At 39.1% G+C, this 72,089-nt stretch overlaps 3 protein-coding genes across 24 annotated transcripts; 1 reads left to right on the top strand and 2 right to left on the bottom strand.

Moving 5' to 3' along the window:
• Window positions 1-7,631: 7,631 nt before the first annotated feature.
• LOC147475911 (uncharacterized) lies at window positions 7,632-9,703 on the bottom strand. The gene is made up of 3 exons (XM_086585572.1): window positions 8,592-9,703; window positions 8,385-8,487; window positions 7,632-8,342 (listed from the first exon to the last, which is right to left on the bottom strand). The coding sequence occupies exons 1-3, from the start codon at window positions 9,701-9,703 to the stop codon at window positions 7,632-7,634; spliced, it is 1,926 nt and encodes a 641-aa protein (XP_086441698.1).
• A 1,051-nt stretch (window positions 9,704-10,754) lies between these two features.
• Window positions 10,755-11,738, bottom strand: LOC147475910 (uncharacterized). Its single transcript, XM_086585571.1, has one exon. The coding sequence runs from the start codon at window positions 11,736-11,738 to the stop codon at window positions 10,755-10,757; it is 984 nt and encodes a 327-aa protein (XP_086441697.1).
• A 30,387-nt stretch (window positions 11,739-42,125) lies between these two features.
• On the top strand, window positions 42,126-48,272 carry LOC147475909 (AT-rich interactive domain-containing protein 4-like). Of its 22 annotated transcripts, none has more exons than XM_086584025.1 (12): window positions 42,127-42,288; window positions 42,610-42,752; window positions 42,824-42,907; window positions 43,033-43,106; window positions 43,228-43,297; window positions 44,731-44,844; window positions 44,915-45,106; window positions 46,041-46,310; window positions 46,471-46,627; window positions 47,096-47,210; window positions 47,412-47,503; window positions 47,948-48,272. In XM_086584025.1, the coding sequence occupies exons 8-10, from the start codon at window positions 46,064-46,066 to the stop codon at window positions 47,118-47,120; spliced, it is 429 nt and encodes a 142-aa protein (XP_086440151.1). In that variant the 5' UTR covers window positions 42,127-42,288; window positions 42,610-42,752; window positions 42,824-42,907; window positions 43,033-43,106; window positions 43,228-43,297; window positions 44,731-44,844; window positions 44,915-45,106; window positions 46,041-46,063; the 3' UTR covers window positions 47,121-47,210; window positions 47,412-47,503; window positions 47,948-48,272. The 22 variants fall into 22 exon arrangements, with proteins under 22 accessions (XP_086440139.1, XP_086440138.1, XP_086440142.1 ...); XM_086584021.1 differs by adding an exon at window positions 44,569-44,639 and having other exon boundaries at window positions 47,096-47,503; XM_086584031.1 differs by having other exon boundaries at window positions 42,132-42,288; window positions 46,041-46,329.
• Window positions 48,273-72,089: the final 23,817 nt, after the last annotated feature.

The raw sequence follows: 72,089 nt of genomic DNA, 5'->3' as shown, positions 1-72,089 counted from the left end.
GAGCAAATAAACACCAAACATCTTCAGCCGAGACACCAAATATTCGACATCAAATCCCGCTACTTAGGATACACCGCGAGAAAAAACCCACGCGGCTTTCTGAAAACCACGCCATATAAACCCAAATAACAGGCCCAAACCCAAGCAGCTTTCAGATTATCGCGCGGTGTTGGGTATACCGCGTGCTATCACCTTATAAGCTAGGAAAACTGCGCAGCTTTCCTCATTTCTCACGTTCTTCTCTAGTAAATTCCTCTCCTTAGCAAAAAAAATACTACCGAAACTCTTGAATTTTTTCTATGGATCCTAACGATTTTGAATTTTTCGACGGTGATGATGAATATTGGCATTACACAAATGATATTGGCGATGACATACAACAAAATGATGTAGAGGAAGAAGAAAACGAGGAAGCAAAAGATAATGAAGGAGAAAAAAATGAGGAAGCAGTGCCGACTGATTTACATCCATATGTCGTTGACTACCAAATGCACGACTTCGATTAGCAATTTCATACGAATGAAATGGTGGATATGCAAGTAGTGTCTTTTATACATGATCCAAAACACGTGTCGAGTATAGTGACTAATTCTCAGGTAAGTAATTAGTTTAGATTAAATATTTTGAATATTACATATTAATTTAAATATTTAGGTTTAAATTAATTGTTTATCTTATAATGATTATTTTTTATAACACCAAAAAGTAGTAAACTACCGGATTAGATCAGCTTTTACATGGTGTAAGAGAGTGGTGGAACTTTCTTAAGAACTTGGATGAGTTTCTACATATTAGAGATAATATTTTGAATACACCTTTGAGTCCCTTTTGGTAAATGTAGATTATGAAAGGGCTGATTAAGCAAGAGTGATTACTTTAGTAGAAAGATGGTGGAATACAACTCATACATTTCATTTTCCTTCAAGAGTTGGGGTTTACACCACTAAACTTTACCATGATTTTTGTGTTGAGTATTGGTATAGGCCAACCGATACCTTTTAGTACAAACTACGAGAACATTCTCAGCATGATGACATGTTTTCCTCTTTTGCCTCCGGATGCATATGATTTTTTCTGGGATTAAGCTTTCTCACATTAAGACTGCATATATGGATCCTCTCTTGAATGCTCATAAACGAGGATGTAACTTTGACCGTTACCCAGTAGTGAGAGTGCTGATGTGTATGTCAGGGCTTTTTTTTATGTTTTTCATTGGTCATATTCTGTTTCCAAATGGTCATTATAATTGTCTATTTAATTGGATATTATGCTTATGTGTTTGATTTGCATTGTATGAGAAATTATGACCTTGGTAGTTCAGTATATGCGTCATTGATAGCGGCATTAGACAAATCTTTATAGACATTTAAAAGTAAAAATCCACAAATTGTAGGATTCATAGGACTTTTAGAGGTTTGGTTTTACGAGTACTTCCGTTATCTTTGTCCTAACATAGACATTATTGCTAACACTCGCCCTAGATTTGCAAGTTGGTCAAGGCCTCACTTGACATGTAACATAGGGCAGATTAAAAATAATGTGTCTATGGTTCGTGGTCAGATTGATATTAGATCGCCGCCATTTATTAGGTGGAGACCTTGGTGATCGCTTATCGCCTTTTAGCAATCTAGTCAGGCGGCATGCTTGTATTTTGTCACGCCACAGAGTTATTTTTGTCGACGGATCGTAAGGTTTGGTACCGTGGCGAGATGTTGGAGACAGTTTGACTAAATGTTTTGAGTTCCATCTTGTCCCCTACCGATATTAGTGATGCTAAGTCGCGGAGTTCAAATAAAGTTTCATGAAGTTCATGCTAGTGGTGGTCCTTGCTAGATCGTCTCAGTTTATTGTTGAGCAAACCGCTTATCAATATTTTAGATAGTGGCAGCATGTTTCTATGGGTCCATTATTGCCCCCTGTTGGTCAGAGTATGTACCAACTTTGAGTTTGTGGGCCTACATGGGATGAGACGTGAGCTACGTATTCCTCACCTGCCACAGCTTATTTACAACCCACAACCTCTTAATGCATATCATCCAGCTCATGTGTCTGTCATTGATTTGATAATGTATGCCGTGTATGGACCTGATAAGAGCCCAAAACTGTAGTTTTACCTTAATAATATTACATTTAGACCAATTATGTGTATAATAAATAAGAGTTAGTAATCGCTTTTATTTTCAGAGATATTTCGTGTATTGGAGTTAAATATGTGAAAAAATATGTCACTTTTGCAAGATAAATGAGTAAAGGTTGGTTGCTAAAAAGTTCTATAATTAAAGCCCAAGTTTCAAGGAGAAAAAGCCTTTTTAAAGCCTGGTCAAAGCTGAAAAGTCAAAATCAACACGGGCAGAAATAGAGCATAAAAGTCAACAAAACTTCCACAGGCCGTATCTTTGGACTCAGACCTCAGAATTAGGCATACTATATATCAAAATGACCGGCTCAGAAAGAGCTTTCTAATGGTCTAGGGTTTGATCTAATCAATGGAGTAAAAATGGACAAAAAGGCTATTACAGTAATTTCCAGCAGAGAAACCCTTTTTGGACTTAAGTAATTAGGGTTTTGAGCTTGATTTAATGGCCCAAAACATAGCTCCAAAGCCTATGCACGAAATTGTAAACCTAGCCCTCCCCTATATAAAGAGGACTAAGGCATAACTCTATATACATAGTTTTTAGTTAATTAGACTCCTCCCTATTACTGAGAATAATAACCCTTAGTTAATTAAGCTTTCTATCATTAGTTTTCTTTAGTTTTAAACCCTAGTTTATGTTATTTAGCCTAGACACCATTAATTCAATTGAAGTTATTCTTAATAAAAGTAGTTTTTCATTATGTCTTAAAATTATGATAGTCTAATGAATCATAGTTAAACCTTCATTAGAGGGGTTTGATTGAAGCTTTGATAAAGACTTGATGTGTTAGTGTAGAATAAGTTGTAGTAAAATATTCCACTTTAGAAGGTAGTTAATTCACCATAAGAATGAGATTAAATTGCCTTACATACTAATTATTAGTTGGTAGAGATTGTCATGAATAATTAGGGATTAAAAGACCTAAACTTTATGTGAAAACAAAGAAAGATTAGATTACAACAAATCTATGCTAGCATATTAAGAATTAATCAAGGTGGAATCAAATCCCCCTAATACTCTTCTTCTCATTCACATCTTAGTATTAAATTTCCATAGTATAAGTTAGAATATCTAAATTAGTTAATTTAACCATATTAGTATAATTAAATTATTGCTCTCATTGGTATTGTAGGATTGTTTAATATAGAGAAATTATTACATCTAAGAAACTAGGAGTGGAACAAATTCTGACTCCCGTTATTATAAGATAATTGAGAGTAGAAAGTTGATCTAAACGTAGAATAGCATAGCTTTCTTATTCCTAGCATAAATCATTATTCATAGGGTAAGAAACTGTCTTTTTATATTATATCAAATGGCACCGCTGCCATCTTAGTTTTGTTAGATTAGTTTCCCATCGTGTTTTCAATTCTACACATAATCCCATTTCACCCACCCACCCGATTGTTTGGTTCTAAATGTGGTTGTTGTTTTTTCAGAAATTTTTTTCGAAACAATACCTTGAGCGCGCTCACGCCCTCTTAAATCTATCATTTGAGTGTGCCCGCCCTCTTGTTACTGGAATTTTTTTTTTTCGAACAGTACCTTGAGCGTGCATATGCCCTTGTTTACCCTATACTTGAGCTCTCCCGCGCCCTTTCTGAAGAAGCTCGATTTTCACAGGTTAGTCACCAACTCTCGTTTTGTTCAAGATTTTTACTATTCAGTGTTCTAACCTTCTTCAATACACTGAGATCGCGTATCAAAGATGTTATTCATTCGCATAGCAAGGAGGCATTCAGGTACTCCTTCTTTCACTCCTTGTTTCTACTGTTAGAGGAGTTTAATTCTAGTATATCAGGTTGTTGTTTGACTACTGCTAGTGGTTTTTATTTTTATATTGGCCTTAGCCTTGCATGAGATTAAGGTCCGGTAAGAGTAAACTATCTAACGTTATTTATCGTAAACGTCAATGCACAAGCCTATCTAGAATATCATACACTACACCTGCATCAATGGCTGAAGAAACAGAGACTCCTCTTTCTGATTTTTACAAAGCCCTAAATGATAGCCCTAAGTCATGCATTGTTCTTGCAGACCCAGTGGGGGATTTTTGAATTCCCACGAATATATTTAATTTGTTGTCGGTTTTCATGGGTTAACCATGAGAAGTCTTATCAAAGATATACATAGGATAGAACACGCTCTTACCATATTTCATCATCCCACCAGGTTCGAACAAATTAAACTAAGGGTGTTTCCTTTCACCCTATTCGATAAGGCGGCATCTTGGTTAACTGCCCAAACGTCTAATTCTGTGGACTCATGGGCCAAACTTGTTCAATTATTTATGGAACAGTTTTACCCACCACTGAAGACAGATGAAATGCTTTAAAAGATTCATTTCTTCTTCCAGAATCCCCATGAATCTTTTTCAGAGGCCTGGAATCGTTTCATTGATCTTCTCATCGAGTGTCCGCATCATAACCTTGCGAAAGACATGCTTGTTCATGCCTTTTACAAAGGGCTTTTACATCATCATAAAGAGGTTCTTGATATAATAACTGGGGGTAGTTTCCTTAGTAAAGGAGCCTCAGAGCCTTATAGGTTTTTATAAGATCAATCTAAGCTGCAATAATAACCGAGGGGGGGCGACATTCCCCGCTCTAATTATTCTTCCACAGTTAAGGCTACCAGTATGTTTTAGGTAAAATCTAATCCTGAGCTTAGAACTATAATCAAATCCCTCACAAAAAAGGTAGAAGTCATTTCTATTCAACATAAGCCTACTCCTGTCATGAACATCAACTCTCTTCTATGTAATTTCTGTTACAGCCTTTAGCATACCAACTCCTATTGTCCTCTTGTCTATGAACAACTATCACAACCATCATCACAGCTGGATAATGTTTGCTCCATTAATAGCCAACCTAACGCACCTTGGAGACAAAACCCCAACTTCGGTTGGTAAAATAATCAACAAGTTACACTTCTAGGGTTTAATAATCAAAATGCTAGGCCAGCAAACAATTACAACCAAGCTCCACCAAGACAAAGACAAGGACAAGGGAATTATAATAATTACAATAATTATAATAATAACAATAGAGGTATCGTACCGGTTAATAATAACTATCACAACCCACCCGTTAATAATTAATGTGAGATAGTTCCAGTCACACCACCTGAAGCCACTACACCTTCACAACCGGATCGTTTCGAAGCCTACATGCAAGCTAACCAATAGATTTTATAATCCATTAATCATTCCATACAATAGTTAACCCAAGAGAAATCCCAACCCAAAGGTGTGTTTCCAGTTCAAGCTATACCTAATCCTAAAATGCCAAACACGGCCTTTGAAGTAACCAGTAATACTAGTAATGAAAATTTAAATGTATGTGAGTTAAATTTTTTTTTGCTAAAAGGTAATTAATTAAAAGAATAAAAAGAAATTTACAAAGGAAAAGAATAAGAAGATTAAAAGTTGCCTAGTGTGAGTAACATCAGATGTGTACCCACCTATTATAGCCCAAAATTAATTAGAAAAAACTAAAAATAAGTAGTGAACCGGTTCTCCGTGTTTCTCATGAAAGGAGGCCTTGTGCCCCACCATTTACTTTCCCCCCTTTGTAATGTTACGCCATGCCTCGAACAACTGTCCGCTCCTAAGTTAGTTTCTCGCCATGTTGCGCTTACATTAATCCATGTGGCTTTCTCCTTCACCGCCTCCATTTAGCTCTAACTTTCCAATGTAATCGTGTCCTCTTTTGAAAGGCTTTAACCACTCGAGGAAGAATCTGATTCAACCCAAATGTATTTCCAAATTCAAGTCCAAAGCTCTCCTCAATTCCTTCAACAATGCCACATTTTTGCCATATAGTTAGTTGCAATACCTAAACCTCTTGTCTGCCCCCCAAGAATTCTCCTTTGTAGTCCCTTAGTACTATGCCCTAGCCTGCCATACCTGGGTTTCCCCTTGAGCTCCCGTCTACGTTCACTTTAAGAATCCCCGGGGTTGGGGGAAGCCAGTAGCATTCAATAATATGGGGGCTCTTCTCGGTTTGTGTGGAAGATTGAAGCTGTGCAGAGCTTTCATGTCCGTCATGCAATTATTCATAGTACCTGATGAACAGTGGTAGGCTCTAATGATGGCTCTCCTGGTGAGAAAGCAAATATCCAAAAAACTGGATTTCTTCTGTTCATAAAGCACCTTGTTTCGATTTTTCCACAAACTGAGTCAGCGAACAAGCTTTCCACATATCCAAGATCAATGCGCTATGGTGCTTGCTTTGTTGCAAAATATCGTTGAAGGATTCTATACCTGATCGCATGCTGAAAATTTGCTGCATTTGATTCCAAACTCATTTTGCAAGAGGGCAGTGGTACAAGATGTGATCTATGGTTTCTTCTTCTCGTTTACATATACAGCAGTGCGAAGCCAGCTGTATCTTCCTCTTTTGCAACTGATCATCTGTTCTCGATGCCCCTCTTACTAACTTCCATGCAATGCCTTGCATTTTAGGGAGTATCTTGGCGCTCCATATGAACCTGCAGCCCATGTGCTTCACCACTTTTTTCCTGATGTCCTCATGTGCTGCTGCTACCGAAAAAAGTCCTTTACCATTAGAAAGCCATACTCTTTCATCAGCCTTGGAATCATCAGGATGTTGGAGAAAGAGGGGGTTAATACCGATTGCTTGAAGCACTTGTGAAAAGTTACCTGAGAATTCCCAATCCCGACCCTGAATGAACTCCTGTAGCTTTCCTTGGAGTTTCTTTATAGCGTCACTATCTTCTGGGAAGAAGTCGCAGATGGGTTTCTACTGTAGCCAGTTTTCTCGCCAGATATTAATTGAGGAGCCATTCCCAACTATCCATCCATGGAGTTCGGTCATCTCCTTAAGTGCCCATCTGATGCCCCCCCAAACTGTCGATGTCTTGTAATTGGTCCAGGTTCCAGATCGATTTGTGTATTTTCCTCTCATAAACTTCGACCCGGTCATTCTTCTCCTCTCATGAAAGCAAATCCCCACGCTTTGTTTCATTAGCATGGATAGGTTGATATCTTTAAGTCTCCGAATGCCTAGACCATCTTCCTTTAAAGGTTTGCATGTTTTTTCCCAAGACACCGTAAAGGATTTTCTCTCTGCCGGGTTACCACTCCAAATGAAATTCCTGATGAGTCTCTCACATTCTTTGATCACTGACTGTGGCCATCTGTAGATCGCCATATTGTGGGCTGGAATACTATTTAGAACATGTCTCGCTAAAACAACCCGTCCTTGAAAAGATAGCATTTTCCCCGCCCATCTTGCCGCTTTTTTCCTAATCTTGTCCACCAGCGGTGCCAATGCCACCCTTGTTACTCTACCCATGATCAATGGTACTCCAAGATAATTCTCCGGTAAGCTCCCTTCTTTGATTCCCATAGTTGCCTGAATCAAAGTCTTCTTTCTGCTTTGCATTGGACTTAGAAAAATCTTGCTTTTCTCTTTGTTTATGAGCTACCCTGAGGTGTCTTGATACCTGTTAAGAACCTGCACAACTTGCTTAAGACATCTCATATTTGCGTTGCAGAAAAAGAAAGATATCATCCGCAAACATCAAGTGCGAGGGACTGCAGTACTTGGAGTTTATCACCATCGGCTGTATCTTTTTCTCCAGGACCAGTCTACTGATGCTTTTGCTTAGGCAATCTTCCGCTATAGCAAAGAGCAAAGGAGATAGAGGGTCTCCTTGTTTAAGACCTCTTCCCGCAGAAAAATTCCCTTGTGGTCCACCATTTATCATGATAGACATTGTGTTGCTTTGGAATAGCGCTTGAATCCACTTGATCCATCTTTCATTTAACCCCACCTGTCTGTAAACTGCCCACTGAAAATCCCAGTCCATCGTGTCAAAGGCTTGAGAGATGTTCAGTTTTATCCCATTCACCAATTCCGATGCTAGGCCAATGGCTTGTTGTGAATTTCTGTTAGGGATGAAGCCATATTGTTCCTTGCTGATGATTCGTTCTGCTACTGGACGCAGCCTTGTGGCAAGAATCTTTGTGATGACCTTGAAGATGAAGTTCGAGAGACATAACGGCCGAAATCTGCCTAACTGATTAGCATTTTTCTCCTTTGGGATAAGAACAATGAAGTTGGTATTAATACCAAATGGCAATCTAGATTTTAAGAAGAAATAGCAGATGGCCCTTATAAGATCATACCCGACTATATCCCAACAATGATGGAAGAAACATCCGGAGAACCCATCGACCTGGAGTCAGTTTAGGTTCAAATGAAAGACGGCTGCTTTCACTTCTTTCCGTGTTGGAATGGATGTGAGGAGATCATTATCCTCAGCTTTTGTGTCCCGAGGCATAGCATGTATAAGATCCCAATCCATAGTATGCTCCACTCTCCTGAATTTGGCAACATCATGGTTGACAATGTGCCTGCCGATCTCCTCCTGAGTGTGAAGGGTGACGCCCTCCTCATTCCTAATTTCTGTGATCAGCTTACTTACTTTTTATTTCTCATAGGCCATTCGTGAAAGAATTTTGTGTTTCGATCATTGTCCTTGTCCCATTTTGTTCTTGACTTCTGTTTCCAAAAATCTTGTTCCTGCTGTAGCAGCAGTTCCACTTGATTTTCTTGGTCCACCATGTTCATCACAAAATCCTCCGTAACATTTCCACTCTCAAATTGTTCATGCATTAGTTCCAACCTCTTGGTTTCTTCCTCTACCTTGAACCTGATGTTACCAAAAGTCTCTTTATTCCACTTCTTCAATACTGCCTTTAGCCTCTTCAGTTTCTGAGTGAGAATGTATAAAGAGTGCCCCATTATTGGTTCCTTCCAACATTCCATCACCACTTCTTTAAAATTTGGATGGGAGCACCACATGTTGAAGAACTTGAAAGGCATGTTGTTGGGTCGCGGGATACTGATACTACCCCCCATTAAAGGTGAGTGGTCCGAGCAAATTTTGCTCACCACCTTGTATTTCCATCCTGGGAATGTGGAACTCCAGTTTACATTACATAGCATTCTATCGAGCTCGCCCAGAATTTTAAATTCTTCGACTTGCTTATTCCACCAAGTAAGCTGAAACCCAGAATTGGGAACTTCCATCAGTTGGTTGTTGTTCGTGAAGTCTCTGAAATCATTCATGGATGTTGCCGTGGGATTATTCCCCCTTCTCTTTTCCGAGACACTTAAGTAGGCATTGAAGTCTCCCAGAATCAGCCATGGCAAATTTGAGGAGTTGATGGTGGATAGTTCTAACCAAAGAAGTCTTCTTTGCACATATAGGCAATGGGCATGCACTATGGTAATTAGAACATTGTCAACCATTACTGTAATATGTTGATTCGAAAAGTGAATCATAGTGGGAGCTGAAATTGAATCCTTCCACAAGAGCCAAAGATTAGGTGTTCTTTTAGGATCCGCACTGGGATTGGAGTAGAAAGCACTACTCATTCCCAAAGATTGAAGAAAACTCATGGGGAGATCAGTGGGATAAATCATCGGTTCTGCAATACCCACAATCTCTGGTTCCCATTTATTGATAAGCTTGGACAGTCGATTCTGAGACTTGTCATTTGCTATACCTCTAATATTCCAATATATGCACATCATTGAGAATATTGGATATTTATTCGGATGGATGATGAAAGTCGAGTTATTCTTCCTGACCTTTAGTCCTAGATCTTGATCTGGACCTGGTGGCTGGAAGAGTGTGAGACTGTAGCTGCCATTGTGGTTTGTATCTTTCTTTGTTTCTTTGAAGCTAATCCTCCACTTCCTCTTCAATCATATCACTCCAGTTCAATGATTGCGGAGAGGTAGGATCAGGAGGCTTAGACTCGAGTTCCCTCACTTGTTGCTTTAGCACCAGTAGGTGTAGCACTTTCTCCGCCTCAGAGTCTGCTATATTTAGTCCCACTGAATTCGTATGGATACGAGATAAAGACTCAGAAGTAGATCCTCCTCTCTCTGAAAACGGACTGTTTCCATTGCGCAATATAAGCAAATCCTCCTATCTCATATGAGGTGATGGTGCTGCTGCTGCTACACTCTCCGTTTGATGGATCCCTTCCTCCTCTCGAGTCTGCCTAGAATCACAGTCCTCTCGAGTCTGCCTAGATTCACCGTCCTTTTGAGTCTGCCTAGAACCCCAGGCCTCTCGATTCTGCCTATAGTCCCAGCCCACATCTCCCGATACCAGAAGTTCTGCTGCTGCAACACTCTCTGTTTGATGTATCACTTCCTCCTCTCGAGTCTCCACTCGAGTCTGCCTAGAGTCACCGTCTTCTCGAGGCTGCCTAGAGTCACAGACCTCGCGAGTCTGCCTATAGTCACAGACCACATCTCCCGATACCAGAAATGCTTTCCCCAGAACTTGTTCTGTAGGAGTTTTCTCATGTTCACTGTCTTTTTGCTGCGCATTAACATGTTCTACTTGGTCAATCTTAGTACCTCGATTCTCAGCATGTTGCTCCTTTCCAGAAGCTTCTTGCTCCTGCTGAGTACATCTAAGAATAGGTGTGGTACATGTATGTGGTCTTGCTGCCTTGTCTGGGACCATTAGATCCTGATCCTCGATAACTTGAATCTCCTCCACTTCACCTATCCCATCAAACCTGTTCTGAACATCAACCCCTCTATTTTTCTCCGAGGCTTTTGGTCACCAAAAAGTCTCTCCTTGCTTGTTGCTCTCTCCTGAGCTTCTTTTCCGCCCTTTTCGCCTGTGAAAGTTATCTCCACCATATTCCGGGAGGGGAGTGGCGTCCACAACCACCTCTTTATCCTTATTTGTCTTATCCTTATCCTTGTTGTGCTGCATATCCCTTCTAATCTTCCTGCACTCCGTGACCAAGTGCCCAACAATTTTACAATGCATACACATTTTTGGTAATTTCCCAACCTTGATTGTTTGCCAGAAGTTGAAATTCTTAGCTTTGACGTAGATTTGGTCCGGGATAGGCTCTGACAGATCCACATTCACTAAGATGTTAGCGTAGTACCCATACTCGCGATTGAGTGTTTTTTCATCTATTTGCATTGGATAACCCACTCCACGTGCAATTGTCATGAGGGCTTCGGGCTCCCAGTATTCCTGTCCAAGTCCCGGCAAACGAATCCAGACCAAACCATGAGATTGTCTTTGACTGTCTGGATTGAAATTTGGAGACCATTGGCTGATTCGCATAGGGTTCTTATCAGAGTCCCAAGAACCCTTTGCCCAAACTCTATTCAGATCATCTGCATTCGAAAATCTTAAAAATAGGAACCTCTTTCCGATAGGTGTTATAAGCCACTCGCCTGTTGGTTGCCAGATTTGGTTCGCTAAAATATGCACTCTGTCAAATGAGACTTTTTGAAGGTCGATGCGTCCCACCAAACAATGTTTGCAGTAAAGCAACCCTGCCTCATAAGCCTTATCTGGTATTGTGACAGCGGGGTATTCTCCCATTTTTTCCAGAGTAGTCAGCTCCTGAAATTCCACTGGCGCCCTGAGGTGTTGCTTTGTCACAGCCGCATATGAAAACCTCTGTGTTTCTTTAGGAGCTAAATCTTCAGCTCGAACCTCGTTGATGATGGATTGCGTTGGTAGTTGTAGCGTTTCGTTGGTCACCTTAGGGGGGTTCTTAAATTCATAGATATCCATGACTGTCCCTTCCTCTCCAGAACTTATACTGTCAGCATCAAAGGATTTTTTACGAATGGGGAAGTACTCATGATCTATTAGAGGAGAGGACCTAATCCTCGGCTAATCGTAACAACCCACTCGTACCTCGATGGTGGATTTTACCTGAAAGCAAGGATAATCAAAAGATGCCAACTTTTCTGATAGAGACCGGAACACTCACTGTTGGTCAGTGAGGGATTTTACCCGACTACAAGAGGGAAAGAGAAGTGAGAAATTGATCCTACTTCCTTGCACTATCCAGAACAATCACTATTAGGCAATGATGGATTTTACCTGAATAGGAAATGATATTAGGATTTAGAAGATAAGAAAGCTTTGTCTAAAATTTTTTTAACTAAAAGCGGCAAAGATTTTGCGCACATGATCATAAATGTTACTTAGGTTATCTCGCACCCACTCGCCCAACCCTTGGTCCCCATTATTATAACTCAAGTGAATTCGTACAATGTATGAAACTCCGATGTATGTGAGTTAAATGCCATCACCACTCTCCGTTCTAGCAGAGTGGTTGACAACGCCGTAACTATCCCCATTAATACACCACCAGTGGTCGTTGAAAATGAAAAATTACTAGATACCGATATAGAAACTGAAGATCCTACTCTTGTAGAGGTACCAGTTAAACCAAAACCCAAGAGGAAAGCAGCTAAGGTTAAAACTCCTATTGATCTATATGCTAAATATATAGAGAAATCACTATTTCCCTAGAGACTAGCCATGTTAAACAAGGATACAAATTTTGACGAGATTAGGGAAGTTTTTAAAAATCTAATGATAAACCTACCTTTTCTTGAAGCTATTAAAAAATTACCACAACATGTTAAGTTTCTAAAAGAGTTGTGTACTACTAGGCGGAAAACGAACATTCCAAAAGACGCCTTTTTAACTAAATAGTTTCCCACTCTATCTTAACATAATGGAATCGTTAAGTACAAGGACCCTGGTCGTCCTACTGTACAATGCACTCTAGGGAATACCCACACGACAACTGCGCTATTAGACCTGGGAGCGAGTGTTAACTTACTCCCTTATTATCTATATAAACAAATAGGTCTACAAGAGATGCAACCAACTAAAATGACATTGCAATTAGTTGATCGTTCTATTAAGTATCCTAAGGGTGTGGTTGAAAATGTGCTGGTTAAAGTTTAAGATTTTTACTACCCAGCAGACTTCATTATCCTCGACACAGAAGTCGCTAGCGACTCTGTTTCTATCATCTTAGGGCGTCCTTTCTTGGCAACTGCCAACACGCTCATACACTACCACGATGGTTCGATGTCCATTAACTTTGGCTATCTTTCTGTTGAGGTAAATGTTTTCAAAATGATGCAACAGTTACCCGATACGACTATCGATGGAGAAGTTAGCATGATCGAGAGCTTAGCTCAAGATTATTTCAACAATACGTTTCCAGAGAATCAGATGCACCAATTCCTTTCCTTCGAAAGTTCCAACTTTGAAAATGACTCCTACTTAGAGGAAGTCAATGTCCTGTTCGAGTCTACTCCTATCTTAGATCCTTTTGTAGCTCCATCTTCTGAGTTTGAAGACCTCTTACCTAAACAAGTCTTCACTACTCAAGACGAGGACCCTCTGGAAGCATTTTTACCCATTCCTCCCACTCCTGTGCTTAAACCTTTTTTGCTGAGTTGAAATATATCTACCTTGATCCAGATGGTATCCGGTGATCATATCTTCTCGATTATCTGCTGATGAAGAGGCACGCGTTTGATTAGGGTGATTAGGGAACATCGTTCCGCGATCGGTTGGTCCCTAGACAACATTAAGGGGATTGACCCTAATGTATGCTCACATCACATACATTTGGAGGATAATGCGAAGACTTCACTGGAACCTCAGCGTCACTTGAACCCTGCCATAAAAGAGGTGGTCAAGGAAGAAGCCATACAGTTACTCGATGCGGGTGTCATATATCCTATCTCCGATAGCGAATGGGTAAGCCCCATTCACATAGTTCCTAAAAAATCGGGGGTTACCATTGTGCGTAAATGCTACGGGTGAATATGTTTACACATGAGTTCCTATGAAATGGATGATCTGTATTGATTATAGTCGCTTAAATGTTATGACACAAAAGGATCACTTTCCTTTACCTTTTATAGATCAGATGCTCGAATGTCTAGCTGGTCATGCTTATTATTGTTTTTTAAATGGCTACTCTGGCTATTTTTAGATCATTATCGATCCTGATGACCAAGACAATACTACCTTCATATGTCCTTTTGGAACATATGCCTATAAATGAATGCCTTTCGGCCTTTGTAATGCTTCTAGTACCTTCCAGCGGTGTATGTTTTATATCTTTAGTGACATGGTGGAGCGCTTCATGGAAGTTTTATGGATGATTTTTTTTTCTATGGAAACTATTTTAGTGAATGCCTGTCTAGCATTTCCAAGTGTAGGAACCGCTATTTTCATAATGCAAATTTCTACAAACTCTGCGAAAACCCACGACAAATGAATTAATGGGGTTCACGGGTTTTGGATAGAAAACATACCTTTGAGAATCGACTTCTTTGATATCTCTGAGAATCCAAGCTTTATGAAATCCGAAATCACCCCATGATCTTCTGTTGTATTCTTTTAGAATAGATTGAACGTTGTGTGGGCAACGATCTACCAACCCCCTTCTATCTCACAAAACTAGATCCAATTTCGGATCTATCTTTCCTTGCCTCTTTTTCTAATCCAGAGTGAATAGTAATTTTAGCCAAGAGAAAAAAGGATTCTATTTATAGGCTACAACAGGGACCATGAGGAGAAATTAGGGTTAGGCCTCCTGACGGGCTTGGGCTTCCCATGTTCGCCCAGAACACACGGCCCAAGTCCATCAACAAATAGTTTATTCCACTAAAGGGCATTGTTGCGCTACCGCCCTAATCCCAAATTACATGTCAGCATTTATGGGCTCCATATTATATGCTCGTTGATCTCCCCGTGTTTAAGATATTGAATGTTTGTTGATTAAGTCAAATTATTAACAACTACATTAATCAACTTCTTATGTCCTTGAGTAGTACCACTCAACCTCATTGTCATGTCGGAATAAATCCACCTGCAAGGTTTACATGACAATATTTTTAAGCTCCTCAAGGGGACATCATCAACCCGACTTCCTGCAGGTTACGGATTCCTTCTATAATCAACAGCACACCTTACATACAATGTTATTACCCAATCCATTGAGTTTGTTGATTCACAAATGAATCTCACTCATTGATGATTTAAAGCAATGTACAATGCACATAAGTGCCCGTTATTATATCCGAATTAAAAGGACAAGCATCCATAATCACAGAGGCGTTTGTTCTCTTATATAGTCAGTATAAAAAGAAACAACCTCACTTGGTCCTGTGTAATACACACAAAGTGTACTAGTGTAATCTTATAGTCAAGATAGACTAATACCAGATTATACTACAATCGTACCAATGGTTTGTCCAAATCCATCTAGGTTGTGAACTATTACTTATACTTTATAAGGTACTGATGATATGATCTTCTGTGTGTTCGCACCATATCATCTATAACATAAAGTATTAGACACATGCATATAACTAATAACATATATAATATGCATAATATTTGCCCATATGATTCTCATTCAAAATATAATGAATCAGAGTTAATACAAAAGTAATGCTTTTAGTATATAACCCTATCACCAAGGTGTTGACATGGCGTGAGGAAAAGAATCTGGTTTTAAATTGGGAAAAATGTCATTTTATGGTAAAAAGAGGAATAGTGCTAGTCATATTGTATCTAGTGACGACATAGAAATAGATAAGGCCAAATTAGATAAAATATCATCTTTACCTATACCATGGACTATAAGTGACATTGGAGCCTTTTTAGGCCATGCAGGGTTTTATAGACATTTTATCAAGGATTTTTCAAAATTAGCTAGGCCTTTAATTAATATGCTTTTAAAAGATTCCATATTTGATTTTAATTATGACTGCAAATAGGCTTTTGAAACTTTAAAAGCCACTTTAACATCTACACCGATTATACAGACTCCCGATTGGTCTAACCCTTTCGAGCTTATGTCGCGGCCAGCTTAGCGATTATGTTATTGGTGTTGTATTAGGCCATAAACTAGATGATAAGTCCATCAAGTATTTATTATGCTAGTAAGACTTTAAATGATGCTCAAAGAAATTATACTACTATGGAAAAGGAATTTTTAGCTGTGGTTTATGCCTTAGATAAGTTCCGTCCATATTTGGTTAGTTCAAAGACCTTAGTCTACACTGACCATGCAGCTCTTATGTACCTTCTCGCCAAGAAGGATGCTAAACAGAGATTGATCCGACGGATTCTTCTCCTGCAAGAGCTTACCCTAGAAATTAAGGATAAACGAGGGGTCGAAAATGTAGTTGCCGATCACATATCTAGACTAACCAATGACAGTGATAGTGATTCTGAGTCCATACTTGATTATTTTCCTGATGAGCATCTTTATTCTATTTTTTCTGCACCTTGGTATGCCGACATTGTGAATTATTTAACTTCTGATATTATTCCTGATATTTGGTCAAGAAATAAACGTAACTGATTTTTTGCCAGAGTTAAGCTATACTACTGGGATGAGCCTTACCTTTTTAAATATTGTGCTGATCAGATTATTCGTCGTTGTATTCCCCAGTAGGAATATAATGAGGTTTATCCTTTTGCCATGACAAAGAGTGTGGTGGCCATTTTAGTGGTATGAAAATGGCAGCTAAAGTTCTGCAATATGGTTTTTATTGGCCTACCCTTTTTAAAGATGCACAAGTTCACTACAAGACGTGTGTTCGCTGCCAACAACTTGGGCAGGCGTCACACTAAACGCGTAATATGATGCCTTTAAATCCCATTATGGTAGTAAAAAAATTTGATGTATGGGGCATTGATTTCATGGGTCATTTTTCTGTTTCCCACAGTTTTATTTATATTCTTGTTGATGTGGACTATGTTTCCAAATAGATAGAGGTCATGGCTTGTTGTAGCAATGACCATAAGACAGTTGTGTTTTTTGTTAAGGAATACATTTTCTATCATTTTGGCATCCCTAAAGCCATCATCAATGATGGAAAAACACATTATTACAATAGAGTTGTTGCTTCTTTAGTTAAAAAGTACGGAGTTACCCATAAGGTGGCTACTACTCATCATCCACAGACTAGTGGTCAAGTAGAAGTCTCTAATAGAGAAATTAAAAAAATATTAGAAACGACAGTCAATCCTGATCGGAAAGATTGGTCTAAGCGTCTAACTGATGCCTTATGGGTGTATCGGACAGCTTTTAAAACTCCTATAGCAATGTCTCCCTTTAGACTTGTGTTTGGAAAACCTTGTCACTTGCCCATTAAATTGGAGCATCATGCTATGTGGGCTATAAAAAGCCTAAACTTCAATATTGATGAGGCAGGTGTCAAGTGCAAATTGCAATTAAATGAACTTGAAGAAATCCATAGCGATTCTTATGATCTCGCGAAGGATTATAAAGCTAACATGAAACATGTTCATGATAAATAGATTTTGTATAAAGAGTTTGTGGTTGGTTAAAAGGTTTTGCTTTACAACTCCCGTTTGTATATTTTCCTAGGAAAATTAAAAACCCGTTGGTCTGGTCCTTTTCTGGTTACTGAAGTCACCCTTTATGGGGCAATCACCTTGGTAAATCCCAAGGACAACAGTACCTTTCAACTTAATGGCCAATGTTTAAAACATTTTCACGAGTTAATGTCCCCAAATGTGGAGGATGTCTTTTTACTGGACCCTGTCTATGAGGACTAACCTTTGATGTTTGGTGTACTTCCTTTTAATTCCATATATTAGTAAGTGCACCATTAAGGTAACCGGGCCCTCCCTTTGGAGTGTGTGGCTGTAAGTACCGGATCCTAAGTTCATGTTTAACATAATTCATACTTTCCACTCTTGCATATTTTCTCGGTTTTTGAGTCATGTTTCTCTATGGAGTGATTTATGTCTTTATTGTTTTATTGTTTTTCTTTATATTAAACCTTATTCATAAAAAAAATATTAAAACCCTATAAACAGTAATCTAGCAAGTCTTGGGAATCTGACTTTAAAATGCCCACGTTTTTAAAACAAATTTTCTAAACTATGTTTTCAAAAAAACAATTGGGGGTGGGGTGTTTGGTCTTTCCATTCTTGATCACTCAACTTTATATTCTTATTGTTTATGTTGTTTAGTCGTATTTTGATTCGGGTTGACACTATCTATGAATTTAGATTTCTTTTGATCATATAACTTATGTCATTCACGATTTTGAGGCGTTTTCCATCTTTTATATGTCAACCATGGTTAGATTTGAGTTTTCTATAAATCATTGGATTGTATTTTCTTTGATGATTGTTTTCATAGCTCATTCGCCAAAACTGGACCGTTAACGAATCGGGAATTTTAGTTTTAAGTTTTACGAGGCATAGGACAAGATGGGCATTACAGGATTTGTTTTGGACACAGGACCAAATGAATTTAACCCTATGCGGTCAAGTGACTCGCATGTGACCCACTTTTAAAAACCAAAATACAATTTTGGTTTCTCTCCGCTTCTAAAAAAATGCAAGAACGGCTGACCCGAAAACCTTGAGCACGCGCCCCGTCTCCAAATTTAAACTTGAAGCCCCCGTGCCCTAACCTCTACACGACCCCTATCCAAATTTTTATCGAGTGTTTAATTCACTCTTCCCCACCTTGCATTCACCCCAATTTTGAAATCCAAAATCCAATGGTTCCTCAAACCCCAAAGATTCTTCCGTAACAAGTTTTTACTTTTCAACAATTTTCACCCTTTTTTTGTCACGAAATACGTATTAGGAAGTGGGAAGGGTTATGGTACTCTCCAGAGGATTTTTATCACACTGATTTGGTGTGTGATATTTACAAGAAGAGGGAGATTGATGGTTAACAGATTTTTGTGAAGGTGAATGGTAGTCAGAGGGAATTGACTACAGCAGTGTTGTCTAAGATTATTGGCATTGACCAAAGACCCATCGTAGTCACAATGCAGGAATCTCAGTTTGGTGGAATCGGTCCGTTGATGACGGAGACTGTCTTGGAAGGAATTTACAATTCGAACTCGCACTGTGTTCGTCAGACGTCTCTGAGACGAAACCAGCTGGCTATGGCTCAGTGGGTTGGTAGAAATGTGATTGCCACCACGAAAGCCAGTGACATCAATTTGAGTTGTATGCACGTTCTCTGGACCCTTCAAGAAAAGAGGTATGGGCTTTGCATTCTTGAATTTTTGTTGAATGAGATTAGAGCAGTTGGTAAATTGACCTCAGCCTTCCCTACATTGATTACAAAGATTATGTTGTATTGGGGAAGTGTTCCGAAGACTGGTTAGATTAATTTGATGTTGCATGAAAATGCATGTCTTTATCGGGAATGTATTCAGAGGGATTGGAATTTGCCTGGGGTTAGGGGTGCTGAGATGGTATCGGAGGAGGACCATGAAGATGACACGACATGTTTTGATGTAGATGCTTTGGAAAGAGCTACTACAGATATAGACCGCATCTCATTACTTCATCGTGGCCTGTGAACTCTCCATACTAAGTATGAGACGATTCATACAGGCCAACGTTCTCTGAGTGACCTCGATCTGTGAGGTTATCCAGACTAGGCAAGGTACCATTCTCCGTAACCAGGATAAGCTTCAGTCTAATATGAAGTTGCTAGGTGACAGTCACGAGGATTTCCAGGCTAACATGGATACTCTAGCCCATACTCATATAGAGCGTTGGGAAGCCATGGATGTCTTTATGGAGCAACAGTGCACATTTCAAGTAGAAGTTCTACGATGCCTGCCCCCTCATGAGGGTTCTTCTTCTACTGACTCTGGCAGGCATGAGCGTCGTCGACGTAGGACAGATGGATGTGGCCCATCCTCATCTCGTGGCTAGTTTGTTGATTGGATTATTGTTGTTTAGGAAATTTCCCTATTTTTAGTAGAATAATTTGATTCCTAGTTGTTTAGTTAAGTAGTTAATATTGGATTATGTATTTGGTTGTTATTTAAATTTTGAGTTAGTTTAAATTTTGTCCGAGCATGCTATCTATTTTTCATGAATCCCACCTTTTCGACTTGTTTGGGGGTGGCATTATTTGTTTAGCATTGTATTTTACCCTATCCACCTGTATTTGGAATTTAATAGTGCAAGAATTTGAGAATATGGTTTGTGTGAGCATGTTGCTAATATGGTGTAGCTAGAATTAGCTACTCTTGGGTTGTGCAACCTTAAAGATTATAATTTGGATGATTGCTATTTTTAATTCCAGCCTAAAGGCTATAGGTTTGATTTTGGAGCCTGTTTCTATTTTGGTTTTAGAAGCCTTTTCTTATTCCATCACTTCCCGTATCCATTAGGGAACCTTGAGGACCTTTGTTTAAGAAACTAGAGCTCTATAAATACATGGGATGCTCTAAACTTCACACAACACCTCTCAAATTCACCTCTCACTACATACCTACAAACAGCACTCGAAGCGCGCATGCCCTCTCTGTTGCCCTATAATAGAGTGCGCCCGCGCCCAAGGACCTAGAACGTAGAGTCAGAGTTGAACACGCCTGCGCCCCTTCCATAGGATATTCTAAGCGCGCCCGCGCCCTGACCTCAACACACCTCCAGTTATGTTTTCTGGGGTTTTCCACACTCACTTCCAGGAGTTTAGTAGTATATTTGGTTGCTATGAAATCTCCTCAAATCATACCTGAGCAGTCCTTTGATGAATTGCTTGATAGTAACACGTATGGATATTGATTCCGCGATAGGATTATGCAGTCAGGATGGCAGAATCTACTGGTAAGTGCCAATGACTCTTAGTCTCCTAAACTTACTGCTTATTTCTATGATTATTGTAAGTTCTTTTATCGACTGGATGGGGAACAAGTGTTCTCTGTCATCATTGATGATATAACAATGGATTTCAGCAAGTATTTGGTAGCCTTTGCTATTGGGATGCATATGCCTGCTCCTCGAAACTTATAGGGCTATATATCTGATAATATATACCTCTATAACTATGAGTATTTCCAAGAGACCTATGGGGCAGGGATTTTTCGTATAGAGGACCAAGGGCAATATAACGTAGCCCTTGGTAAATTGTCCCTTAACGTAGGCACTATCATGTTTTTTTATCATGTTGAATATCTTAGGGGAATGGCGGTTTTCTTCTGCAAATAACACCGTCAGTGACGTCTTCCTTGCTTTAGCTGAGGGACGTATGTTATATGGCATTCCCCAAACCTTAGTGTCCAATTTAGCACGAGCCTATAGTATGAAGCATAAATACCTTTTTATGCCTGTCTTGGTTTGCCTCATCATGGTATGTTTCTTTCCTGATTTCGCATTCCGCTACACGGATTGGGTTGAGGTTGATATTATGCGACCCACCAATTATATTATACGATCTTTTCGTGCTATGATTTGGGCGGGGTGGAGGCTACAACCTAATTAGGTAGCCCCTTACACCCCATCAGACCGTGTAAAACTTAACAGGTTAGCAAGGGTTGATGATACATGGCGTAAGGCCTGGCAAATTGTCATGGCGTGGCAGGATGCAAAGGAACCTCACATCTTTATAGAAGAGGAGGACAACGCTTAAATGATGGATATGAGGTAAGTTTTACTTTTTGTTAGTGTCTGCTTATGTCCCAAACAATTTAATTTTTGTTATTCCCATAACGCGTGGAACTCACATAGAGTTGCATATGTTTTTATTTATCTATATTAGTATATTCTAAATTTGTTTTGCAGGTGTTCTAAAATTTTCACAAGTTTCCATGGTATTTCCTATCCTTCTTATTTCTATACTTTGAGGACAAAACATGTTTTTGTTTGGGGGTGGCATAGAAACACGCGTAATTTAAGACACCTATTAGGATATATATATGTATAATATGCACTTATTTTCTAGTAAAAAAATTTTAAAAAATAATAATAATAAGTATTTATACTATGCACTTAGGAATATTAGTATTATTTTTTTCTCCATGATGATATTAGTCTAGAAGTTTCATGTTAGCTCTTAAATTAGAAGGGTTTGATTGAAGTTTTGATGAAGACTTGATGTGTTAGTGTAGAATAAGTTGTAGTAAAATATTCCACTTTAAACTATACCAGAAAAGGCGTTTACTAACGGTTATATCCGTTAGCTCTAGGGCGTCACTCTCACTTAGGCCAAATTTAGTAACGGATATAACCGTTACTAATAATAATTTTAGTAACGGTTATATCTGTTACTAAAATTCTTTGTAACAGATAGTCAACTGTTGGTGGCCGATTAAATTTGTCATTTCTAACGGATATATCTGTTAGTAATGGACGTGCTATTTGCTTAACTATTGTTTGTAATGGAAATATCCGTTACTAATAGTTGATATATTTTTAAAAAAAATCATTTTTAATTTTGGGGATACTTGCACCCCCTACAAGAAACTCCATTGGGTTGGCATCCAATGTACACTCTACCAAATCTTACGAAACAGACAACTTTTATAAAAAATAAATAAAAATTAACCAAATAATAACAATATACACCAAAAAAGGGATTTGGTAACAGTCATAATTGTTACTAATATTTTTACTAACACTTATATCCGTTACGTCTGGGGTGTTACAGTCACTTGTAGAAAATTTTGTAATGGATATATCCGTTCTGAAAAAATTAATTTAAGTAACACTTATATCCGTTAGTGTTTCCATTTGTAACACTTACCTTGCGAATGAATTTTGTTCCTTTCCGTGAAGTTTGTCACACTTATGACCGTTACTAATGTCATTGAACAATAGTTAGCATTTATTTGTAACGGATATAGCTGTTACAGTATGTGGACTGTTTTGAAAAAAAATATAATATATAACGGATATTTGTAACCAGAACACAAAGCTTGCAGTAGCTCACCACCATAGAAACTAAATAAGTAAAAGCAACTCCATTCAAGTCATATAACCATGTAAACACAATTTACACCAATCACCATTCAAGTCTTAAAAAAACAAATATATTTCATACTGATCATAAATACCAAGTCTTGACATAAAAAATATGGTATTGAATGATTTCTTACCAACAAAATTTACCTTACACATCTAATTCATTACAAGTACACCTAATCAGTCAAGCTCAAAACTTCATTTCTTTCTCTTACATGTACTTCTACAGGCGAGGCTTGCTTCAAAACACCTTCACCTGCAAAATAGCAAATGGTATCAAAAGCAAGATATATATAAAAAATGACATTACCATAATGTATTAAAAATAAGTCATGCTACGAGAAAATGAAAAAATCTATTACTGAAACAACGGTGCATATAGAGGGTGGCAACCTACGTTCATACATGAAATATATTATATGCAAAGTATAGGTAAAGTGTTACCACCAACTCAATTGGTGTCAAGTTCAATAAACGAAAAACAATGCCACACAAGCCACACAAGCTTCTATATAAGAATAGTGTCAAACAATATAGAGTATATATGCATCTTCTATCTATGCCACACAAGCCCATCTAGCTTCTAGTAAACATCCAATACCTGTCTCGACAAGGAAACAAACTTTTGGTTAGTCTTATATATTAGTAATCTAATATTATAAATTTATAAACATGCTTTGTTGGAAATCCTAATGACTTCCAGGGTGGATAATAGACATACCTCTCAAAGCAAAATCGTATCGTCGGGCATGGCAACCACTACCATGAACAACTTGTGAAACCATACCCATTGGACCCCTCTATAAAGTATAAACCTTATTAAATTTCCTCGTCACCTACATCCAGCAAAGCAAACTCAAACATGAATCAGTTTAGTCTGAAACGTAGTAAGAAACGTACTATGCATTTACTTCACTAAAAAAAGGCTTATTTGGATAACTCAGTTATCACTATGGAAAGATGAACACCACGACAGACCAAATTAACTATAAGTGTTCCAAAAGCAACCAAAGATAAAAGACAATTCAAATTAACATTATACGTGACCTAGCTTGGTAGATTGGTAGATTTTCAAAACAGATGGGTATTATTATTCTTCTTTCATTGAGTCACCTCAGATACTATATACTTCTAAATAAATGGTGCGGTCTTATATTACTAAATTATTAAAATTTGCAATGAAAAATGTACTTACCAGGATACCCTTCAATAAAAGACCCATTGTTTCACGTAGAAAAAGGGACCACTCAGCGTATTGTGGAACAATGTATCCATGTAAGCTTGCCAAGCCGTGTGGAATATACCGTGCATTTGGTTTAACTGCCTTCCCATGTGATGTACAGGCACTACAAGGTGTGAACCATAACTTTCTGATCAAAATTCAATTGAACACAAATTTAACTGCATGTGATAATAAGCATGCAATACATAAAAAAAAAACAAACAAAGGACTGGAAATAACATAAATGCTTCAACAGTTGAACTTCACATGGAAATTAGGTATAGAATCATGTGAGAGCCTTCTCATGATCATACTGACGTGCCCTTTTCTGTGAACCTTTATACAAGAATACAAGCCATGCACGTGCGTTTTGTGACCTTGTTACCCCACTCACCATGTAGCATGCAGACCATATCATGAGGCACATGCAAGAGTTCCAAAACACTTAATTTTGTGGTCGTTCTTATATGCAAAAACAATTGGCCCTACAAGAATTTCGGTCTCACAGTTTTGCCGTATTTCTATCTGAAGTAACTTTGGCCAGAAACTAGTATTAACAATTAAATTTCAAGTAATTTTTATACACAAATAGAAGATATTAACTGCATCAAAATCACAAAATAATAATGAAAAAAATAATTACACAAATGGTCCAAGCATTTAAAGTGAGAATATTTATGAGTAAGATCTGCACTAAGACAATTATAGGAAAACATGCATTAACTCTGAGTTTGTGGGTGCACTCATATGCTCCTCCTAACTTGGTGTTGATACCTTTCATTGAAAGACAATATTGTTGTATATTTGGTCTTAAATCTAGTGTCCTTAGAAAAGGGATGAAAATTTGTTGTATTACAATTGTCAGGCCATATGTAGCAAGAAAAACAATCTAGCTTAGTGGCCAAATTCGAAACAAAAAAATTTCCAGCATTCTCAACAAAAGAAAACTACTTACAGGCGCTGGAAAGTCTAGCCATAAGTATTTATGAGACGTAAGAGAAGAATTGTTTCATGGATTTACGGGTGCTATCAATAACTGACATAATTAGTGTAAGAAAATGTAGGAAATCTCATTAGCGATAAGTTTAGACGTATATTCAAAACAAAAGCAAGCAGTACTCCAGTCGATATGGCCTCAAATAAAAACCTAGTGATATCAACATGAGGGACAATAAGTTCATAACTTCATTGCTTGATTGAATGCTTTATTTATTTTGAATCATTCATCTCTTATAAATCCAATCAAGTAAACAAACAAAATATCTTCAATTAATAATTCAATCCCACTTAAATGTTTATAAAGCAAACAAATATCAAACAAACCCATAGCAAGGCCAATTAGTTCCATAAAAAAGAAGCAACATCCCAATTTATGAAAAACAAAATCTTGTTTGAAATGGAAGAAACAAACCTGTGAAAATAAAGGTTGCACCGACCAATTAATTAGCTACTTAAGAAAACCAAGCATGAAACGAAGATTGATTCGTCAATGAACACCTTAATTCAACAATGGTTAATTAGCTAATTGTTTTTTAGTGAAAAAAAGAGAGATGATTACAGTGTCCAAAGTATAAATATTTAAAATTTGACGGAAATAATTTGAAATGAAGAGGGAGAGAGAGAGGGGGAGAGAACCTGATATAGGCATAACGATGGCCACTGCGTAGTAAATGACGGCCACCATTATCAATTGTTGGTGGAGAGAATTACTGTTGCTGCAACTAGCTTACCTTCAATGTTTGTTGATCGATATAATTGAATGGGGTTTAAAGGAAGAGAGTAAGAGAGGGAATTAACTGGTTAGGGTTTACGGGAGAAAGCGAGAGAATAGAAAGCAGGAATCGGGTGTGTGACCCAAATTTCCCCACTCTGTATTTTCGTTATCTTTTTTTGTTTTATGTCTTTTTGTTATGATATTTTTAGTTTCTTTTATTGGTTTACTAACGGTTAAAAGCGTTAGATAACCGTGACCAATTTATTATAAATTATGGAACCTATTATTATTGTTATTTTCTAACGATTGTTCCCATTACTAACGGATATATCCGTGATACAATAAGTAACAATTATAACCGTTACTAACGTAAAATTGGCTCTGTTAGAAAATGACAATTCTGGTATATATAAAACCACTTATATTCATCCACAAATTACACCAACTCTACCATTCAAATAATTTAACAAATATATATACTACAACCTCAACGATGAACTTCAAATAATACTTCTAGTGTATTTTATTTATCCACAAAGTAAACTACTTGCAAAAGAATCCATCTCTGTGCTCTCATTACCTTGTTTGTGATTTATACTTTTTGTGTCGTCTGAAAGAGGCTCCTCTCTGCTAGGAGTAAAATACTGTGAACTCACCTCATTATTCTCCTGAACATTTTCAAACTCATTTCGAGATGAAACCTGCATTTCAATCATGTAACAGTTTTAATACTATGGAAGCAAACAACTCAGTTCTTTAGCAAATGAACAATAATTTAATAATAGATTATGAGTTTATATAACTGAAGTGAAAACTGACAAAGTTATTGCAGGATTTTATTCCTACTTGACTAGATTAAATATTTACATTACTGGTTCAATAAAATCAAGAAAATCGACATTAAGTAATAAAAAAACTAGGGGATGGGATGGGATTATGGAAATTCCTAATATATCTCTAATTATTAAACAGAAGCACAAGGTTTAAATCAACACTTTTAAGAAAATTGTTGGAATCCAAACCCAATTCAATAACATTGCAAGTTTGCAACTAACATTATGTTTTGTCTCCTGAAACAAAACAGATGTGAAGGCCTACCTTATTCCAGAAATCCATGAAGGCTCAATGTTTCGTGGTGGGCATATTCTTTTCCCTTGACAGTTCTGGGTATGGCTTCAATGGAGTACGCAAGAGAGGTCAAAGACAAAGTAGCGGATGCATCCCCAAGATGATACCAATTAAGCAATTTGAAAAAAAAAATGAAATAGTCATAAAATGGAAAATAAACAACATTACAAAGAAACTTATATTATCAGAATTAGAAAAGGATACACCTACATTTGTTAGATTCTGTAACCAAACAAATGCAAGAAAGCATGTTTCAATTCCATTCTTATTTCTGGGATCTAAAGAAACTTACATCACTAGTCCTATCAAAAGACCATGACATCCAAAAATGACCATCTACATGTGTTAGTATATGGCCTCTGCTGTTTTCTATGGCTGTCTCGGTAAGGTCTGAACGTAGCTGACAACAAATTTGACATTCATGTTTGGAAATCAATTATGTCCTTTGTAAGCACCTGCAACCAGATTCCTAGTTCCAACGTCCAACGTAACGAGGTCGCAGATACACTTCCAACATAGCCGATCCCCTAGTAACATAAGTTTTCGAAGAAGTAAGAACTACTTTTAATTTGCCAACCCTACAAAAAGAAGGGCAACAACAAATATGATAGTTATGTATTTGTATACAACAACAAATTCATATAGAAACAGACTCTACTGTAACGTGCTTCTATCAATAACATGATATATATATTTTAATAAGATGCTTGAAGTAAAATACTGAGCAAAACAAAACTATATTAATATAAGAAACCACACAGAGCAGTTGACAACTAGCAATAGTGAAAAAAACAATATACTGCACAAACCATAGTAAATAAGCGCATCTACCAAGTATACAGACTGTAAAACATCACCTCAATAATATCCAACATTGACGAGGACGAAATCCACAATAACAGGCCATCTAATAAATTTAAATAACTAACATACAAAATCCAATTCCTTTAAAGAGTAAAAAGAAAGAAAAGAAGAAACAGATAATATCTGAATGTAAAAGGAGTAAGAATTCAACATAATCTTGACACAGACCATAGAGGACTTGAAACCCCAGTGACGAGAGAAACTCAAATAATCCAGTTACTATTGTCTTCCTTCAGTATCTGAAACATACTCCACCCACCTAATATCTCAACAATCTAGTTTTTTTATTCGAATTAATAAGATAGTAAGCCAGGTATTCGAATATCATCGAAATCGTTAACTTACCTTCTAAAGAGGACTGATGTGTGTCATACAAATTGACCATGGTGTGTTCAGACCTCTCTCAACAAGCATTCTCCTTGTCAGCATCACTAACAAAAAAGAAAATATACCAATAAGTAAATTGTTATCATATTGTGCAAGATATCAAAATATTTGGGATTACCCACCATCTTCTCCCTCCTCCTTTATCTGGGCTTGGGACCAGCAATGCAAACTTCTCATAAGTTTGCACAGGCGGAGTTAAAAAGGAGTTTAGTATAACATAATTCCATTGCTTGCCTAAGAATCATATTACTTGGTCATTAAAACATAGACATCACAACCACGAAATCCAAAAGGAATTAGCAAAAAGCCCATAGATAATGAATTTCAAATTCCACAACAGAAATAAAGGTAGAATTTCAATACTTCCATCGAGCAAGAAATTTAAAATTTGCATTGAGAATGTATCACAAACATCAAAACTACATCAGAAAATTAGCATTCCAAGCAACATTCATAACACATTACTAACAGCAAACTGGTCTTACCAGGCCCTGGAGGACCTAATAACAAAGTAATTATGCAATTCATGCTGAAAAGTATTTTTTTTTAATCAAAAATAGATGAACAGACCAGAAAAATGAACTAATTTGTTGACACCATGTATATTAAAACATAGAGAATTGAAAATGTACCATTGTATACCCACAAAATAACTTACAAAGATTACTTGAAAGTTGAAACAAAGACAATTAACAGTACTCTTGAGTGACCAAGTATACATAGGTAAATTTAATATGTAAGCAGTGACAACTTGTTTAAAGAATTCAGAAATGAAACAAAATTTCCCATTTCAAAGATTCAAACATAAGACTAGAAAATTAACACAAATAAACTTATAAAAAAGGAGGAAGCTTGTGTACCAACGCCACTTAGTATAGAAACATTAGGTCTACCATTCTGTGTTAATCACCGAAACAAAAGATTAGTACATATGAAATTAAAACTTTCTTTTAAAAAAGAAGTGATTTTGTGATTGGTTGAGTGTGGGAGCAAGTGAGTGTGAGAGTGAGAGATTTGAGAGTGAGTGTACCTTCTTGGAGTGGGAATGAGAGAGGGATGAAGCTCCTACAGTAAGGCTGAGAGGTTTGACAGAGGAGACGAGGTTTTCATGGAGGCTTGAAGACTTGAGAGAGATGAGCGTCGGGGAGAACTCTATTTTATTTAGTTCTAATCTTTTCCGTTAGTTCCACATATACCCTTTTGGACTTTGCGTTAGATGTTTTTTATTCATTTTTATTTGTTTCCTAACGAAATTAACTGTTACCAAACATTATAATAATACTTTCATATTAATTAGAAAAATAAAATGAAATATACTAACAGATATGAAAGAACCTAACAGTTATATCCGTTAGAACGGTAGTAACGGATATATGTGTTACAAATGAAAATTTTGCTGCGTTACAAAATGACTCTTATGGTGTAGTGTTAGAAGGTAGTTAATTCACCATGAGAATAGGATTAAATTGCCTCACATACTAATTATTAGTTGGTAGATATTGCCATGAATAATTAGGGATTAAAAATACCTAAACTTTATGTGAAAACAGAAAGATTAGGATTACAACAAATCTATGCTAGCATATTAAGAATTAATCAAGGTGGAATCAAATCCCCCTAATACTCTTCTTCTCATTCACATTGTAGTATTAAATTGCCATAGTATAAGTTAGAATATCTAAATTAGTTAATTTAACCATATTAGTATAATTAAATTATTGCTCTCATTGATATTGTAGGATTGTTTAATATAGAGAAATTATTACGTCTAAGAAACTAGGAGTGGAACGAATTTTGACTCCCGTTATTATAAGATAATTGAGAGTAGAAAGTTTATCTAAATGTAGAATAGCATAGCTATCTTATTCCTAGCATAAATCATTATTCATAGGGTAAGAAACTGTCTTTTTATATTATATCAAAACCTAATGGGGAGCCTACTTACATTCCCATTCTGGAGGTGCCAGATACTCATGTATATGAGTTAGACCCGCAAATTGATCAATTCACTCTGATAAGTTTAGTTGTTTTATTTATCTTAGTGGTTTTATTTATCTGCTCTATTAATATAATATGTACTCACATTGTATAATTTATGACTTTTAGGATGTATTGTGCCAAAAAATACGAGTACAATCTTCATATGCTTGATGGGATGAGGACTGGAGTGCATGAAGTTATAGTGCAAGAATGAGAAATATAGCCGTTTTTTGGTCATTTTTCAATCAGAGCACGCTGCTTTCAATACACCGTGTGGTTTTATGAAAACCGAGTGGGCCTAAATATAAAGTTCATGCTGCTTTCAGAAAACTACACCGTAGAAGCCCATAATTCACTAAAAGCCCATGCGGTGTTCGAAACACCGTGCGGTGTTAGGTAAACCGAGACGTATATTTGGTTCAGCACCAAAGCAAATACCAAATTTCAACCGATTTGGTGTTTGGTTTGGTGTTTTTTTTGGCTTGGTGCTCAAGAGGTCTCACCATTAAAAATGCTCTTAGGTAACAAGTAACAAATGTGTGACCAATCCAGCTACCAAGCTAATTGAGTTTTCTTGTACAACTGCTTCCCCATGCATGACGTAGTAGAATAAAGTAATAAACAGAGGCCATTCAATAGACAGTTTGAGGACCAACTTGAAATTCCAAAGCCGAGGTTCTCCAAAAATTGATTCTCACAAAACATTCATCTCATTTCCCCAGTTTCTTTTGAATTCAAAATTCAAACTTTCCAATGGTGATTTTGCTTATGTTCTGACCTAACTTAGATTTCAACAACCTTATCGTTCACATTTTTAGTTATGCTATCCTAGTATACTGACCTTCATCCTCCTTCATTTTCCCATCTACAATTACAAGTTGCTAGGTCCAAGATTAGATCTTTTCACCCTCTAATTATGGCCTCTCACTATCATCAAGAGCTCTAGTTCACCAACAGCATCCCATAAAAGTGTGGAAAGACTGCAACAAGAGCTTTTTGAGAAATTAAGTTTTCCAAAGAAAAAAATACGTAACCCATAGAAATTTTAAACAATAATGCTGAATATATATATATATATATATATATATATATATATATATATATATATACACTAGCTTTGGAAAACTTAATTTCTCAAAAAGCTCTTGTTGATATATATATATACACTAGCTTTCGAACCCGACCTATGAATGGGTGCCACTATATTAAATTATTCTGAAAAATATTTGTAACTATGTACAGTTATAAGATATAAATGTTATATTGATCACACATCCAAATTTCTTGTAATGTGAAAAGCCCATGCTCCATAAAAAGATAGGCGCAACCTTGATAAAATCTTTCGACTTCGATTTGTTGTTACATAATAGAAGTTTGATTAAATTTTTGTTGGAATGTCCAATAAGGCAAAGATCATACTTAAGCTATTTGAATATCAAGTCATTCCCAATCATACAAAAATAGATATATATGATAAACACTATTTTAAAAACAAAACTATACTTGTCGAACATTCCAACTACATATAATACAACTATGTTTTTAGATTAGTTCAACGCAATTGTATCTAATTTTTTGATTTCCTGTTAATTATTCATTGAGGTTAGTTCAATGCATTTGCATCCATTCTAATTTCCCCTTAATTATACATTGATTTAGTTCAATGCAGTGGCATCCAGTTTTCAATTTCTCGTTAATTATTATTTTTAGCTAGTTCAATGCATTTGCCTCCAATTTCCAATTTTGCGTTAATTATTCTTTGAGATTAGTTCGATGCATTTGCTATGTTCAGTGAAATTTTCACTAATCTCGTTAATTATTCTTTGAGATTAGTTCAATGCTCTAATTTATAGCTATGCTCAAAACCATTTTTTTAGGATAGCATACAACTCCTACAGGACATGAAGCATGTCGGGTTAAACGCAGATGTAGTTACATATAGTGGGGTTGTTTCTTCTCTTGCTCAATATACTATGTCTAGTGATGTCGTGAGCATTTTCATTAACATGTTGGATCTGGGCTTGAAGCCGAATGTCCTAACCTTAGCAAGTGTCCTCCCTGCCAGCATGCAATATCTTTAGTGTAGCTTGATAATTGTAAAGAAATGATACAAAAATCCATGGCTACTCCTATAGGAACATATTGGATTCTAAAAGAAGGATTAGAAATGCTCTTGTATCTGTTTACACAAAATGTGATTCAATTCAATATGTTGCTTCTTGGAGATGTGATTTCCTGGAGCTCAATGGTTGTAAGATACGTTTAGAATGGCTATTTTTAATAAGCACATGGAACATTTAGGGAGGTGATTACTCATGAAATTCAACCAAATCCTATCTCTGTGATAAACATTATTTCATAAAGGCAATCAGCCAATGTGAAATTCGGAAAAGTCAATGGTCGTGTAAAAGCAATCAGCCCAATCAACTATCTCCCCTTAAAGAAAACTAAAGAGGATTGAAAACTTCATAAGAGTTCTTCAGTGAAATTTTCTATTTCAGTGGTTTCTTATTGATGTAGACTAATAGAGGAGCAAGCATAAAGAGCATGTGGCTCAGATTGTTGAGCTGTTGCTCGAGAAGGAGGTTTTACATCAAGAGGACATGATTAGAGTACTAGGGGAACATCCTTGGAAGTCAGATGAGCAGACAAACTACGATAGGTTCAGGGATGGATTTATTGTGGAAGAGAAGAGTGTAGAACCACAGAGGTTGAAAATGCAGACGATGAATCGTCACCGGCCTCTTGAACCACAATTTTTGTTTTGTATATGAAATGGAGCTTTTCATCATCCCATGTAGGCATCTATACAGTTCAACATGTTTTCCATAAGAGTACTACTGCAGAACATTTGTTGTTGTCGTGATTTAATATCTTGGTAATCAAACCCTCAGTAGTGGATTTTTTTTTTCTCCTCCAATATTATTATTATTATTTTTTGCTAAATCTCCAGTATGAATTCATGTACATGTATAATCTATTTCATGGGACTAAAGGTCTTTGTAGCAGAAGGGCATGCATAAAAGTTCTTACTTGCTAGTTTTGTTATGGGACACGCCTTCTCTTAAATCTACTGATGAAGATCATAGAGTTATATGAGTTCATTCAAATCATATTCTCTAGCATAGAAGGGCCTTAAACATAGCATACCCTATCTTTGAACATTTCTATTTTGGTCTTGAAAAGTACTTTGCTGCTTGCCTTGGTAAAAAAAAAGGAGATACGCTCTTAACTTTGACAACTTAACCATCTTGAAAATCAAGGAAAGAAAAAGAGCATAAACGTTCAGCCCAAAGTTGGAAATTCCTTATTTGTCTGATTTTATCTTATTTCTCTCCTACTTTTTCGTAATTAGCCAAAGAGTTTTACAAATATTGGAGACTCTGTGAAGGCTCAAAAAATAGAGCCAAGAGGGTACAGCTTTAATATATATATATATATAGCTTAGAACATATCTCTTTTGGTCTTGAAAAGTACTTTGCTGCTTGCCTTGGTTAAAAAAAAAGGAGATACGCTCTTAACTTTGACAACTTAACCATCTTGAAAATCAAGGAAAGAAAAAGAGTATAAATGTTCAACTCAAAGTTAGAAATTCCTTATTTGTCTGATTTTATCTTATTTATCTCCTACTTTTTCGTAATTAGCCAAAGAGTTTTACAAATATTGGAGACTCTGTGAAGGCTCAAAAAATAGAGCCAAGAGGGTACAACTTTAATATATATATATATATATATATATATATTAAAGCTCCCACAATGGATATTTTTCGAGCTCCTTTAAAATTCCACGTTATCAACTTAATTAAAATGGGAACTCTATAATTAATTATTTGAAGTGAACACTATAACAATTCTCATCAATGGGGACCTTTTTTTGGAACCCGGTGGTGACTTAACTTATATAGCCTTTGTGATCCTATGCCCCCTTTTATTGCCGCTTATAGTTAAAATACAAAAGGGGAGATAGGTTCTTATCTAAAAAACCTTATGCTTCCCTTCTGTTTTAGGAAATTCTTTGCCAAGTTTTCTGCTCGACAAGGAACCCCACCCTTCTCCTCTTGTCTTCTTGGTCTTATCTTATCCTGGTGAAATCCTCCACAACTTGAGTGTGTGAGTTCGGGTAAGTTTTCTTGGTAGTTGTCTTGTGTGGTAAAATCCTCCACTGAGTTACAATGTGAGTTGCTCAAGATAGCTGACTCCCTTGGCTGCCTTATTGGTAAAATCCTTCACTCTTGAGAGTGAGAGTTCGTAAGGTCAGTAAAAGGATGAATCTGTATGAGTTTGAAAACCCCAATCGCTCCAGCTTTGTGGCTGTTGGTAACGCCCATATGGTTGCACAAGGCTTACCTGAGCGAAACCCAGTAGCCCCAGCGCTGGGTTCCTCTAGATCAACATCTGAGAGTAGTCCTGTTGGCCCTGAGCAAGGTATAGAGCATTTGGCTTCAACCAGAAACCCCCCGTCTCAGGCAACAGAGACACGTAATCAACAAGCTACAGTACAAAACAATGGTGGTGGCTCTAGGTGGAGTGCTCTGTTTGGACGGAATGGAAACCAGGAATCTACAGTAGCGTTCACATCGTATTCTCCTAGTATTATAGATGGCGTTGCTCAAGTACCAGAGGAACTGGTTGAGCAGGGGATAAAACAATGGGATGAGTACTTGGTTGGATACTTCCTGGATAAGCGGTTGTCATTCCCTATGGTCAAAGACTTTCTGGAGAAGAAATGGAAGCTCAAGGGAGAGTTTGATATTACGACTGATAAGGAGTTGTTCTATATGAACTTTACCTGTTCAGAGGATCGGCAAATGATCTTAGATGAAGGGCCAGTGTTTATTGCGGGGAGAGTGTTTGTGATAAAGCCTTGGACAATTGACGTCAACAGCTACAGAAATAAGGAGAATACAATACCGTTATGGGTGAAGCTGATGGACGTACCAAAGGAAATGTGGACTTTGGATGGACTGTCCTTTTTGGCAAGTTTGGTTGGTGGAACACCAAAGTTTATGGACGATGCTACTGCCAAGCGGAAACGGTTGACGTTTGCTCGATTTTGTATTGAATTTCCGGTAAACCACGAGTATAAGGATAACATAAAGATAAAGGTTGGGGATCGCGAACTTGATATTCCTTTGGAGTATCCATGGAAGCCTCAGTCTTGTGAGAAGTGTTGTCGCTTTGGGCACACTACTCAGCTATGTGGAAGTCGGGCAACGAGGTCGGGGACACGACGAGATGGGCAGCCGTATGTTGGTGGAGGGACAAGTAGAGTGTGGGTACGAAGGCAGACTGAACACAGAGAAGAAAGTCGCCAGATGGCAACAGAGAGGGAGGCTTATAGGGCACAAGAGAGTGTATGTCAGGGTGAGCAGCTGGTAGAAGGAGAATCTTCTCATGCCCTTGTGGTTCTTTGGAAATGCTTTGGGGATCGGATGCGGATCTTGTTGAAGGTTGGCGATGGCGAGCGAACGAGTGTGGGTTAAGTTATCGAGGCCTAGTCGCGAGAAAGCCGCAAGGTATGCGCGAGCGAAGATTCAAATAGTATCTCCGGGTCGAGTTGAAGGTACTTTTCAAGGGCAAGAAGATGGTGCTAATGAGTTTATGTTGACGGTAGTGCAACCCCCTTCAAAAGGCGGACTTATACATCCCGAACCGGAATGTTTGTCACGAAATTGAACATCTTTGAGGAACTTGCGGACTTGGAGGATGACGACCTCTCAGATGCGGAGCCTGAGCTGTTCAGTGACTTCGCAATCCACTCCTGTCCCGGTGAGCGTAGCACCAGAGTATAGTGCTTTGTCCAAACAAGAGCCCAAAAACAACGCAACTCAGAATAGCAGACAGCTTCGTGGGAAGCGTGGAAAAGGACGGCCGAAAGGGCGTGGGAAACGGCGGGGTCACTAAACCTATTCCTCATCAATGATTAGGGTGTGTAGTTGGAATATAAGAGGATTGAACGATCACATGAAAGCGAAAAATTTAAATAATTTTATTGTAGAGAAGAAGATTAGTTACATGGGCTTGTTGGAAACTAAAGTGAAGAGGGAAAAACACCTCTCTATTGCCGATTTGGTTTGCCCATCGTGGGAATGTATACATAATTATGCGAGTGATGAACATGGACGCATATGGATTGCATGGGATACGAGCAGTTTGGATGTACATAGAGAGGTGGAAGGGGCCCAGTTCTTACACTGCAAGGTTGAGAGCCTACAGCATGGGTTCTCCTTTTTCCTTACCATTGTTTATGCTAGTAATAGGAGTCAAGAGAGGCTCATCTTGTGGGATGAGCTGAAAATGATAAGTGCCGGAACCCAAGGGGCATGGTGTGTGATGGGAGACTTTAACAATGTGCTTTTTTCGCACGAAAGAGTGGGAGATAGGGCTGTTCATCCCAGAGAGACTCTCCCTTTTGCGAATTGCCTGAATACGGCAGGGCTATTCGATCACGCAGAATCTGGTTGCTTTTATACATGGAACAGCGGTGGGGATAAAGCAAGGAAGTGGTCGAAGATTGATCGGTGCCTCATCAATGCGCCTTGGACATCTATTCCAGTAGCAACAAAGGTGGAGATTCTAACCCAAGGACTCTCTGATCATTGCCCGTTGATTATGAGTTTTTTGCAATCTTTTCGAAGTAACACTCCTTTTCGATTCAGCAATGTGTGGACAATGAGCCAGGATTTTTTGCCTACTGTTAGAGCTTGTTGGGAAATTGAGGACCATGGGAGTCCGCCATTCATGCTAACAAGGAAACTCAAAAGTTTAAAAGGTGTGTGGAAAGGGTGGGCAAGATCGGTCAGGAATGATACTTTCGAAAAAGTGGTGAAACAAGAAGTGAACTGGAAGCGATTCAAGAAAAACTAAATGGGCAGCCGCTTGACCTTTACTCTTAGTGCACACGAAGTTTGTTTGTGAGGGAGAAGCCGTGTCACCTTCTCAAAATTTGGAGGAAGCCGAAAGTGGTACTATAAAACCGATATAGATTGGCCGAGCTTCGGGATAAATGCAATGCATTTTTCTTTAATGCTTTGAAAGAGAAACAAATCCAAAATAGGGTGTGGAGTATTACAGATCACGCAAGGAACTATAAGGGAAGGCAGAGAACCGGCCGGAAGCATTTTCTGCGATACTATCAAGAGCTACTTGGGGTGTCGTCGCCAACTTGTTGTGACACCGATTTTCTGAATGGTGTGCATATTCGCTGAGGTAGAACTTCGGCACACGCCCCAGATGTTAGCTTCCCTATTAGTGACATGGAGATTAAAGATGCACCGCTTTGCGATGGGAGACAACAAGGCACCAGGCCCGATGGATTCAACGCTTGGTTATTCAAAAACAAATTTTGGGATATTATTGGAGATGATTTCATTAGAGCTATTCAAAGATATTTTCAGCCATAAGCGATATACAAAGGGATAAACTCTACTTTTAAGTGTCTTATCCCGAAGATGAAAAATGCCTCGCATATTGCTTCTTTTCGACCTATAGCATGTTGCAACATCGTGTACAAATGTGTATCAAAAGTGTTAACTAACAGAATGAAAGATTGCATGTCATCTTTGATATCAAGTCCCCAATCTGCTTTTATTCCGGGACGATCGATTCAGGATAATCTTTTGATGGCCCATGAACTGTTGCGTGGGTATTCAAGGAAGCAGGGGCAGAAGAGATGTGCAATAAAGCTGGACATTCAGAAAGCTTATGACTCGGTCTCTTGGGTAGCAATGGAAGCAATTCTACACAAGTTCAAATTCCCACCTTTGTTCATAGAATGGCTCCAGATGTGCTATACTTCGCCGTATTTCTCGGTGATGGTAAATGGGTCTCCGGAAGGTTATTTTCAAGGGAAGCGAGGCTTACGACAGGGAGACCCTGTGTCTCCTTATCTGTTTGTGCTAGTCATGGAGATTCTGAGTTCGCTACTCCGTCAAGGGCTCCAGTCTCGAAAAATTTCAGCCCATTCAAAATGCAAAAAACTTGAGATATCTCATTTATGTTTTGCTGATGATGTGCTACTGTTCTGCAAAGGTAATATGGACTCTATTATGGCTGTTAAGGGTATCTTACATTCTTTCTCTGAAGCTACAGGACTAAAGCTCAGTAATGCAAAGACAACTCTTCTAACTGGAAGTATGACTGAAGCGGAAGGGCTAGCATTAGCAGAAGCCATGAACATCTCTCTTGTAACCCCACCAGTCACTTACTTGGGGCTGCCACTCACGGCTACAAGATTAGGGGTAAAAGAATGCTTGCCGCTCATAGAGAAGATTACCGAAGAATCTCAAACCGGAAAAACAAGGAGTTGAACAGGCGGGCGAGTGCAGACTTGTGAAGTCGGTGCTTTCATCCTTCCGTAATTATTGGGCCACCATCTTTGTTCTCCAAAACCGTCTTTGGATAAAGTAGCTAAACCGTAAATAGCATTCATCCGGGCAGGACCGAGTATGGTAAAAAAAAATGCACCATCGCGAGCCACGCTACCCCTCGGACTTGACAAAAGGAGCAAGGCGGACTTGGTTTGGTGGACCCACGGGTTTGGAATCAAGCTGCATATTGTGGATTAGTGGTGAAATTGGCTCGAAAAACTGATTGTGTATGGGTTAAGTGGGCTTGGGAGAACCACATAAAGAAGAAGCATTTTGGACCATGAAAGTTCCGCAGACTGCTCATGGGTGTGGCGAGGATCCTAAAGAATAGAGAGAGACTGCACGGAAGTTTGTTAGATACTGCATATAGCGAATGGTAATGGGACAAGCTTTAGGCACGACCCGTGGTGTCGCGAGGCCCACTCATCTTGGACCCCGATGCAAGGGCCCTTCGGCTGATGTCGTTCCAATGGATGCACCGGGTCGGGCCCGGTGATACTTAATGGAGAGTGGGCGGGGAGTATCATCGACCTACACTGAATGTGAGGTGAAGAGGGCGATCATGAACACCGAGATTAACTTCGTTACATCTTGGAGGACCAAGTAGTTTTGGGCGCCATCGAAGTTCGGGGCTGTTTTCTTCGTGTCCTCTGCCTATCGCGGTCTTGAAGAATGTTAGAAGTAAAGTAAAATGGTACAAGATTGTATGGGGAAAGCCGGTGCGAAGCATTCATTCACCGTATGGCAGTTGTTCTGGATCGTTACCTACCCGGAATAGACTCATGGCGAAGAAGGTGATTGGGCATTAAAGGCTGCCCTCGGATTTATATGAGGAAAGTTCGGTAGCACTTGTTCTTTGATCGCTCCTATTCAAACCGGTGTGGAGCAGTTTTAAGGAGGCGATGGGGTTACCAAGCGAGTTCGAAATTCCCATGCAGAATGGTATTACATCATGCACATTTGTAGACCGAAAATCCATAGCTTCGAAGTGTTGAGAGCGCTAACATGTCTTTGCAGCAAGCGATATGGAATGAGAGGAATTGGAGGCTCAAGAGGCAGCGATTTCTTAGTCTTTGATTCAAGAAAGTATGAAGGCCGTGAATAGTATGAAATTGTATCTAGGAAATCATTTGGAAGCGATGAAGGATGATGTCGCGGATCTGACCGTTTTGACTAGGCTCGGGATTGGTGTAGTGTACACGCGAAGGGAGGACCAGTGGGTCAAATGGGCGAAACCTGACTCTGACATTCTTGTCCTTAACACGGATGGATCTCTACAACAGGGAAAAGCAGGTTATGGAGGAGTTTTAAGGGATCGTCATGGAGAGGTTCTCATGGCTTTCTGCGGAAACTCCACAAAACAGTCAGTCTTATATCAGGAGCTGCTTGGGGTCCAAAAAGGCATTGAAGGGGTGGAAAAACTTAACATAAGGGAGGTGGTAGTGCAGTCTGACTCACTGAGAGTGATACAGATCTTGGAGAAGAGGGAAGCTCCACCTTGGTATTGTAAGAACCTGGTGGCTCAGATTGGGTGTGTAAAAGCAAGACTTGCAGAGGTTAAATTCCAACATGTGTTCAGAGAAGGAAATCAAGTTGCGGATCACCTGTCAAGAGTTAGTAGTAATTGTAGTACTCATAGTATAGATTGTAGTAATCAATGCATGTACTTCCTCCCCCCCATGGATCAAAAACTTAGTGCTTTGATCAAGGGGGATAAAGAAGGAAAGTTGTACTTGAGAGTTTGCCAGTAATAAAAGGTTGGGGTCTCCTTAACCCCTAGTTATGGAAAAAAAAAAAAAAAAAAAAATGGAACTCTTTTCCTTTTAGAATCCAACTTCAAATGGAAATCTCCTTACTTTTCTATATCTATATCTGTGTCGACCATAAATATCCCTAATCTTAGTTCCTCTATGTATTTCTTTCTCCCCTCTCTTCTCTCCCTTTTTCTTTCCTTTCCCCCTTTTTTCTTCTTTCATTGTTCCTTTTTATATCCCCTTCCCTCTCTTTCCATCCATTGATCTACCTTCCATCCTTCGGTCAGCTCCCTCACACCAGTCCCTTTAGGGTTTCGTGGCCTTGCTCCTGTACCTCCCGCTCCTTCTTTCTTATCTTGCCTTTCGTTTCACCCTAACACCCCCTGAGTCGTCGTCCTTTTTGCGCCCACCCTCTTCTAGGGTTCCACAGACTTGCTTTGGTGTTTAGCGCTTCCCTTTCCCTATTCTACTTCGGACCCGAGGACATGCCATCTCATTGGTCCTAAAATAGGCTGATACAGATGCCCCCTCTCGGCCCTCGGATCTCGATGGATCCGCGGGCCGAGACTCACTAGCTGGCTATTCGGAGAGTTGTCCCATCTGATGTCCTCAAATCATTATTTCCTCTGACATCCATGATCATGCTCCTGCCTTGGGCTATGAGTCCATGAACAGTGTCCTTGGGCCCGTGTCTCTAGAAGCATGCATAACCGCCGTTCGCCTCTTCGATTTTTGCGCAGACACGTGCCCTCTTTTGGGTGGTCCTTCTCTCTGTCACTGTGTTCTTTTTCCCTTATTGCCCTTGTCTTTTCATATCCCGCTCAAAAACTTCGCACCCACTCTTTCATTTTCCCAAAACTTTTCTTCTTCATTCTCACTCATATCCTTCATCCCTATTCATCCTTTGCCAGTTCCACTCTTTTCCTTCCCCTCCGGTGAAGCTGCTACCGCACTTTGCTCTCGCCCACCAGTTGCATCGCTCTCACCACTTGCTTGATATCGTCCAGGTTCATTCTTTTTCCTTTCCTTAACTTTATAGTGTATTTTTATTGACCACGCGTATTTTATTTTGTTCATTCATCTCCTTCTCCGTTGGGTACCCCCACCTTACTGATCATGTCCCACTTTTCGTCCAAATCCTCATTCTTATCATGTCTAATTCCGATTCGGGTGGTTCGTCCGCTACCCGATTTGCCGATCGACGTCCTCGAACCCTAGATCTGTCAATTCCTCTACTACATCTGGATCTTCCGACCCCACCACAGAACGATCGGAGTCCCCTTCTCATGAGCCCATTCATTCATCCACTACCATGTCCACCTTCGGGAGACCAACTGCCCTTCCCCATCCGTCGTCCTATAAATGTAGACCCAACCTGGCTACGGTCCAAGCGGCATATGATATTCCCGGGGATGTGGTCTTAGAACATGTGCCTGGTGTCACCCAATTTCCTCACCTAGTCCCACCGCAACCGGGGTTTCTAGTAGCCACCGTGGGTGCTTCCCCCTGTCTTTATTGGATGTTGAGGTTTGCAACCACTTCAATATCCCGCCGTGCCAAGGCATCGGTAACTTCTGGCGGATCATGTATGCCGCTAATTACTACAACAAATCTAATACTCTGGGGATTTGTCTTCACGACATCACTGCCCACTACTTCATAAAGAAAAGCACCAAGTTTGGGAGCATTGGGTACCAATCATTCTGTGTGCGTCCGTGGAAGAAATCCTTCGTTCTCTGCATCACCACCTCTGACAAAGTATGGCACACTACACCATAATAAGCTATTTGCAACACGCACCTTTTTTGCTTTGTAACACTATTTTAGCGTTGGTAAGTTGCCTACGTTATAAGCATTGCGAATGTTGATAAGTGTTGCTTTAATTCAGAGGAATTTCAAAAATTAATTTCTAACGCTTTCAAATTAAGCAAACCGTAGGGTAAAAGTGTTAGAAACTTGAAATTTTGTGCGAGAGAGGGAAACGAAAAATCGCGCTCATTATTTTGTTGAAACATAAAACATAACCTCTCTTCTTTACTCTCCCTCTCGTTGCCGCTACCCTCTCTCTTCCACTCCCTTCTCTTCTCTCAACCCTCCCCCAGTACCGAATTGAGGTTAGTCTTTTACCACAGAAAAAACCAAATAAAGTTCAAAACTTTGATTTCTTTTTTTTCCTCATATTAAATTTCAAAGCTTTAATTTCGGTTTTAGGTTCCGGTTTGGGATTTTGATTTTTAGGTTATCGCCCACCACCAGAAAACCGTCGATTTTGATTCTGGGATTAACTTTTTGTTTTGTTGAAATTGTGATTTGTTTTTAATCGATTAAAAAAAATCTGTGTTTTATTGTAGTGAATGATTTCTATAGTATTTGAATGATTGATGGACTAGGGTTTCACCTTTACTAATTAATCTTTTGTTTTACATTATTTATAGACTTGAACCTTTTCCAATGTACATTTTATCGGTCACAACATTTTCCCCTGATGGGCGCGTGTTCCAGATCGAATACGCTTCCAAAGCCATCGACAAGAGTGGAACTTGTTATTGGAATCAAATGCAATGATGGGATTGTTATGGTCAGTGGAACTTTCTTTTTTTTTTTTTTTTTCTAAATAAAATATTTTTATTATTAATTCATTTTCTCTAGGGTGTGGAGAAGCTCATTGCTTCTTAGATGATGTTACCTGGTTCTAATCGGAGAATTCACTCCGTTCATCGCCATTCTGGCATGGTATGTTCAAACTAACTAGTAATTCACTCTCGTCTGTTTATTATAACTGTTGTTACTTGTTTCTTTGTAAGAAAAGTTTAGTCTACTATCATGCATTTTACTATTTAATTGATTTGCCTATGCAGTCTGTGGCTGGATTAGCAGCTGATGGGAGACAAATTGTCGTAAGAATGAAGTCTGAAGTAACTAATTATGAAAGGTTAGCATCTTGACTAGAAGCTTAGGATGTAGGGATAATTTCTCATATTTTGAGCAGAGATTACCTCCCTACAAATCTATAACAGGCTAAAACTTTTTAATTGTAAGGAGTTTAAAAAAAGATGCTCATGTTCTTCGTGATCTAAACGGGGAAAGAAGGTTGCTTTCTTGCGGTGTTATGCCATTTATCTGGTTAGATTTTGAGCTTAAACTAATTTACTTGTTATGTTAGTTGCATTTGTTATTTTTAGTGGTAGGGTTTATTGCATTGTGTTAAGTGTTTGTAACTACTTTGGATTTGCTAGTGTATGGTAAAGTTTTCAGGGTTATTGTTATATGTAATGTGGTATAGATAAATAGGATAGGAGAATAAGAATGCTAATTCTCATAGAGAATATGTTGTTTCCTTGTCGTAGCTGTGCTCAAAAGTCAGGTCTAAAGAGAGTTATTTAATCATAAGGTTCTAAGAGGATTAACGAGTTTGGTACAATGAATTTTTTCTTTCCAAATGATATAGTAGTGATTCAGGTATCGAAACATCCTTTTTGTCATGACATTTCAGGTGATTGGGACTCATATATTATCTAGTGTGGTTTGTCACATCTTAGAATATGGCGTCACTTTCTGGTTTCTACAAGTGTTGATACCTAGGACCTGGTCTAAAAATGCCTTAGCTAAACTTTTTAAAGGGTCAAAAATCCGTCTCATATTTTCCAGATATATCTTAATTCAATGTATTTCTCTTATCGGAAAAAGGAAGACATCTCTCATGAGCGCTCTCAAGTTGAGTTTTAAGATTGCTCCTGAAGGCCAATTCACAGTGCTTGATATTTGAAGTATTACTATAAACATTTGCAACCCAAAAACCTCTCCACACTTTCACAAAAACTCCCATATGACTCTTCTGTACTAGGTACAATGAGCAGAAGAAAGGGTGGAGATGTGTTGATTCCACCACCAATACAGCATACGTCTCGCCACATGTTATCTTTGATGAGGTATCATCATGGTGGTCTACCGAGAATGTAGTGTTGTCAGATTCAAAGAGTTTGGACACGAGTATGCGATAGCATTGCCATTACTATGCTCGTATTAGAAGTACAATATCATTCAGTTGATATGGACACTGCTTTAGGATATTTACATGGACACTAGTTTCTTGTGTTTTCCATGTTATGCCTTTAATATGAGAAGTTTTACGTTAATCCAAAAAACCAATGTCAAGTCTGGTGTGTTGAGGTAGGCTGGTTCTTTATTGATAAAACACAGAGCTTAGACTGGGAAGTAAGACTTTGGCAATCAAATTAGCTAAATTCATCCATCTGGATCATCAAATGAGAATTTTAATTCTTAACGAGTTTGTCTTTTTCTTTCATTATATGATGCCTAGTTTTATGCAAATGTTGGTCTCAAAACGTGCTTAGTAACTCACTCTCAAGACCCAATTGTTGCATATCTCATAGGTTGTAAGATTGGTACCTTTCCTACTGTATGCAAAAGCAACCTTTCAGCTGTTAAGCTAGAGACCACTAAAGTGTGTGTGCTGTTTCCTTTCTTCCCGTTTTATTCAGTTTAAAAGTTACATTTCCATCAATAGGACTCAATACTGACTAATATATGTGCAGATGCTACTTGGACCTCTTAACCAGCTGAAGCAAGCAGATGCTAGGCTTAAAGACAAACAAGAGGATGTAAAGAGATACCCTTTTCCCGAGCTGACTTCTTCGGGTTATTTAGAGGTACTAATTTTTCTTTTGTTTTAGTTTTAGTTTCTTATTATTGATTAAGTATTGTAATGTGTGGTTACAGGTTCAGACATTGATTAATCCGACAATTAATGAGTTCAGGCAAGTTATGGAATCATTAAAGCCTAATATGGTGTACTTGCTAGGAGAACAGTTAGTTAATGAAGAAGGAATTGGTTCACTGGTTTGGGGAGGTGTTGATTTGTCTACTCCGGAAGCTATATCTGGGATTTTTAATAGCACATTGCCAACTACTGTAAGTGTTTGTTACTTGGATTGTTAACTACTTATACAGTGCATGTATTGTACTTAGGCTTGCTTTGGCTATTTGTTAATGCGTTTGAAATTTGAAGAGAAAAAAGGATGATCACTTTGCTATCCAGTCACCAAATTAATATGTTTAACTCCAAATTGTCTCATGTGGATACTAAATCAACAATATAACCGATATGATTTGCATATCTTTGTCCTAAGCTTATAAATGTGCAACTCATAGTACTGGACTCCAACTCATCATTTGGATGGCTATTTATAAAAGGCATTAAAAATGAATCATTTAGGACTAGGAGCTTACTTGTTCTGAGTGGATAAGTTCTTTCAGCAATATATAAATAATGGCTGATCATTACTTACTATATTGTAGCATTTAAGCACATCAGAGGTGTTTGAGATGTGAGTTTGTTACAGTTTGAGGCCCATCTTCTTGTTTTTGCAGCAATTTGTGTTGGGTTATATGGACTTGTTGATTGGTATGCTCTAATAAAATGGCCCCATGGAAAGAAGAAAAACAGAAAGCAAGAAACTCTAATACTGTTAACAACTTCGAAAGTCAACTATGTATTAAAAACAAAGAACCACTTGATTTCCATTTTAAGTTTGAAACCCAAATGTAAAATCAAGTGTACCATGATCTGATGGAATAGTTTCATATTCAACCATTGACTTCTAAAATCTCATTCTCAATGAGCACGTTGCAGCTAAAAGTGGATAGATCATTGATCAACTGTGTTCAAAAGTTTGAAATAGCTCATTATTTTAAACATAACTCATTATTTCACTTGTCTTTTTCTGTAATGCATGTTAATATGTTATACTTCAAGTTGTTAATATTCTTTTATAAGTAAATCTTCTATTTTTGTGTTTTCATATTGTTGCAACAACCATGACTGTGGATCTTACAATGGCTTCAGAAAAAGATGCATTTACAAGTAACATGGAAGAAAACACAGTCGAAGAAGCAACATCACCAACACACCAGGGTACAGACAACTTGATAGTACTGCAAGACCACCCAAATACTTCTGTGGAGACTGAAATGGACAGAGAAGTTGCCTCAAATGTTGCTGTAAATGAGTTCAAGAGAGTAAATTCGTTATTAGGTCGAACTAGAAAAGGACACGCTCGCTTCAGAAGAGCTCCTTCTTTGTCGTCTTCTTCTACTTTGCGGCATAGTTCACACAGTTTGTCTCAATTTCTCAAGTGACTTCTCTTCACTGCTTTTTGCATTGATTGATTAGAACCTCATGATTATTTTGTGCATTTTGCCTTTTCTTGTGCATTGCTGTAAGTTTCTTCTGATCATCTTTCCTTGATGGGGGTATTTACAATATGTACTCACAGGCTATCGATTTGGAGAAGTACTTGATGGCAGATATGAGGTTATTGCAGCTCATGCCAAAGGCATTTTTTCAACTGTAGTTCGTGCAAACGATCTTAGGGTCGGGAAGGGTGAACCTGAAGAAGTAGCAATAAAGATTATCCGTAATAATGACACTATGTGAGTTACCTCTCTCTCTCTCTCTCTCTCTCTCTCTCTCTTCCTCATTTTATTTTCATTATTTATCCCCTTCTGGTCACATAAAAATTAACTTCTGTGCTAACATAAAGGTACAAGGCCGGATTCCTCTCTCTCTCTTTGAATTCCTCTCTCTCTCTCTCTCTGCATTCCTCATTTTATTTTCATTATTTATCCCCTTTTGGTCATTATTTATCTCTTCATATGAATCTTCGTGAGGTTCTCAAAAAGTTTGGTCGTAATATTGGCCTTAAGCTGACTGCTGTGAGGGCATATGCAAAGTAGCTTTTTATTGCATTGAAGCATCTTAGAAACTGTGGTGTTCTGCACTGATATAAAGCCGGACAATATGCTAGTAGACTTTCACCTTTCTTTGTATTGTTTCATAGGTGCTTGCATATTGTTGCAAATTTTGCACTGGCTTCTCACTATTTTTTTTTATTTAAACAGGTTAACGAGGCAAAAAATGTGCTGAAACTTTGTGACTTTTGAAATGCTATGTTTGCTGGAAAGAATGAGATAACACCCTATCTCGTGAGCCGATATTATAGGGCCCCTAAAATAAGTATGTCCCACTCTTTTTTGTTTACATCTTTAGAAAATATATGTCGTACTTGAATTGATTTTCACTGCTCAGGCTTGTGTGCTTAATTTTTAATTAAATCAGCTCATACTTGTGTTTTTGTTACCACAATACTTGACTTGACTTATGATCATCCCATGGATATTTGGTCTGTTGGTTGTTGTCTATATGAGCTCTATTCAGGGAAGGTCTTATTTCCCGGGTCATCAAACAATGACATGCTTCGTCTCCATATGGAGTTAAAGGGTCCTTTTCCAAAGAAGATGCTCCGGAAGGTCAGTTTCTTTGTTGCATGAAGTTTAGTAAGTTGCCGTTGTGTTCTTTGGAGCTTTTAGGATAGCATATCTTGTAGAGAGTTTAAGTGGCAGTTTTTTTTAATGCCAAGCACTATCCGCTTGTTGGAATCGAGTAAGAGTTGGTTGGTTGGTTTAAGCTTTAAACATTAATTTCGCTCATGAATCACACTGTTCGGACCGGTTATAGCATATTCTCTAGACTTGATGAGTGAAAAACATGCTTTTTTATTGTCATTTAGTCATTTAGACTTGATGACTGAATTTTTTATTTCATCATTTAGTCTACTAAAGGATCCTTCAAAATCTTTATCAACCAAGGTAAACATACACTTGCTTTTTTCGTAGTTAAATGTCTTCATTGCATCAGTGTTTGTATTTGGCATGCTAAATAAGTTCTTATGCTTCGGTGTTGAACTGTGATAGATTTGGGGATCAACATTGTAGCACTTGGAGAAGTTCACATGATTTTATGATGGCGGAAGAATGAAGAAAGAACTTTTGCCCAAGAGTTGTATACTTGTTCAGTGACAAATTTTTCTAGTTTGTATTATTTATCTTTCATTTCATGAAGACAAAGTGCGAACAAAAATACGATTCAATTCTAAATATTTTTAGAATTAGTTAGGTTTTGATTGTATATGAATTATCATTTGTCGTAAGATCAATTGAATATATTGTTACTCATTTCCTTATTAGATAAAGGATGTAATTTTTTATTCTTTTATAATCAGAATTGTTTCAAGTTCAATTTGTTTAATTGTTTATTATTATTATTTTTTAATATATTTTGGTTGGAAAATGACGGTTATTGACATTTGTGTAGGTTCATGAAAAGGAAAAATGGATAAGTTCATATATTTGTTTCTATATGCAACTTGTCATTTTTGCACGTTCAAGGTGTTTAGGGCAGGAAAAAAAAATAAATAAAAATAAATAAATAAATAAATAAAAATATATATATATATCAACACACTAGTAACAGTTGTAAACCGTTGCAAAGAAAAAAAAATTAAACCATTCATCAATAATCATTACAAATCAAACTACGCAACGCTTTTTAACCGTTAGTAATTGTCACTTTGCAACGGTTAATAACCGTTTGAAAATTTGGTTTGCAACGTTTTTTAATTGTTAGTAATTGTTACTCTGCAACGGTTAATAACCGTTGGAAATTTCTGTTTGCAACGCTTATTAACCGTTGCAAATATTTCCAACACTTTACCCACACCATATTTGCAACGCTTAAAAAGCGTTGAGAAAATTATTTGAAACACTTTTTTGCCGTTGCAAATAGTCTGTTATGGTGTAGTGGCACCACTATCCCCTCTATGTTTCGGGGAATTTCCTTTCCACGGACCTACCCCCTGAAGTATCCTTAAGGCAATTCCATTTCCTCAGAAGAGGTGAGTGTGGTTGGTTATTTGATTTGCTTGCCTGATGCTGTGTTAATATATCTATCTGTTTGTGCTCCGGGTTGGATTCCGGATTCTCTGTCCCGTATATACACCGGTGTTTCTTCTGAGATCTTTTCCAAGCTCTGCGATCTGGGGAGCGATCAGTGTGACATCCTCGGCATCGACCCTGACAAGGGCAATCTGCTCCTCCTGGATCCCTCCCTACAAAATATCGGCGAGTATCAGGGCCCTCTCTACCGATTGCTGCCTCCCAAAAAACGAAAACCCAAACCTTCTCTGCCCAAAGTCCGTAAGGCGAAGTGCCCGGTTCATCGATCTTTCGGATACACCACCAGGATCTCTCATTCCCAAGCGCTCGCTCAGAGAGCAGCCAACACCACGACCCATACATCCCCTACTGGCACTTCCTCAACCGCACCCAATAGCATCCCAAGGTCATACTCCTCCATCGCTGACTGGGAAGACAACTTTGCTAACCCCATTGCCACTATCGCTGCCATGGATGTTTCTAAGCTCAAACTTTGGGATAGCAATTCCAACGGTGACGCCCCCACCGATGCCGCCGCCCAGGGCCCTCCCACCAAAAAAGCTAAGGTCGCCGCCTTTACCGCCTCAGCCAGTGAAGCACGACTGGGTTCACCGTAGCCAGTGGCTCCACCATGCCGCTCTGGGAAAGAGGTTGTTCCCATTGGTCCCCTACCCACTGGGCCAATATAAATCTAGCACCCACAATTCAAGGCTAAGGACCGGGACGTCACCACCCACGACTCTGCGCTGGACAATCCGTCGGTAGCCGCGTCCCTGTTCTTCAGCTCCCATCTCCCCAGGGATCAAGCTTATGGGGATTCCAGCTCCTTCACCTCCCACCGAGCTGCGATCTACACCGGATGGGAAAGGGTATGTCCTTCCCCTTTTTCTTTTTCCTTCCTTGCTGTTTAATTTTCTCTAACTTTGTCCTCATCTCCAGCTAAGCCTCGATGTCGGCTACGTCATCCGCGGTCTCACCAACACCCTGGACGCGCTGGAATCTGTGAAAAGTGAGATCCACGATCTAGAGAGGTGGAAGGCGAAGTATGCCCAGATAGAAAAGGAACGAGATGACGCCCGCCTCGCGGGCTTAAACATCACAAGGAATTCCATCATCGCCCGAACAAGCTCACAAGGACTATGTGGCTGACGTCACCTTACAGCTGGAGAGCCAGAGGGAGGCAGATAGGATCGTTGCTCAAGTCGTCCTAGAGAAGTCATTGATGGATGTCGTTGAACACTTCAAGGCCTTAGCCTCCAAGAAGATTGCCAGGGAGCTAAAGCAACAACTAGATGCCCTGGCAGCAGCCGCTCGTCTCCTCCCTGCTCAGCCTTCCATTCCGGCCATTTGAAACCACTGCGGAGGGGGATGGGGGGCAGCCATCAACAGATGTGGCCGAAGATCCCAAGTAACAATCTCTCCTGTGTTTTTGTAATACACTTTTGGCCTTGTATTTCTGGGTACTCCCAGCAGGGTATAATGAACATGATTTCCCTCAAACACTTGTTTTGGATATGCTTTCTGATTTGTATATCAAGTTTTGCTTATCGCATTGCAACCAAATCATTATTACATAAGTTCCTCGTGCCAGGCCAGCACTTGCCTATCATGCACAGTCATCCTTCCATACTGTTTCTCTAACTGATGCTAAAGCTGTTTGGGGGCAGCTCAGTTTACCCTCCCAATTGAATATGGAAATGTTGGGGCATCACAATTTGCCCCCAAGTTGAGTTTGGACCTCGTCTTCCGTGAAGGGCTCATCCCCTCGGCTGCCATGGAGATGTTGGGGCAGCTTAGTTTGCCCCCAAGTTGAATATGGAGATGTTGGGGGCAACTCAGTTTGCTCCAAAGTTGAATGTGGAGATGTTGGGGGCAGCTCAGTTTGCCCCCAAGTTGAATTCGGACCTCGTCTTCCGTGAAAGGCTCATCCCCCCCGCTGCCATGGAGATGTTGGGGGCAGCTTAGTTTGCCCCCAAGTTGAATATGGAGATGTTGGGGGCAGCTCAGTTTGCCCCTAAGTTGAATTCAGACCTCGTTGTCTGCAAAGGGCTCACACCCCCCACTACCATAGAGATGTTGGGGGCAGCTTAGTTTGCCCCCAAGTTTCATATGGAGATGTTGGGGGTAACTTAGTTTGTCCCCAAGTTGAATATGGAGATGTTAGGGGCAGCTCAGTTTTCCCCCAAGTTGAATTCAGACCTCGTTGTTCGTGAAAGCTCACCCCCTGCGCCATGGAGATGTTGGGGCAGCTCGGTTGCCCCCAGTTGAATTCGGACCTCATCGTCCATAAGGGCTTATCCCCCGGCCCATAGAGATGTTGGGGTAGCTCAGTTTGCCCCCAAGTTGAATTCGGACCTCATCGTCCAATGTCTGTGGCCTAATCCAAATACAAACGAATAAACACTAATTAGATGGAGGAAATTTGATGTCACTTTCATTGACATACTAAAGAACTCAAAATATCATTACAAAGCTTAATGTTCACATTTCATGTAGCAGCTAAAATCTACTTTACTTGAAAAACAATATACAAAGTTTACTCATGGAACTTCTTCAATGTCCAGATGTTCCAGGTCACTTAATGTTCTCTCCCAGGGGCGTTTGCAACTAGTAGGTCCCGAAAGTTCCAGCCTCTACCACGGTGTATGGTCCCTCCCAGTTGGGGCCCAATTTTCCATCTGTCTCCTTCTTGGTGGCTGGGGTCACCCGCCGAAGCACACTATCACCAACATTGAATTTCCACGGCTTCACGCACTTGTTATATTGTCTCTGCAACCTCGTATAATACTCTTCCAATCTGATGCACGTAGTGTCCCTCCTCTCCTCTGTAAGGTTCAACTCCCCAGTCAATAATGCCTCATTAACTTCTGCTTCCACAGCTTTGGTTCTGGTTGTCGCGACTACCATTTCCACCGGAATCACTACCTCCACTCCATAAGTGATAAGAGCCCAAAACTGTAGTTTTAACCCCTTAATAATCATACTTTTAGACCAATTATGTGAGTAATAATTAAGAGTTAACACTGATTACGTGTTTTTATGCATTTCAGGCTTCAAAGTCCATTATGTGCAGAAATGTGCCACTTTAGCAAGATAAAGGAGCAAAAGTCAGCAGAACTTCCGAAGGCCGTATCTTTGGACTCAGACCTCGGAATGGGGTCTACCTTATGTCAAAACGACCGGCTCAGAAAGAGCTTTCCAATGTCTAAGCCTTGATTCAATCAGAGGAGCAGAAGTGTACGAAAAGTCTGTTGAAGCCAACTGCAGCTGAAGAGGCCTTTTTGGACTGAAAGAATTGGGTTTTGGGCCTGATTCTCTGGCCCAAAACATGGCTCCAAGCCCATGCACGATTTTTGGATTTGGATGTATAAAAACAAAAGCTTAGCTCTTTGTTAATGGTAGTTAGTTAATGGTAGATAATTAGACCTAGAAATAGATTAGATTAGTAGCCTCCATTAATAAATTCTAGATCTAGTTTTTCATATAGATTAATTATGTTTAGTTCCATTTCAATTATTGTATTAGATTAAACCTTTGAATCTTGTTCTTCATTTTAATTAGATCAATAAAGTAGTATTTCTATCAATTTCGATTCATGTCATTTACATTTGTGTTAGATCTGATTTCATTTATTACTTGTTATTCAATTCTTAGTTATTAATTAGATTTTAATTATTGTTTAATTTATATTAGTAAATTCAATTCTTTATATTATGTTTAGATTTAATTTAATCGGAAATGATTGTGTAATGATTCTCGGCTAAACCTCCATTAGAGGGGGTTGAGAAGCCTTGATGAAAGCTTGATTCCGATTATCGTAGATTCGTCGTAATTTCTTTTCCACTCTAGAAACGATTAGTTCACCATGAGAATGGGTTTAATCGTTCACATGCTAGTTATTAATTGGTAGAAATGCCATGTGTAATTAGGGATTAGGAAGAACCAATTGTTCTGCGAAGCAGTTCAATTCGGATTACGATGATTCGTCGTTAATAGGATTAAGTCGAGTTAAGGTGGAATCAATCCCCCTCTGACTCCTTATCATAGAATCGGCGTAGCATTCCCTTAGTTATTTTGATAACCGACTAGTTGCATTTTTTGTGGGTAGTTGCATCGTAGTCTAGTTGCCTCATTCGTAAATCTCTCATTGACTTTAAGTAGAGTACTTACATGTGAGAACATAGCATACGGAAGGACTAGGAGTGGAACGAATTCGTTACTCCACTCTATTTCGATAGACTTGAGAGTAGAAACTTTGATAAACGAATAGCATCCTAAATAGTGTAGTTTTACTTACGTTTTGAGTTCATCGTTCATTTCGTAGGTAAGACTAATCATTTTATGTATTATCAAATAACTGTTATCAAATGGCGCCGCTGCCATCTTAGTTTCACTTTCGTATTGTTTTCATAGTATTAGTATTGTTCTTAAAGTCCCATTTCACCCACCCACCCTTGTTTGATTCATACTGTGGTTGTCCATTTCAGAGTTGAAAAATTCCGGGTAAAATTACATTTGGCGTCTTGTGGCGCCTCCTTGAATTCGACCACTTCTAACTCATCGACATAGAGCGACCAGCTAAAAACACTAATTTGAAAATTACTCGAGAGCGCATCACTTCTATTTGAGCACGAAATACCGCGGTTAAATTTTTCGGATTTCGGCGCTTTGACTTCGAACTTTGCTCTTTCATATTTTTCAGTGTTCTAACCTCGCTATATACACCGAACAAGCGTAAACAAGACGCTTATTCATAAAAGCGAAGCAAGGGCGTAATCGGGTATTCCTTTCTTCCACACCTCGCGTCTCCTGTTAGAGGTTTATACTAGTATATCGTAATTGTTTGGAGTGTTGGCGTGTTTAGCTAAGTTTGGTCTTAGCCTTGTATGAGGTTAAGGTCCGGCGAACAAAAACACCAACGTAAATACACAACAACATCAACAATCAAGTCTATCTAGTATACCACACACTACACCTCTAGCTACTATTTCAAATACACCACCGATATAATGGGCGAAAGAGAGACTCCTCTCTCTCGACTTCTACAAAGCCTTGAGCGATAGCCCCAAATCTTGCATCGTTCTAGCAGACCCAAAGGGGATTTCGAATCCTCCAAATATTTTTAATTTGTTACCCGTTTTCATGGATTAGACCATGAAAAACCTTATCAACATTACGCGCGTGGGATTGAACAAGTCCTAACAACATTCCACCATCCTACGGTTGGTGGGAACAAATTAAATTAAGGGTATTCCCTTTCACCTTAGCCCGATAAAGGCGGCGTCTTGGTTAATCGCCTAAACGCCTAATTTCATGGACTCGTGGGCTAAACTTGTTCAGCTCTTTATGGAACATTTTACCCACCCCTAAAGACGGATGAAATGCTTTCCAAGATTCATTTTTTTTCGACAAAATCCTCATGAATCATTTTCGAGGGTTGGAATCGCTTCACCGATCTCCTTATAGAGTGTCCACATCATAACTTAGCGAAAGACACGTTAGTTCGTTGCCTTTTCAAAGGACTTCTACACCACCATAAAGAAGTCCTTGACATAATGAATGGGGGTAGTTTCTTAAGCAAAGGAGCTTGAGGCTTATAAATTTTTAGAGGATCAAACTAAGCGAAATAACAACCGGGGGGTAGTGACGATTACTCCCGCCCCGCTAGTTCTTCTTCCACGCTTAAGGCTACCAAGATGTTTGAGGTTAAATCAGATCTTGAGCTTAAAACTCTAATTGAATCCCTCACAAAAAGGTAGAGGCCATTTCATACAACAAAAAGCCAATCCCCCGTCCATGAATGTAAATTCAAATCCATGTAGTTTCTGGTTGAGCCCCGAGCATCCCGACTCACACTCGTCCCTATTGCCTATGAACAAGCTTGTTCCATTAATAGTGAACCTAACTGAGAGACAAAATCCCAACTTCGGGAGAAATAACCAAAACGCCACACCTCAAGGGTACAATAATCAATATGTTAGGCTACGCCTACGACGCCTTTAACCAAACCCCACTACGACAAAGGACGGGTCGAGGAATTTTAATAATTATAACAACCAAGTGCAACCTCGACAAGGTCAAGCACAAGGTCAAAGTAGTTATAATAATTTTAATGCTAATAGAGGTATCGTTCGGTAAATAATAACTACCAAAATCCACCCATAAATAATTCACGTGAAATAGTTCCAAATCCACACCACACCCGACCACCACTACACCCACACAACCGGATCGTCTTGACACCTTCATACAAGTGAGCCAAAAAACTTTTCCAAACCATGGCTCAATCTAACCAACAATGTACTTCTACAATCCGTTAATAATTTAACCAAACAGGTTGGCTCAAGATAAAGCCCAACCCAAAGGTGTGTTTCCGTGTAAAAATACCTAATCCTAAAACAACAAATACAGCCTTTGAGGTAACCGATAATACTTGTAATGAGTATGAAAATGTAGGTGAGCTAAAGGCCATCACCACCCTCCGCTACGGTAGAGTCGTTGATAACAAAGTAACTATGCCTATAGTTACCCCACCAAGAGTAGCCTACTCCCCGCTATATTACTAGATACCCAAATAGAAACCAAGAGCCTACCACCGTAGAGGTACCAGTTACAACCATGACCTAAAAACAGACACCACGGTTAAACACCCGTGTAATACCATTGCTAAATATAGACGTAAACCACCGTTTCCACAAAAATTAGCCATGTTAACTAGGGATACAAATTACGAGGAGATTAGGGATGTTTTCAAGAATCTAACTATAAACCTTTCCTTCCTCGAAGCTATAAAAAAGCTACCACACCATGCTAAGTTTCTTAAGGAATTATGTACTACTAGGCGTAAGACCAATATACCAAAAGACGCTTTTTTAACGCAACAATTCCCAACTCTATCGGAACATAATGGAATTGTTAAGTACAAGGACCCGGGTCGTCCCCATCGCATAATGCACCTTAGGAGATTCCTATATCGGCGACCCGCAAGTTATTTGACTTGGGGCTAGTGTCAACTTACTCCCGCTTTTATTTGTATAGACAAATACGTCTCGACGAGATGCAACCCACTAGAATGACGTTGCAATTAGGCGATCGGTCTATTAAGTATCCTAAGGGTGTCGCGAAAATGTTACGGTAAAAATTCAGGATTTTTTACTATCCGGCTGATTTTGTCATCCTCGACCACGAAGTCGTTAATGACTCTCGTCCCCCATCATCTTAGGGCGCCCTTTTCGCAAAACCGCCAATGCGCCATTAATTGCCATGATGGTTCAATGTCCATGTCTTTTGGCCATCTTGTTTTTGAAGTCAATGTTTTTAAAACAAAGACACAAGCACCCGATTAAATATGGATGGAGAGGTTAGCATGATCGAGAGCTTTGCTCGAGATTATTTCAACAACACGTTCCATGATAATCATATGCCCAAATTTCTTTTCTTTGGAAGATCATACTCCAACAATTCCATCCCTACACTAGCCGATACACATATTACGGATGAGGAGGAGATAGATGACTTTCTCAAATATATAAAGAACTATCATAGTAACGAGGATATGACCAATCTAGATGAGAAATTCGAGGAGTTTCTTCGAGCAGGTGATGAATCACCCTATCAAGAACTAATTTGCACAACATCCACCTCGATTCCCCTCCTTCCACCCTTTCAAAGGAATATCGAGTTTGCACTCGATCCTGTTGTTTCTTCTGTGCTTCATAATTTTTTAAATCCACCGAGTGAACAACTACTACAGAAGGAAAAACCATTTGACACCTTCATTTTCAGAATTGAGACAGTCCCTACACACACAATGAATGAGTTTTGCGCTAAAACCACATCCTCATTGCTTACAGGCTGTCTTTCTACAACTTATCCATATTCACCATATTCTCCACAACCATTCACTTTTCCACACTTATTTACTAGAACACCCACTCATTCAAAAATCAAAAAGAAGGGGCATGCTAGGTTACGTAATAAGGTTATCCGACTTCGCTTTCATTTCACTAGGTTGAGTCATAGGAAATCTTGGTGCTTGATTGTGTTTGGATATGTTTTCTGGGATATTTATTTATGGAATGATCCACAACTTTTTCGGTTGTTGATATATGATAAACTGCATGTTCATACATACGTCTAGATAAAGTCTCGAGTATCTTACTATAAACGACTCAACTTTTGTGTTTGGTGCATTTCCTTTCATTTCCATATATTGGTGAGTGCACCATTAAGGTAACCGGGCCCTCCCTATGGAGTGTGTGGCTGTAAGTACCGGATCCTAAGTCCACGGTTAAACATAATTCACGTTTTCCACTCTTGCACGTTTTCTCGGATTTTTGAGTTATGTTTCTCTATGGGGTGAATTATGTCTTTATTGTTTATAGTTTTTCTTTTTAAAATTAAATATATATATATATATATATATATATATATATATATATATATATATATATATATATATATAAAGCATAGTAACCTAGGAAGTCTCGGGAATCTGACTTTAAAAGACCCACTGCTAAAAACAAATTTTCTAAGCTTCGTTGTAAAAATTTGTTTGGGGGTGGGGTGTTCGTGTTTCCGTACTAAATATTTATGTTCCATTAGAGTTTCTTAGGCCGTTTTATTGTATTACGATTCGGGTTGACATAATCCATGAATTTGGATTTCAATTGTTCGCATAACGTACGTCATGCACGCACTTCGAGGCATTTTCCACTATCTTATATGTTATCCACGGTCGGAATGGAGTGTTTTATGGATCATTGGATTGGAAATTCTCTCCTGATCATTTCCATATCTCATTCGCAAAAATCGGACCGGTAACAAAGCGCCAATTTTGATTTGAAGTTCGCAAAAAATCGGAAAAAAATACACAAAAATTCGATTTTGGGCTTGGGCCCAACCAGCATACCGACGGAGCGCCGCATGCCACCTCCACCAACAATCGCGTTTCTTCTTCCCTCCATTCCGCCATTAACGCCAAAAGCTTGAAACAAATAAAAAATATAATAAAAAAGAAAACCTACATTAACCCACCCCCCAAATCAAATCCCAACCCAAATCAATTCCAAACACCACCGACAACCACCACTACCGATTTCCATCACTAAAAACCACCCAAAATTCAAAATTTTAGTGCTGCCGCGCCACCACTCGACCACCACCACCATTTGCATCAACCGGTCTATTAAAATCCCACCACCACATCACATTCAAACCCCCATTACATTCCAAACTTCCAATGGCTCAACAACGCCGAAATTTTGTGTGAACAAGCTTTTACCGCCCACCAACCGCTTTTTTTACGGTGACGCCAGATGATCACTTTAGATCGGAGTAGCTTGTGGTACTCGAGTGAGGCCTATTACCACGAGGACTTAGTCCGACGGTTCTACGATACGAGGGAGTTGGAAGGGACTAGGATTTTTGTAGTTGTGGCGAAGAAGAGGAAGGAAGTGACGACTGGGTTGTTGGCTGAGATTCTAGGCATTCCGCCTAGAATCCATCTGAATGTCACCCTGCAGGGAGTCCCAAAGATAATGGGGTAGAACCATTAATGCACGAGACAGTTATTGAGGGGGACTACAATGCGAGATCGCGATTATGTTCGACAAGCTTCCCTCGAGGACCAACAACCAACCGCTTCAGTGGATTGGTCGAACGTCCGTGGGAAGGGGAAGGTCGGGCCGATATCACCTGAATCGCCTCCATATCTTATGGATACTCCGGAGCGGAAGTATGACTTCGCATCTTAGAGTTTTACTGAGCATGATTAGGGGAGGAGGATCATTGCCCCTCTCCCGTGTTGATAACAAAGATCATGCTCAAGTTGAGAGCAGCCAGCGACCGATCGGACATACATCACTCTCCACCGTAACCCTCGCATCTATAAGGAGTGTGTCCAACGGGTTTGGAGATTGGCTGAGGATAGAGAAGAAGAAGAAGAGGATGGAGGAGCCGAGAATGCCGAGGAGGCCGGGGACATCGGGATGCCTCCGAGGACGAGGAGGACTTGACCTCGCTTTGACGCTGATGCCTTGAGAGAGGATGCGACGATGCGCACGATGGCTGTGATCCATCGAGGCATCGTTAAGCTGAACACTATCTGTGAAGACCTCCGGACTCGACAGGGGCAACGATGCATCACAACTTCGAGCTCCGCACTGAGAGAGAGAGGACGAGGTGGGAACAGATGAGCCGAGCTAGAAGCTCACGCCAGCCCGGGGCGAGATGTCGACTCGATTCCCACCTCACGGGGACTCTCCTTCGAGGACACACCATCCGTGCACGAAGCGTCGTCGTGCGAAGGGCGAATAATGGTGTCGCTCTTCAGGAGCTCAGGAGCAGTCTCCGGAGCATGTTCCCTCCGCCACCAGTTCCGGAGTAGCTAGGGATAGTATAGTTTGATGTTATTTGTTATTTGTAATTTCATTATTGTTATTTATTTTAATGCAAGTTTATTTCCGTAATTTGAATTTTGTAGTGTAATGTACTCCGAATGAAAATTTTAATATAAGGGGTTATTTTCAGTATGAGTGGTTGTTTCATATTGATCCCACCTTCCCAACTTGTTTGGGGGTGGTTTTATCAATTCAAGCATTATTTGAATAACCCTCGTGTTAGAATTTATTGCGGAGTCAAGGTGAAAATATGGCCGTGTAGGCATATCTATGATTGAATATCATTGTAGGATGAAATCTAGATTAAATAGGTACATTCTATCATAAAATCAACCTAAAAGATACCGGGGTTTGAATTAGAATCAAGGATATGAGTTGTTTCCTTTTCGGGTTTGGAAATTTTAGGATTTCAAAACTGCCAGTAATTAGTTTTGGCAACTTCCCGATCCATTTTAGCAACTTTAAACCTATATAAACTTGATACAATCTATCCTCACAACTCACACTACACATAAACTCCATCACTCACCTTTCACTCCCCGCGATTCCCTCGCTTTAGGCTCATTTTCCGAAGTTTCTACAACTCCGAAAGCACACCTCACAGAGAGCGCACTCGCTTCTATATATTTTTCTGAGTTTTTGTCGAGCTGCCATGCCTCGTTGCGTTTAACCCGCCAAACACCGAAATTTCATTTTTTCAGAGTCGCCGCCTAACTTTCGTGGACCGAAGAAAATTTCCAATTTTTCGCCAGTAGTATCCGGATCATTCGCAGCTATTCCAAAGCCGTAATTTTGAGATGACATCTCCAACATTGATAATCGAACAGGTTTTTCAAGATTTGTTCCAAAGCACTACTTATGGTGCTTGGTTTTGTGAAATCACATCATTCGCTGGGTGAGAGCTTATGGTAAGACCGGATGCACTTTATTCTCCAACACTAAAGCATCTTATTTTTACGATAACTGCATTTTCTTTGAAAGACCGGATAGAGAACAAGTGTTCTCCATCAACATTGATAATGAACCAATGGAAATTACCAGGTTCTTGCTAGCATTTGTTCTTGGACTTGCTATGCCCGCTGAAATACAAGACCCATGGTGCTATTGGGTCGATAATATGTATGTCTACACTTTACGAAGTTTTGCATGAGTGGTATGGCGGGGCATTTTCCTGATTGAGGACCAAGGGAATATAACGTAGCCTTTTGGTAGCCTTGTCCATTAACATAGGAACTGTTATGTTTTGGATCATGCTAAACATTTTAGGGGAATGGTTTTTTCTTTCGTGAATGATGCCACTTGCGCCGCCTTCCTTGCTTTAGCCACGGGACGTATGTCATGACCTTCCCGAACTTTGATGTCTAGTTTAGCTCGATCCCATAGCATGAGGCATAAGTACCTTCTTATGCCCGTTCTAGTTTCTCGTGATATGCTATGTTTCTTTCCCCGCTTTTGTACACGCTTCACGGATTGGATTATCACGATTAATCGTGATGACCCACCAATAGTATTATTCGATCTTTCCGTGCAATGACTTGGCAAGGGTGGAGGATACAACCTCATCATCTGGTTGCACCCTACACTCCGTTAGACCAAGTGGCTCTTAATAGGTTAGCAATCATAGATGATAAATGGCGGGAAGCCCGGCAAATTATCATGGCATGGCAGACGGCCAAGGAACCTCACTTCTTTATGGAAGAAGAGGATGAGTAAGATGATGAGTAATCTTGGGGGATAAGGTAAGTTTTCATTCTAGTTGAGTGTCTGCTTATGTCCCAAGCAATTTCATTCTTGTTAACCCCATAATGGGTAGAACTTCATTATAGAGTTGTCGTTTTATTTCCTATATTAGTGCGTTCTAACTTTGTTTTTCAGATATTATTGAATTTCACGCGTTTGAATGGTATTTTTCCTACCCTCTTTATTTAAATGCTTTGAGGACAAAGCATGCTTTTTTTTTTGGGGGCATAGAAACACGTGTAATTAAGGCATCATTAGGATATAGATAGGTATAATACAATCTCCGATAGCGAATGGGTAAGTCCCATTCATGTAGTTCCTAAGAAATCGGGAATTACCATGGTACGTAACGGGAAGGGTGACTATGTTGTCACTCAAGGTCCTATGAAATGGAGAATCTGTATTGATTACAGACGTTTAAATGCTATGACACGAAAGGATCACTTTCCCTTACCATTTATAGATCAGATGCTAGAACGTCTAGCTGGTCATGCCTTTTATTGTTTCCTGGATGGCTACTCTGGCTATTTTCAGATTATTATTGATATTGATGACCAAGAAAAGACAACCTTCACATGTCCCTTCGGAACATATGCCTATAAACGAATGCCTTTTGGCCTTTGTAATGCTCCTGGTACCTTCCAGCGGTGTATGCTTCATATATTTAGTGACATGGTAGAGCGCTTTATGGAAGTTTTCATGGATGATTTTTCTATCTATGGAGACTCCTTCACAGACTGTTTGTCTAACCCCCGCCTAAGGTTTTGACACGTGTGAAGAAGAGCCTCTTTTAAATTGGGAAAAGTGTCATTTCATGGTCAAAAGGGCATAGTACTAGGTCATATTGTATCTAGTGATGGCATCAAGCAGATAAAGCCAAACTAGATAAGATAGCTTAATTCTACCTAAACCACGGATCAGTCCCCGCGGAGATTAGAGCCTTTCTAGGCCATGTGGTTTTATAGCGTTCATTAAAGATTTTTCAAAATAGCTAGGCCTTTAACTAACTTGCTTTTTGAAGGATGCAATCTTTGATTTTAATTTTAACTGTAAACGCTTTTTGAAAACCTTAAAAGTCCCTCTAACCATCGCAGACCTATTATATGTACCTCCTGATTGGTCTAAACCTTTGAACTCATGTGATGCTAGTGACTATGCAGTTGGTGCCGCCTTGGGATGGCGAGAAAAATAGATAATAAGTCCACGGGTTATTTATTATGCTAGTAAAATATTAAACGGCGGCTCAACGGAATTATACAACCACCTAAAAAAGAATTTTAGTTGTCATTTATGCTTTTAGATAAGTTTCGTCCTTATTTGGTTGGTTCTAAAACTTTAGTTTATTAATTTTAATTACGACCTTAGGTACCTTCTTGCAAAGAAGGATGCTAGCAGATTAATCCGATGGATTCTTCTCCGCAAGAATTCACATTAGAAATAAAGGACAAAAGAGGGGTCAAAACGAAGTTGCCGACCACTTATCTAGACTTACAAATGATGATAGTAGTGATTCCGAGTCCATACCGGACTTTTTCCCGATGAGCATCGTATGCTATTTTTCATCACCATGGTACGCGGACATCGAAATTATTTAGCGGCTGATGTTATGCTTTATAATTGGTCAAGAAATGAACGTAAGAAGTTCTTGGCGAGTCAAGTTATACTACTGGGATGAGCCCTACCTTTTTAAGTATTGTCATGGATCAGATTATTCGGTTGCGTTGCATTCCCAAAATGTGGGAATATAATGAAGTTCTATCGCTCGCCATGACAAAGAGTGTGGTGGCCCACTTTAGTGGAATGAAAACAGCCGCTAAAGTTCTTCAATGTGGATTTTATTGGCCTACCCTTTTAAGGATGCCCAAGTGCATTGCAAGACGTGTATTCGCTGCCAACAACTTGGGAGAATCCGCGAAGTTTAATATGATGCCATTAAATCCAATCTTAATAGTAGAAATTTTTGATGTTTGGGGTATTGATTTCATGGGCCCTTTCCTGCTTCCCACGGTTATATTTATATTCTAGTTGCGTGGACTATGTGTCTAAAATGGATAGAGGCCCTAGCTTGCGTAGCAATGACCATAAGACCGTTGTATTTTTTATTAAAGAATATATTTTTGGTCGGGTTTGGCATTCCTAAAGCCATCATTAGTGATGGTGGAACACATTTTGCAAATGAGTTGTTGCATCCCTAGTTAAAAAGTACGGGAGTTACACACAAAATAGCAACTCCTTATCATCCACAAACTAGCGGACAAGTAGAAGTTTCTAATAGGAAATCAAAAAGATTTTAGAAACAACGATATTAAACCCCGATAGGAAAGATCGGTCAAGCGTCTATCGGATGCCTTATGGGCATATAGAACTGCTTTCAAAACTCTATAGGTATGTCTCCCCTTTAGACTTGTATTTGGGAAACCATGTCATTTGCCCGTTGAATTAGAGCACCGTGCTCTATTGGGCTATAAAAGCCTTAACTTCAATATTGATGAGGAGGCGTCAAACGCTAGTTACAATTAAATGAGCTTGAAGAAATCCGTGGCGATTCTTACGATCTCATGAAGGATTATAAAGCCAACATGAAACGTGTTCATGATAAGCATATCTTGGCGTGAAAAGAGTTTGTGGTAGGACAAAAGGTTTTGCTTTACAACTCCCCGCCTACATATTTTTCCGGGGAAACTAAAAACCCGTTGGTCCGGTCCTTTTCGTTCTTCAAGTCACCCCTTACGGGCAATTACCTTGGTAAATCCCAAGGACAATGTACCTTTCAAGTTAATGGTCAACGGTTAAAACATTTTCACGAACTTTTGTCCCCCGATGTGGAGGAAGTCCTTTTACACGAGGACCCGTCTATGAGGACTGACTTTCATTTGGTGTACTTACTTTCATTTCCATATACTGATAAAGTACACCATTCAAGTAACCGCCCCCTCCCTATGGAGTGTGTGGTCTGTAAAGTACGGATCTTAAGTCCACAGTTCACATAATTCACGTTTTTCCACTTTCGCATGTTTTCTCGATTGTTGAGTCATGTTCCTCTATGGAGTTGAATTATGTATTTATTGTTTTTCGTGTTTTCATAATAAACAAATAAAATAAATTAAAGTTCTTAAAATCATAGACATAGCAATCCAACAAGTCTTGGGAATCGACTTTAAACGACCGTTGTAAACAAATTTTGTGTTTAAAAAATTTGTTTGGGGTGGAAATCGATCTTTCCATCCGGATTGCTCGAACTTTTCTAGTTATGTTGTTTAGGTCCATTAGTATAGTTCATTGGGGTTGGCGTCATCTAATTTAGTGTTCATTAGTTAGCGATAACTTACGTCATGCACGCACTTCTGAGGCGTTTTGCACTATCTTATTAGTCACCCCGGTCAGAATAGAGTAGTTTATGGATCATTGGATTGGAAATTCTCTCTGATCATTTCCATATCTCATTCGAAAAAGAATCGGACCGATAACGGCCGGAAATCTAGTTTGAAATTGCATTTAAAATCGGCGAAAGTAAAAATATAATGATTGGGCTTGGGCCAACAAGCTCACTGACAATGGCGCCAAGTTTACTTTCAAAACAAATCGCGACCTTCATCTTCTCCGGCCAGCTTGACACAAATTACAAATCCAAACCCTATCAACCAAATAAAAAAAATATATATAATAAAAATAGAATACATCACAATAAGAAGACCACTTGCGCCCATTGTGAAACACCAATCTTCCACACAATCCTACCGTTTCCACCCAAGAAACCCACCATGGTCGAGTTTTTGAACCTGCGCCGAACCTACCATAACCACCCTTTGTTGGTTTTAGTTAGTTTTCATCAAACTCGAATCCACCACCATCTACAAACCCCAAATCAGTTCAAACTTCAATGGCGCTTACGACGTAGAATTAGCAGGAAAACGCTGGCGTTTCGCCCCGGAGTTCAGCGCCATTTTATGACGCGGAGATGTTTAAGAGAAATTGGAGCGGTTGTGGTATTGACGACAGAGGATTTCTATCACAATGATTTGGTAGAACAGTTTTATAAGAAACGAGAAGTGGAGGGAAATAGGATTTTCATTAGGATAGCGAGGAGCGGAGGGAAGTTACGAGGCGGTTGTTGGCCGGAGCTATTAGGAATCACGCCTTTTGTAACCAACCTAGATCACGACCATTGGGAACCCGATTATCTGTAGTTCTGTTTTGATGAAAGATCTGGTCATAGAGGGTGAATACAATACGATATCTCATTGGTTTAGCCGGGACGACCACGAGAACCAATCAACCGGCAGTAGCTCGGTGGATTGGTAAGAACGCCCTCGGGAAAGACAAAGTCGGCGACATCGGACGGTTAATGACGCACGTTCTCTGGATTTTGCAAGCGAAGGAGTATAATTTACGCATCCTTGATTTAATTTTGAATGTGATTAGAGGAGTGGGAAGAGCACGGCGCCTCTTCCCGTATTGATCACTAAGATTATGCTCTCATTTAGAGCCGCCGCTAGATCTGCTCCTATTAATATCAAATTGCCTTCTAATGCAAGTATTTATAAGGAATGCATCAAAAGACTTGGCCGTTATGCGAAAAAGGAAGTTGAGTCGGATAATGTAGGGGAAGATATGACATGGTTGGTTGAGGATAATTTTGATAGTCATACTTCTAATTTAGAGCGAATGATAATCTTTGCAAACTGGTTTTGCGATGCAGTTATCGTATCTGTGAAGATATCGACATAGACAAATTGTAATTGAAATAAGCAAAGCGAACTTTCAGACGCGAGTTGAAATGCTTTCGAAAAGGGGTCGAGAAGATATCTTTGTCGACTTGGAGGTTATCCACAAGAATCACCAAGCCCATTATGCGATTTCTCGAAAGAGATGGAGCCGCGGTGACTTGTTGGGGATAGAGATGCTAATGACGCATGCCACTTTCGTGGATGAGTCTGTCTCACCGAAGTCCGAGAGGCATGGCGTCGTCGCCCTTGAGGCGGATGGCTCAAGCCATTCGTCACCCGAGCCGGTCTCCATCTCGGGGACCATCTTCTTCCTGCGCCTAGGTGTTCACCATCGGTTTGTGTCCTGTTATCTTATCGTTTTATTGTTTAGTTAGTGGAATTTTATTTGGTAGTTAGATTTAAATATTAAGTTGTTTGTTTTAGATTGCTTGGATTTCATATTATTTTAATATAATTTATTTTGATCATCTTTCGTAAGGTTGTCTTGGAGTAAAAGTTGAAAATAGTGGTAGCATGATATGTAGGAGGTTTAGATACCGGGGGTTGTTAGGAAATCAAAACTATGGTTAGTTTCGGTTTTCGGGTTTGGCAGTTTTCTATTTCAGGAAATTGCCTTAAAACAATTTGGCAATTTGCGATTCGTTTTGAAACCCGGAACCTATTTAAACTTCCATCATACTACACTCACAACCCACACTACACACCACAATCATCTTTCACTTTTCACTCCAACCTTTTTCCTTGTTTTCTTAGAAACTCACTTTCTGCACCTCTGGTGGCGCCGCGCCTTCAAGCGAGCGCGACTTCATTATTATATCGTAAATCGAAAAATCAGCTGGCGCGCTTCAAGCAGTAAGCGCGACCAGCTCAAAACACTGGAAATCAAAAAAAATCTTGGCCGCCTTACCAAGTAAGCGACGACCGCTCAAACTTATAATTTCAAAACCAACCGCGACTCGCGCCCTCTCCGATAATCCGCGAAATTTTCGATTTTCACGAGGTTCTTCCAGGTTTTCGCAGCTATTCTACAAGTAGTGTTGAGATGACACCACCCATAGTGATTCTGAACAGTCTTTTGAAGACTTGATGGGAACCTATACCTATGGAGCATCGTTCATGGCCGGATCGTGCAATTAGGATGGCGGCATCTTACGGTAAATGATAGCGATTCTTTTTCACCTAAGCTAACTGGAATTCTTCTATAATAATATTACTTTTTTGTACAAAAGAAGGAGAACAAAATTTTCCCTTACTATTGATGGTGCGACTATGGAATTCAATAAACACTTGATAGCTTTGGTTTTGAGTTGCCATTACGACCCTATGCACCGCGTGGGGATATATGACGGATAACTCATACCTATATGAATATGCCTATTTCCATGAGTATTATGGGGAGGGGTATTTATTATCATGGACCAAGACCAATATAACATAAATACGAGTAGCCTATCACTGAATGTAGGCACAACCATGTTGTTCATCATGATGAACATTCTGAAGAACGGCGGTTTATACGCCAATAATACCATTGGTGACGTTTTCCTTGCTTTAGGAGGGGCGTCGTGGGTATGACATTCCCCGAAGTTTTAGTTGCTACTACGAAGGCGAGCCCGATACCTTGAGGCATAAGTACCTTCTTATATGTCTTGGTTTGCCGCCTTATGCGGCTTGCCTACCCGTGATCACGTACACGATTACCAGATTGGAAAAGGGTGAAATCATGAGACCCACCAATCGTGGTGGTAAGATCATTCCGAGCCATGACTTGGCGGGATGGCAAGTGCAACCACATTTGGTTGCCCCTTACACCCTATCGGACCAAATAACACTAGAGAGGTTAGCACTAGTTGATGATGATACACGGCGTAAAGGCGTGGCAAGTTGTTATGGCATGGCGGGGATGCGAGAAAAAGAACCTCATATAGAAGAGGAGGATGGCGAGTAGATCTTTGGGGTGCGGGTAAGTTTTAGTTAAGTTAGTGTGCGCTTATGTCCCAAGCAATTTAATTACATTAACCCCATAATGGGTGGAACTCTTATAGAGTTCGCGTCGGTATTTTATTACTATATTTGTATGTTTTAACTTTGTTTTGCAGATGTTCACGAATTTCCGCTGGCGTTTCAATGGTATTTTTCCTACCCTCTTTATTTAAATGCTTTGAGGACAAAGCATGCTTCTTGTTTGGGGGGGGGGCATAGAAACACGTGTAATTAAGACATCTGTTAGGATATAGATAGGTATAATATGCACTTGTTTTCTAGTTAAAATTTCAAAAACTCAAAAATAAAAAAATAAAAAGTATGCTATACACTTAGGAATATTGGTATTGTTTTCTTTCTCTATGCTCTTAACAATCTAGAAGTCTCACGTAGCTTTTGCATCAGAATAATAGTTAGGAACTTAGGTTAATATGTAGGTAATAATCTTTGCATCTATCTATAAATATATTACATGAGTATCTATGATTGTTTTGGCGATAAGTTTACGAAATCTAGGCTAGAGTACTTATCTACAAATCCTGTGAGAATATAGCCTAAAGCCTTATGAAGCCCGAAACATTTGAGAAATGACACAAGGGAGAAGTAAAATCGGATAGAGAAATCACTGCGTCCACTTGCTTGATCACTAAACCATATCCTAAAAGCGAGAATTTAGGCCCTCTTTGGATCGATATAGCCGAGAAATTCAAACCTATGAATTATTTTCCTAATTAAGCCCCTCTGAGCCTTTCTTTAGCCTTCCATAAACCCAATTCCTTTACCACATTGTTATGAAAACAAAACAAAATAAAAAAAAATAATAATAAATCAACCTACCCAATCTAGAATAAGTCGAGAGAATAGAATGAGTGAAAAAGAAGAAGAAAAACACATGTAAACAAAAGTTAGTTAATTCTTGAGGAAAATAAAGAAAAAGAAGTTTCCATCGAAAAAAAAAAAAAATAAATAAAAACTCCAAAAAAAAAAAAAAAAAAAAGAATAAAAGGAGTCAAAAAGCCAAAGAAAAAAAAACAAAAAAAAAAAAAAAATTTGGGATGGAAACAAAGTGTAGAAGCAAAAGTAAATAACAAGGTTTTCTCTAGTTACATAATATGAAGACTCTATTATCTCGGACTTGTCTTTTTGAATATCCATTTCCTTCCTTCTTAAACCATCTCCTAATCCCATGACACCTAATAAAGACCTCTAGCTCAATTAGGAATAGGTTAGTGTGATAGTAAATTGGCGGATGTGTTTGATCGACCGCTTCCTTGTTGTCATTGAGAGTTGTAAGGTAAAGTGTGCCCACTGCTTTGGAGTAATGAAAACTTGAGTGGAAAAATCAGAGTGGTTTTGTCTTGACATTTATGTGAGGACCTACTTAAGGACGCTTATTCGAGTTTTTTAAACGGACACGCTATTACATTTCATAGTATTACTCATTGTTATATGTTTATTTTAGATGATTGATTATTATGCATATATTAGTTTAGGGTTATTTGGGTTATTCTTATGTAATTGCTAGAGAGATGTATAGATAGTTGAGCATGAATAAAGGAAACAATGGTTTTATTTTCTTAGTCGTTAAGTAGTATAGATGAAGTTTGTGAGTACCTTCACTGGAAAACTCTCACGAGGCTATAACTTCGTCCACTAGGGAATTCCTAGTGGTTTAAGGCCTTGTTACATATGGTCAATGCAATCGCACTCAGTCAAGCTTGAGAGTAGTTAGAACTCCATTTTTTGGTCACTTATTCTAATTTCTCATTTTGCTTGAGGACAAGCAAAATCTTTGTTTGGGGGTGGTTTGATAAGAGCCCAAAACTGTAGTTTTAACCCTTAATAATCATCTTTGTTAGACCAATTATGTGAATAATAAGTAAGAGTTAATCTGATTACGTGTTTTATGCATTTCGGGCTTCAAAGTCCATTATGTGCAGAAATGTGCCACATTAAGCGAGATAAAGGAGCAAAGCCATCAGAACTTCCGAATGCCATATCTTTGGACTCAGACCTCGGAATTAGGCCTACCTTATGTCAAAACGACCAGCTCGGAAAGAGCTTTGCAATGGTCCAAGCCTTGACCCAATCAGAGGAGCAGAAGTGGACGAAAAGTCTGTGGAAGCCAACTGCAGCTGAAGAGGCCTTTTGAATTTGAAAGAATTGGGTTTTGGGCCTGATTCTCTGGCCCAAACCATGGCTCCAAGCCCATGCACGAATTTTGGATCTGGATGTATAAAAGCAAAAGCTTAGCTCTTTGTTAATGGTAGCTAGTTAGACCTAAATTAAGATATAGAATTATAGATCTAGTTTTATTAATTAAATTAAGTTTTAGTTCCATTTAAATTCTTGTTTTAGATTAAATCTCTGAATCATTGTTCTTGATTGATTAGATAATAAAGTAGTATTTTTATCAAGTTTGAGTTTTGTCATTTCCAGTATAGATCTAATTTCAATTCTTGTTCCTATTTCATTCCAGCCATTAAGTTAGATTCATTATTGTTCAAATTAAGTAAATCTAATTTTCTCACATTATGTTTTGTTTAGATTCAATGGGAAATGTTAGATTGATGATTCAAGGCTAAACCTCCATTAGAGGGGTTGATGAAGCCTTGATGAAAACTTAGTTGTTTAGTATAGAAACGTTTTAGCATCTATTCCACTCTAGAAGGTCGTGGTGTTTAGCCATGAGAATGGGTGGGCGACCTCACATGCTAGTTAGTACTTGGTAGAAATGCCATGAACACTAGGGATTAGACTCGGAATTCTTGCCATGAAAACGTAAGAATCGAGATACCACAATCTGTACTAGGTGATTAAGTTGGATTCGAGGTGGATTCAATTCCCCTCTAATTCCTTTCTCTAGAGTCAAACAATAGTATTTCCATAGCATTTGTAGTTAATTTCTAGTAATCATCTTAATTAAGTATCGTGAGTATAATATTTAGTAAAAGCTCTCATTGACTTAAAGCGACTAGTTAGACTTAGAAAACAATCCATGCTAGGGAACTAGGAGTGGAACGAACTTCGTACTCCATTTAGTGCAATTCGCATTGAGAGTAGAAGCTTTGATAATAAATCACTTAAAAGTCAAGTTCTAGTTTACTTACGTTGTGAATCCATCGTTCATTTCGTAGGTAGACTATTCATTATATAGTTATCACCAAACAGTGTCAAATGGTGGCTCGTAAGGCACAGAAAGAGTATGATCGAACTTGTGAAGATCATTCTGTACTGGTGGAGTTGTACGTGGAGCTACTGGAGAAGCATGACCAGGAAGCTAAAGACGCCGCCGCGCTTGTTGTTGCCCATGATGCGAGCCATCTCCCCTCGACCAATGCCGCACCCAGGGATAAGCATGTTGTGACAGATGCAGGACGCTGATTGCCCGAACCTCTCTTTGTAAGCTTTGAAAGTAGATGTTTTGTTTGTTTGTATTGTGATCCCTCCTCTCTATATGAGAATTAACAATAGAAATTTGGTTTTCGAGGCTTGCCCGAAAGCGATTCGCCCTCTTTTCTTTTTGTTAGATACTTGACGAGCTGGTTTCCACGAAAGTGGCAGCTCGGTGCCTTTTAACGAATGTAACAGCTGCCGATCTGGATTTCCTGGGTAAACCCAGCACGTTGGTGGAAGTGTGAACACTGTCTGGGCTTTAGGCTCGCAGTACTTTTAACGAATGTGCATGGAATTCGTGTTTTTGATTATGCTAGATCTCTTTTCGCTACTGTTCCGTTTATGATAAGTGTAGCATATTGTGGATATAAAGCTTAAGACTTAGTTTTAAGAAAGCGATATGCTCGTTAAGTAGCCCCTGAGGGCGTATTGGTCATTGAGAGCATTCTCCCGAAGTTAATCCCAGGGGTATGGGTCCTTAACTTGGTGAGATTTTGAGAGGCTACGAGCTTGTAAGCTCCGGAGAGCGTTCTGTTTGTGAAGAGCGTATGTAGCCCCTGAGGGCGTATTGCTCACTGAGAGCGTTCTCACGAAGTTAATCCCAGAGGTATGGGTCCTTAACTTGGTGAGATTTGGAGAGGCTATGAGCCTGTAAGCTCCGGAGAGCATTCTGTTTGCGAAGAGCATTTTTAGCCGCTGGGGGAGTATTGCTCGCTGAGAGCGTTCTCATGAAGAGGTATGGGTCCTTAACTTGGTGAGATTTGGACAGGCTATGAGCCTGTGAAAGCTCAGTCGTTCTATTTCGCGAAGAGCATTTTTAGCATTTGGGGATGTATTGCTTTCATTTGAAAGCGTTCTCCGAAGTTAATCGAGCAG

Source organism: Coptis chinensis, chromosome 9, assembly GCF_015680905.1.
Source record: "Coptis chinensis isolate HL-2020 chromosome 9, ASM1568090v1, whole genome shotgun sequence".
Lineage (NCBI taxonomy): Eukaryota > Viridiplantae > Streptophyta > Magnoliopsida > Ranunculales > Ranunculaceae > Coptis > Coptis chinensis.
The sequence above is the reverse complement of the archived record's forward strand: the minus strand, read 5'-3'. Positions and strand labels throughout refer to the sequence as shown.

Coding starts and splice junctions, on each gene's coding strand:
- LOC147475911 (XM_086585572.1), bottom strand. CDS start 9,703: ATGTGCATATATTGGAATATTAGAGGTATAGCAAATGACAAGTCTCAG. Junction 8,488..8,591: donor TGGCCTATGAGAAATAAAAA/GTAAGTAAGCTG, acceptor TGCCAAATTCAG/GAGAGTGGAGCATACTATGG. Junction 8,343..8,384: donor CCATTCCAACACGGAAAGAA/GTGAAAGCAGCC, acceptor AACTGACTCCAG/GTCGATGGGTTCTCCGGATG.
- LOC147475910 (XM_086585571.1), bottom strand. CDS start 11,738: ATGGATATCTATGAATTTAAGAACCCCCCTAAGGTGACCAACGAAACG.
- LOC147475909 (XM_086584015.1), top strand. Junction 44,640..44,730: donor TTAAGCTAGAGACCACTAAA/GTGTGTGTGCTG, acceptor ATATATGTGCAG/ATGCTACTTGGACCTCTTAA. Junction 45,107..46,040: donor ATAGCACATTGCCAACTACT/GTAAGTGTTTGT, acceptor CAATGGCTTCAG/AAAAAGATGCATTTACAAGT.